This window comes from Pyrus communis, chromosome 17 (assembly GCF_041283825.1).
Source record: "Pyrus communis isolate YQ-2024b chromosome 17, ASM4128382v1, whole genome shotgun sequence".
NCBI classification, from domain to species: Eukaryota; Viridiplantae; Streptophyta; class Magnoliopsida; order Rosales; family Rosaceae; genus Pyrus; species Pyrus communis.
Window position 1 is genome coordinate 21,562,253 of NC_142581.1, and position 71,912 is coordinate 21,634,164.

The following is a 71,912-nucleotide window of genomic DNA, read 5'->3' on the forward strand; positions in this document are numbered from 1 at the left end:
GTCGAAGCAAGTAATAAGGTTTTGATCGACATTCTTGAAAAAATGGTAAGAGAGAGACCTGATATGTGGCATTTGAAGCTAAATGAAGCATTATGGGCCTATCAAACTTCACCCTGATCAACCACCGGAACAACTCCATACGCTTTAACCTATGGACACAACGCTATGTTACCGATCGAGCTGAGTATAAATTCATTGCGAGTGATTGAACAAAGTAGTTTGTTCAGTGCCGAATACAGTCAAGCCATGCGACAAGAGTTGGAAGACTTAGAAGAAATTCAGCTTGACGCTTATAACTTATTAATGGCACAGAAAAATATTACCGAGCGAGCTTATAATTGGCATGTCAGACAAAAAACGTTCAGCGAAGAAGAGTTAGTATGGCAAACCGTGCTACCAGTTGGAATTAAAGATCCTAGATTCGGAAAATGGCCACTGAATTGGGAAGGACCATTCGTCATTCACAAAATTTTCTGGAAGGGGCATACCGTCTCAAGGATCGGACTGGATTAGTTCACAAGTTGCCAATCAACGAGAAATTTTTAAAGAAATACTGCCCAGTCAATTGGGAGATGCGAGAATAAAGACAATTTCATTAAATTTATAAAAGGACATACAAGTACATTTATAAAGGGTTCCTAAAATTCTAGGGGGTCGAGGGGAGAAAGGTTTCAAGAGTGGCCTTCAACTCCAGCCACCTTACTTCGCTCAGTATGATCTCAGCCTACCTTGTTTCTTGTTAAGTTGAAGCTGTTGGTTCTACTTTATGCCAGCCACGAAATTTGTCAATCGAGCCTTATTCTTCTCGAAATCCTTCTTGATGTCTAAAGCAATAACCGACCTTTGTTGTTGAAGCTCGACAATTTGACGTTGAAGCTCATAAATTTGGCGGTTAAAACCAGTCAATTGCACCTTCTTTGATTTTATAGCCTTAACCTCCGATCGGTTGGCCTCATGAGCAATCTTTGCCATCTTTAGGTCGTCTTTGGCTAGGAGAGCTTATTCAAAAGTGGTAAAATGCTGCCGGGTCTGCTTTAGAAGATCAGACAAATAGACAACATTTTCAGTGCTCAAGAAGCCGCCGTCTACAAGGTCGTTCAGGCACTCCCCTACAGATTCGAGGCCTTTACACTAGAGGACCTGAGAGGCAGAGAGGGATAAAATTTCTTGCAGCTTGGCAAAAGCACGGGATTCAGCCATGGTCTCCGCAGGCTCGACCGATGCGGCAGAAGAACCAGCTGCTCCAAAGGTGCTCAGAAGAAAAGCATCAAGCTCGACCTCCCACGAAGGCTGCACAGGAAAAGATTTTAAGCAGAAGGAAAATTATAAGAAACATAGCAGAGGGAATTTGTTTTAAACTTGCCGAGATGAGACCTCAGCCATGTCCTCTGGTTCATTGCTCGAACCCAGAGAGCTCAATGGCCGAGCCCAGTGTTTAAGACCACTCCTCAATTCACACAGTTGATTGAAGTTATCCATGTTTGACGGCCACTGAGGTGGCTAGGAAATATAGATAACCCCCTTCGGTGAGTAAAATTGTCGGTGAAATGAATAGTCGGGCACCTGACATATAATAATTTCTTGGTTCATATTTGTTATAGTAAAACTAACGAGAGAAAGAGATCGAGCCTTACAAAAGCCAAAGTGACTTCTAGAGGAGGAACGCCAAGGTTTTGATCCTCTGGTGAGGGGCATAAGTTTTTTTGGGTCGGTCGCTGAAAATTTTGTTGACTACGTCTTCGACTGAAGCCCCAAAAAAGGCCTGAGTATACTCTTCCCATCAGTCACCGAATGTGTCATTGCCGAGAAATTCGGGAAGAGTTGGTCGGAGACGAAATGTTTTACACCGTTCCTGAAACTCTTTTTTAGTATCTCTGCATTGCCTCTTTGAAGAGCCAAAAAGACATCCTCGGCTTATGAGGGAGCATGAAATAAGTAGAGGCACCGGATAACCTTGGAGGTAGCTGAGCTGTCGGGCAGTAAAATGGGGGTGGTAGACTTCCCAGTTGGCTCGGCGAGAGTCGCAATCGAGGGGAAGGTCGCGTGTTAACACGATCGACCCCCAATTTTGACGAAGATCAACATCTTCACTTTCACTCCATGCTGATGTTGGAAGCCTGATGGAAAAAGGGGTACTCTTGGCGACGACACACTAAAAATTCGTCATCAGAGAGGACATCTAGGTCGAAGAAATATTTGAAGACTTCTTCGGCCTGGTGAGGAGGCGCTAGCGGGGATGCTAACTGAAGGCCGAGCGATGTAATGGATTGGAAGTTGGGGATCTCTGGTCGAAGTGTGGTGAAATAGACCTGTAGCCATAGTTAGAAGACCTAGAGATGACCGTTCTGGTTTAGGTTAATTTTGTTAATGGTCGCCTCGGCCAGGCAGCGAAGAAGATTGGCAAGAATGACTGAGATGAGAACCAGGGTGTGACCACTAGCCAGGGCTTCAGCCATCGACATATTTTCGACTAGGCATTTGTTTGACTTGGTACAACAAATAAATTTGTTGTACCAGTAAAATATGAGGCTTCGTGCTCCCTCTTCCGTAGACTCGCCTCCCATTGGCCAGCGAAATGGAAGATGAGGGTGTTGTAGTTAAAGAAGTTCTTGTGTAACTTTTGAACCTCTTATTTCAAAGGCTCTGACCATCTTGACTTAGCGTCTCGATGACTCGTTCGTCGAAAAGCGCCTTGAGGTCGAGATTCGACGGGCATCCCAAAAGGGCGGCATCTATTGGGATGCCAGAAGGAGAAGTCCCAAGAATAGCTGAGACATCAAGGATGGTGGAGCCGAGAGGGCCAAAAGGTAGGATCATGGTATTGGTGGCCGAGCACCAAAGACTTAGTGTTGTTATAAGAAGTTCCTTGTCCATGGCTAGCTCCATGGTCAAGAGTCTAATGGCATCATAGATACCAAGAGCCTTCCATTCTTGACCGAAGAAGTTTTCCATTTGGACGACTCAGGCTGCCCAGTTGGCGTTGGTCGTAGGCCAGGCTTCTTGGGGCTTTGTTGGGTCCAATTTTGACCAATCAAATCCTTGTAGCAAAGGTGTCAGACAGTAAGCCTTGACGAGCGTGGTGATAGACAATGGTATTGCATCCTTGAAGAGTGGCCCCAGGATTTGATGAGTGGTGCTTAGATTACTCTCGAAGCGTAGAGTTTTGATGGCACTCTGGTTTATGAAGTCTTTGCATTTGTTGCATTCGTTAGAAAGCTGTGAGATGAAAGATGTTATTGATGAAGATTGGAAGTGTTTGGGTTTGAAGGAAGAATTGCTGGTTTAAAAGCCTAAGATTTTTTGGGATTTTGAAGGCAAAAATGGTGAGAAGATTTTCAAGGTTTCTGAAGGTGTAAAATGCAAATGGAAGGGATTCAGGTATTTATAGGCATTTCGAGAGGAAGGTCAAACGTTTGGTTTTCAAAAGCGTTTGATTTTCAAATTTTAGGACGAAATCAATCGAGAAATCATTAATCATTATGATATTTAGGGAATCTAGGGGATAAGATTAAGGTTTTCGGGGTTTGAGGATGCACGATTGCGTGTTGCAGCGGATTCAATGCATTAATACAGAAGAGACGTTTCAGTTGGCGCGTGTTCTCGAGGGTCATGATTAAAGGCTACTAGGTTAGCCAAATGATTGACACACGACAAGGCGTACAGGGGGATTTGGATCGTGCGATTGTGCTTCATAAATGCGCTTGATGGATGGGATGTGAGAGGCTTTTCATTATCGTGTAGTTATCTTGTAGGGTTTAATTTCACTTCTTCAAGGCCAAAAATCGGCTAAGGAATTCTAGGCCGAAGACTTCAGAAGCGATGGGGCAATGTTTAGGCCTAAAATAATATTATTGGGCCAAGCGTAAGTTTGTGTTCGGCCCAAAGCTTTTTCAAATATACTATGGGCTGTCTGGTGGTCTTAAGCCACTCAGTTAAGGTGGTCGAAGTCTTATTGCAAGACGGAGTGATTTGGATAAGAGTGGATGGGTCAAAGTCTTAGTACGATAAGGGGTCTTAATACAATGAGGATTCTTGACCGAAAATGAATACGGCCTGAAAAAGGGGGTGAGTTCAAAGTCCTAATAGGAGTAGGATTGGTCAAGATAAGGTTGGATCAAAATAAGAAGTCCTAGTTTGAATATGGTTTCAACTCGATCTTAAGGAGGATTTGTTGCTATAAATAGAGAGCAAAGTGCATTATTCAGGCTCTTTCCAATTCAATACACAGCTGCCCTGCGTAAACCTCTCAAACATCTTGAGATTTTTTTTTTTTTTTTCGCCAACACACTTTCAGTTTGGATAAACAACACTGTGAAGGCAATTGGCGAACACCTTAAGTTTGAATAAACAGCACTGCTATCGTAGAATCAGCTGACCGAGGAGCACCCTTAGTTTGGATAAACAGCACTGTGTCGAGGCCGACTGGTTACCTATCCAAGTCTCGGTCGAGAAGGGTTTCCGAATCCTTATTGGCAGAGGTCATCTTATTAGCCTTCTCGGCGAAATAAGGTGTTACAAGTTACAACATTTGGCACATTGAATGCCGAGTGATTTTATGATTGGATACTCACAAGTGAGTTTCAGAGTTCGGCATTCTGACGGCCGAACCACATTTACCATCAAGACAGACATCCCCTTTGAGTACTTATGTCCATATAGTCTGGTGTCGATTCGACGTGCTTATACTTTTACGAATATAATCATTGTGACCGAATCTAGTGCTGACAATTCGTGAACTTCGCAGAATTATCAACCTTGTCTTCCGGCTCGAGAACCCGAAGGTCGAGACTTGTTCCTTCCTTGGCTGTAATCACAAGATCAAGAAGTCAGCAACACGCTTAACGTAACATCAACAAATTGTACTCCTCGGCCAAGCTTGGCTGACGAGTTGGCACGCCCTGTATCAACTGAAGGACGTAGTTTGCTCATTAGTTACTTGACCTGTGCGCCACGTAGGCTTTGTAATTTTTAGGGTCAACAGTAACTAATTCCTTTTGCTATGATGAAGCCTTGAGCCTTACCATGAATATGTAATTTTTATTTAATTGCTTATGATTGATTGCATGCATACTTTGAATTATTGATCACCGTGATTAAAACTGTCTAATTGTCTTAATGCCTAATCACCATTAGGACCTTTAGAGAAGTAATTTGATGCAATTTTGGTCAGAAGTTTCCCTGAAATTGATGCTGGCTTCTTGTGATTAATAATTGTAATTTCATTTAAGATGAACGTCACGTCTTAAGGATTGCATGGTTTTTCAAAGGATTTTCATAAAGCATAATGAGTCTCTCATGTTCAGATTTGATCTAAACATCCGGACGGGTTGTATGTTATATATACGTTCTATGTTGGAGGTTCCAAGTAGAATATAAATTAGGAAAACCTAACCTTCAAAGTGGCATGTGTAGATCATTAGTAATTGGTAGGTGATGGTGGAACCCTAGTCTTTTATAAGTTGATATTTAAAACTCTTCTTTTGTCATATTATTTTTTAATTAAAATTCGTTTTTAATATGACCCAATTTCAAAATCTCTTTTCTCAATTTTTAATTTTAAGTATTTAATTAGGAATTGTTTCTACATGAATTATTAAAATAGTCCTTGAGGAGAACAACCTTATATGAGCATCTATACTACAACATCCTTGTATTCTTACAAGTATTTCATGTGTTTTTATCCCTATTTTTGTAGGTGGTAAAAGTACTATCAGGAAACATCTAGAACATATCAGCAACAATCCCGTATTGACATTGTATTAACAATATCTACACTATATCAATACTAAATGGCATCAATAATATTTATAATTTTTTTTTTTAATAATCTTTTTAAAATTTTATTTTATTTTATGTTATCTTAATACTATATTTATACATGGGTACTTTAGATATTTCATATTTCATCTCTTCCTCAATTGTTCATGTCTTTGGTATCTTTCTTTCTATTTTAGAAACCAAACTTTGAATTATTACTATTATAACTAATTTCTCTATAATTAAATGAAATGACAAATCACTTAGTATTATGGTCTAGCGATATTCCTCTTCACTTGTAAGTAAGAAGTTTTAGGTTCGATTCTTGCCAAAGGTGAATTTGAACCACATTATTGCTAGCTCATTGTGAGGCTAGACACACTCCCTCCCCTTAGTGTAGATAATATCGTTTGTTCAGAAGAAAAAAAAAATGAAATGACACATGACAACCTATAGGTGCGTGACGAAGGAATACCAAAGTTAAGGGCAGCTGACCCCATAATCTTTGATTCGGAGGAATAGTGTATTTTTGCTCTCCACCCTTAAGTGGTGGTATTATTCACCACTTTATTTATTAAAATTAAATGAATTTAAATTTTAAAATTTATTTTATCCAGTACACAAATTTCAAAATTTAAATTTATCTAATAATAATAAATAAGTAGTAAACATCAACATCCAATGAAAAAATATTGAGAAATTTTATTTGAACCCATTTAACCTCTCTTTACACCAAACTTAAATTTTAAATATGAAATGTCTTTATTATCCTATTGCATAATTACGATCATGTACAAGATGAAATTAATTATAAAAATAAAATTTATCAATAAACCCATCCCCAATGATCAAACACTAACCATCACTAGTCTTTCTTTGATGTTCTATTGTGGCAAAAATCCTAAGACGCATTCATAGAAATAAAAATTATTTTCTTTTATGTATGAATGATGATTTTAAAGTTTTGGATCCTCTAACTTTTTTTATCGTCATCATGACTACCACCACCACCTACTAACCCCACCACTACCATATCTCCAACAGTACTTGTCACCTATAGAAAACCTACTTCTACTACTACTGCTGCCAAAACAACAAGCAAGAACTTATCAAGGTCAACAACAAGAAAAGGTGGAGGAGGATGAGAAGAGAGTTGGCATATGCTTTCACTAGTACTGCTACCTCTTATATATGAGATCAAAACCCTACTTATTGTAAGAGTAGGGTTTCCCTGACAAAAGGGTGGCTCAAGGGGAATCAAGCATGTTGGTCTGATAATTCAGTATTATTCCCAGTACTACAAGCCAATGTGCAAAATATGCGTGCATTTGTTAAACTAGCTAGGGTTTAGTTAATTTAGTTTCACTCTCATAGTCTCATGGCACTGTGTTTAATTATATTAATAGATTTAATTAACATGGATCTTCATGAGACTGATCCTGGTAGCTTCTAATGTAAAAATAATGGGTGTGAAGATAAATTTGCATATTAAATTGAGTTTGCGAGGAATGTTTAGGTAGTAAATTTAGGTTTAAAGAAGTATAAATAGTTTAATTAAAAATAATATAAGTGTAGAGGGTAAGTTGAATGTATAAATAAGTTATATGAATTTAAATAAAATTTCTCAAAAATATTTCCCTCAAATGATTGAATGAGTACCATGATAAACCGTCTACAACTTATCGTACATGACCAGCGCCTAAGAAAAAGCCAGAGATCTTCTACTGTTTTAGTAAGAAAGCCCTTTAAAAGGAGGGAGGAGAGCAGACAAAAGGGTACAAGTCGCCAATTCCCTTTGCCTTTTTGCAGCCTTCTCGCTCTTCTTCTTCCTCCTCTTCCGAGCCTGCAAGTAGAACTTTTAGTGAGAGAGAGAGAATGTCTTTGGCGTCTGTGAAAATGTCGGAGGACGTGTGGCTGACGTGCCTCACTCACGCATTGTCCACCGAGACGGAGGAGATCATGGGCCTCCTGCTTGGTGACATTGAGGTTACACTCTCTGGCATTTGCCATCTTCCAATTTATTCAGCTTCTTCCATTTCTGTTATCCGTATGTTAGGTTTTCTTATTGTTTGCTGAATTTTTCATTTCTTTGGGTGTTGAAAGTTGAAATTGTTCATGGGTTTGCCGCTTGGAATGAATTTAGAGCTGGAATTGTTTGCAAATTTGTGGGTTTTGGGTTGTTTTCTGAAATGGGGTTTCTTCAAATATTAGTAATTTATTGATTTTTTTTGGAGGAGTGTGAAATTGGGGTACTAGGAATTGGTTACAATGTTGTTTAGAAAGATTAGTTCTTTTGAGTTTATGGAATTCTGGGTCCATTTCGATTGCTGATTTGGGTTATATCAAATCATAGTACTCATTGCTTTCTGTTTCTTTTAACTAGATGAGTTTTCGGGGATTTCACCCAGTCGATTGTAATTCAATGAGTTTATTGGGAACTGAGTACAGAATTTGTGCTGAATGCAATTTGTTTGAGATAGTTACTTCATATTGGTTTTAAACTACTATGGTTTCTCGGAGTTGTTATGTTTGCTTTGAGTGACTGCTATTCATTTGGTTGTTCGTTTATTCCCTTTCAGCTACCAGCTTGCTAAGTCCAGATAAATTTTGAAATCTTAGATGCATTATAAAATTAAATGGGAAAGCTTCTTCAGGCCATAGGACTAACATTAGAACATTCATAGAGAAAATAAAGGAAGCTTCAGTCTGATTTTCTACCAAATCAGCAGGTTAACTCATCTATTTCTATCCAAAATACTTCCCAAACCAAAAAAATCATTTAAAGCAAATGTGCATAGTTTGAAACAAAAAAAATTCACATTGTTGAGCACTGATTCCACTAGGCATGAGCTTGTTCAAACTGTGCACATTTGCTTTAAATGATTTTTTTGGTTTGGAAGTATTTTGGATAGGATAGCTTAATGGTATAATGATTTTGTTGTAATGAATATTTTTCAATTGTAAGGTTTCGAGCCAATACATGGATGTCTTGCAACTGAAATGACACTATGAACAAATGTAACCCTTATTTTGGTTGATACAATGATTTTTTGTTGCTCGGAATTTTTCTATTGATTGAATAATTTATTTTTAAAAATGCCCAAAATTTATGTGTTTGAATTAGAGTTGTCAAAAATAAAATTGAGACTTGTTTAGTGTGTAGGCTAGAGGTAAATAAATGTGTAAAAACTGAAATGTCTAAAATACCCTTAAATTTAACAGTCCATTAACAGAAGTGGGTAAAGTAAGACAAAGGAGTTGAAAATGTCAATTTCAGAGGGTAAAGTGAGACAAAACCAATTTCAGGGGGTAAACTGAGACTCAATGGCAGTTTCAGGGGGCATTTCAACTAATAAGCCTCTTTTGTTTAGGTTAGTTGAGTCAGTCATCCAGTACAGATTTCACCGCCACCACCGTATCTGGTTGCCGATTGCTAATATTTGATTGACATAGAGTTCTGATTCAATGGTTCTGTCAATATGTTTCTGCAGTCCACAAGATCTTTGATGCTGTGCGCTCGAAGATCCCTTCCATTGAAATTCTTTTGTAATGCCTTTCACTCTGGTCAGACTCAAGGCTTGTATCTTATGTTCCAAACTTGAATTCTAGATATGAAGCTTAGGCAGTTTCTGGTTTCATCTGTTATGTTGGTTTTTTGGGTCCTTCAGGTGTGCCAATTTAAGTGGAATGCTCCCAGTATTTGGCCTAATGATCTGTGTGACTTGAAATTTATTTCACTCTGTCTCGAATACCCTGAAAAGTAATTGCATGTTTTATAGTCTACTCCAAATGAGAAGTTCTTATCATTTTTTTTTCTGGTGAATCCAATTCTGAAGGTGATACATAGATGGACACGTCAATGTAGTTGTGATATATAGAACAAATTTCATGTATGTATTTGTCCTCTTTGTCTTGTTTTCCCTTTATATCATAGCTTTATCTATTGTCTTATGGTTATAACGTTTCTCTCCCCATGATGGTGGAAATTTCAGAACTCTGTAAATGGCAGCGTGACAGCACTAATTTGGGGAGCATCACCTCAGACACGATCTGATCGGAGGAAGGATCGTGTGGAGACTAATCCTGAGCAGTTGGCTGCTGCATCAGCCCAGGCCGAAATATCCTTTATGTGTTTAAAGTGTTTTTTCCTTGTTTTTTTATATTCGTATCTTTTGTTGTTTTCATACCTTTTGATATTTGCATACTTACCGCATGAAAACAACAAAAAGATCCTTCAGATCTCTAAATTAGTTATCATTACGACCACAAAGAGAAAAAACAGCTGCCGTTTCCCTCATGATTAAACATTACAGTTGGTGATCTCCAAGTATAAAAGTGCTCTGGTTTAAGGGGAGCACTATAGTCTTTTTACAATGAGCATAATTTTCTTGTTTGGTGAACTTATCCTCAATGAACTTCAGTCCAGTCCCCTAAATTAATGATAAGCTGAAGAAGGAAGATATTCAAAGACATGCTTAACATTTATTACTAGGACTCCTTGACAAGTAACCCTAGCTTCCTTAAACTACATGGTGTGTTCAGTCACCATAAACTGTCACGTTAGATTTGTGCTGTACTTATTTCATGTATTAGGGTTTTTTGTATCGTAGTTTTCACTGTTTTTCTTTAAATGGTGATTTAATTTTTTATCCACAAAAAAATGGGGGCTCAACAATCTAAATCAGGCAATTAGAAAAAACTGTAAGATGCATGAGCTCTTAGAGATATGTGCAGTTGGTTCAACATTTACATCCTTTAGCATTATGGCTACTCATGCTTGTAGTGTTCATGGTATTTGCATGTAGCACTTCTTTTTATTACTTCTTTTTATTATCTTTACTTTTAAGGGTTATTCATGATTTTGTGTACTTAACTCTATACCACAGAATGACACTGTCAACTGGAAGAACAACTAGAGTGATTGGGTGGTACCATTCACATCCTCATATTACAGTTCTCCCATCTCATGTTGGTGAGTGTTATCTAAATACTCATGCTTTGTGTCAGTGTTTTCATTACAATATTCGTTCATGAGGTTGGGCTAACAATAGTAGAGCTTAGTTATAACTTATAAGACAACTCGGGAAAGTATCAAAAGCTACTGAATAGTAGAAACCTCAATATGTTCGTGGATAACCAATCACCTTTCTGGGAGTGGTATGAAATATGATGAATCTACACAACCTCTGCCAGATATGTAGGTTCTATTCAATACTTTGAGGTGGCTGGAAATCATGGGTTGGTTTTTGGATCAGGGAAATTTTGCCTGTTTTAACCAAGAATACTGGCACAGATAGATGGAATATGAAGTTAGAAGCCATACTGTGATATTGGATCACAGTGTCGCATCAGAGTTTACTTTTTGAATAACTGTAAACCAACAGTTTGAAATTATTCTTTGTAATTTTTTTAGGCCTTGATGTGATATTGTGATTGCTGGGATGGTTATAGTCTACCATCAGTGCAGTTGCTTTTTCTGTTGTGTTTCAAGGTGGAAGAAGATGCAGAGAGAATGATAATGGTCCAAGGGAGAGACATGAGTTGATAGAGGAAACTTTACAGATAAGTAGAGAGATTAAAAGGCTAACCTTGTCCATAATGCCGCAAGCTAATTTTTCTAATAAATCAATAAAGGATTGCGTCCTTCTTTTTGCCATATGGCCACCATTAGATATGTCAAAATATGGTTTAATCTGTGGCGCATGACGTGACACCCATATATATATATATGTGTGTCTGTATATGTCATGCTGTTACTCAACATTAATCTCTTGAATAGTGTTGCACTCTTTCTGACATTTGGATCAGATGTGATTATTTGTTAGACATGCTATCATAGTCAATTGCTGGAGACTGATATTACAGCTGTGTTCAACTTTTTGCAGACGTGCGGACGCAGGCAATGTATCAACTTCTAGATTCTGGGTTTATTGGGCTCATATTTTCCTGTTTTAGTGAAGATATAAACAAGGTTCGCATTATAAATGGTATTTGTAAATGGTATCAACTTCTAGATTCTTTAGTCATACTCGGTATTTTCAGGTTGGGCGAATCCAAGTCATTGCTTTTCAGTCCTCAGATGGGAAGCAGCATCACATGTCAAGACCCATATCTTTATCTCCTATACATAAAAGTCCGGTTATAGAAGTTGAATCGTCTTTAAGTACCTCAGAAAATGTACCAGCGAGATCCACCTTAACTAGAGCAGGGAGTCCTGAACAAGACACAGCTGATTCAAGAACTTCTGGAACTATAAAGGTGTTATATCTATTTTATTAAAAATGAGAAAAGGAAGGAAAAAAACATATTAGTTGATGATGGATGATAGCTGCAGTCTCACCACTTGTTTCACTGAATAAATGCATGGTTATAGTTCTTTAAGTATGTACTGTATTGATGTCTTGAAGTGTCATGAATGATGAAACTAGTTTCTGTCCTTTCACATTAAATTTAAAACTTAGGTTTTTTGCAGATACCTGATAGCCTATGCATCTTTGTGGTCATTATTCATATTACCGTGGCACTAGAAACATGAACAATGAGACTAAGTGTCAAAATTCCGTTCAATTTGATTAATAGGTTATTGTTAATAGAAGGAGTGCATTTTGGCCTGTAACAGTTAAATTAATTCATATTTCCAGCTATTCTTTCCAACAAACTCAGTGGCCATCTCATATATGAATCGTGGAAGGCATGTGACCCAGTGTATTATAGGGCCATGAAGAAAGAAAATAAGTATTGAGTTTAGCTTTTTTCCCTGATTGCTTTTGTTGGTGCCTTAAGTCAGAGAATGTGATAGGAGCTCCATTCAAATGAGCCTCCTCTATTCTACTTGTGATAGTTCTTGTTGCATACTTGCTTGTCTAGAGATCCCGTTTTCATGCCGGTCCATTTTGTACTATCCCTAAATTATTTGATTTTTTTAGGGTGGGGGAAGGTCCTCAGACCTAGGGCTTCTCTTTGCTAATGCAGATGCAAGTCATCCAGGAAGAGTTGGAGGAAACTACCAGACTGACACATCAAGCAACATCATTGGCGATATAGATCCCATGGATATGTCAGAGAGTATGCAAGAAGCAATGCACCGTTCTAACTTGGATATGAGGTATGCAAGGGTTTCTACTTGATACCTGTTATCCTTATTATTGTCATTGCGTAAAACTGTGTGATTGGTGCTGGGAGTGCTTGTGATTTGCCTTTGGTTCAACCTGTGGGCAAATTTCTACTCATGCATTCGCTCCCTTAAATGTTATGACAGAAATTCAGATCTTTTGCCATAAAACTTCCCAAACAAATTCAAATGGAGTAAGATTAAGTCTGTCCTCATTACACAATATAAAGATTCATAATTTTAGTATAATTCCCTAGCATGTTATCAATGTTTTAACAAGAGTATTTAGCTTTGCTAATTGTAGAATAGGTTCCAAGAGTAGATATTTTGTCTGGCAGCAGACTTAGCAGCATTACTATAGCTGCCTAAAATTCGTTGAAAAGAACCGAGTAAATTTCCAGAATTTAGCGGTTCTCAAGTCTCTGACTTCTTGCTATAAATCCATTGTCTTATTAAAAACCAATTGACTGGAGGATGGTCCAGTGTTTTAATTTATTTTGTGTCCCTGCAAGAATAGTGTTGTTCCTCTTTATCCTGATTCTTCCCTATCTCTTCCGATTGTTTACTTGATGAATTGTTTTCTATGTATTCAGCTTACATCTCTCTTCACTCACGCATGAAGAATGAATGACTAGTTTTCTTGCATCAATTTGAAGTTGAGATTTCAGTTTGGATATGATAAATGATGGTGTACAAATTTTGGGTGTATTTATGTTGCTTTTATAAAATGCATAGATCGTGATTCATTAAAGCACCATAATCTTCTTCATGTTTATTGGGAGCCGGTGGGCTTGTTGTTATCCTAAATGTGAATAGTTTGATTAATTGATATTGGTGTATCTTGGAGGAGTCATTTAGTTGGCTATATTCTTTGATTTTAAGATCCATATTTCTGAGCCCCTGATGTCAAAGAAAAGAAAGAACAAGACCATCCACAATTATATATGAACCTCAACATGCTCCTGGTTACGCCGACACTTAGCCAATTAACGAACAATGTCTAATTCCATTATGCTGTTATAAAAGAGAATTTTGAATTTCTAATCCTTATTTTCTTTTTTCCTTCTTCATGTTTTTGCTTGCAGTGGTGCCGAGTATGTCAGGAAAGAAGTTCCTCTTCATGTTTTACCGACCTCGTCTCTTGTTAAGCTCGATTCACCTTTAATGTCATTCACAGAATTGCAACGAGTACTGTATGAAGAGGAGCAAGCGGCTTATAACCAAGCAATCTTGCAAAATATGAGGTGATAGATTGATATTCCTTCACTTTATATTAATCAACCCATTGTTGATTCTAATGGGCTTTGGTTTTGCTTAGGGATGGGAAGGTGCATCCACTTACTTTCATACACCATACATCAATGTACCAGTCTTCCATGTGCAAATTAATCGAATATTGGTCAGAATTACTCTCATCTCTGTATTAGCTGTTTATGCCTGGTCTTTTATCATTTTTTGTACTTACTTTTTTTTTTAATCCTATGCAGTTTGAGTCCTGCCATAAGTGCACTGCAATGTCGGTTAAGAGAGAATGAAACTCGGGTATAATACCATGCAATTTGTAGATAGTAAGGATGTTTTGTTAATCTCAAAAGTGTTCAAGTTTGATGGAGTTTCAACGGAGTTTGATTGATTTGAAATTCCATCTTGAGCTTGAGACATTTAATAATTTAAACCTGAAACTTCTATTTCGTGTTACAAACTCATTTACGACTCAAAGTGCATTTCCTTTAACACTGGACATACATGATGACTTACCTAATGGTGCCATCTCTATGGTCCTTGGCCATGCTCAAATTTCAATTTTTTTGGTCTGTAGTTTGTGACATTATGACAGTTGTCTTTCTCGTCTAAACTATATTTATAAATGAATCGCCTTTGCTGAAACAGTTAGCAGTGCTCACCGATGAAGTGAAGAATTTGGAAACCGAGATGCATAGAACAAGTGAGTCAAACTCAGGATCTCCTCGTCCAGTTTCATCGCCTGTACTCCGTGGAAGTGCTCCGTTGGGGCACAGGGACTTGTTTAATCCAACTGAATCTGTCAGTGCAAGGAGTCTGGCTGGTTCTGGCAGTCGGAGCCGAAAAGGTTCATAATGCAATCTCAGAGAAAATCTTCTGCCGAATGCATACCGTGTAGCGTTTGGATTAGCTTGATATGCAGAGTGTGGTTTTGCAAAATATAGTTATGCTAAAACAGATTGCGCCTTGTATGCAATGAAATGTGTTGGAAATTGCTGCTGGTGTAGGCGCAAACATTTTTTTTTTTTTGAAACAAATGTTGCACTTTTGAGTAAATAGGGGACAATTATCGTGCAAATTCTACATGTATGTATGCAGATGTAATGAAAATTTTCAATGGAAATCAATTGTCTTTTTTGGGTTTTTGGGATTTAAACAAATTTGTTTAGAGTGATTGTATTGCATGGCGATTAGAGTTACATTCTTATCACTCCTTTTCCAATTCCTCCATGGCACGAAGTTTCTTTTTCTATTTCATCCTTTTATCACAACAAAGTAAAACAATAAGAGCCTCCTTCAAAAGAGAAGCCTGGAGTAGGAGAAATTCTTGTATGCGGATGATTTAATCACGTGCCCATCTGATGGCATACAAAACCATCCACTCGTGTGTTTTGGTTTCACCTACCCCCTTTCCTCGGTTCCACCCCTTGTGTCTGGTGTTCGTATATGTACTAGTCCGATCGCGCACATAAAATGCCCTACTTCCCATTATTTTAGTCTCATCCCCTACCGGTCATACCCCTTTGTGTCTGGTGCCCAATATGTGTGTGTTCGGACTGAAGAATTTTGTCCTAGCGTAGGACTTGGGTTTTGCTTTATAAGGTCCTTGTTTTCCTTTTTCTAAATTGTGAATTTCCTTTCGAATACTTGTTTGTAATGTTTTATATATTAGTATAAGATAATAATGACTTCAAAACTATAATTTATAATTAAATAAGGCGTAGAAACACCTAAAAATGACAATTTTATGTAAATTAGCAATAAAATTTCTTATTCAGGTTTATGTTGTCCTCAGATGGAGTTATTAGCTAGTTATAAGGCGGGAGATGCAATTACTATATCTGATCCATCAGATTTAAAAGGTGCGGATTCCCACACTTTTTCATGTCTATGGGGATATTGGCGTTCCTACTTAAAATTGCAAAAGAAGTGGGATTTCCAGATTTCTTATGCCAATGCTGTAGTAAATATTATTCCCTCAACTGAATAGTGAAAACGATGATGATGTACGATTTGGTTAGCTTTGTATTTGTTTCATTGGGGTGTTGTAATTTCCTCTTCTCTTTGTATTTTTTAGCTTACATCTAAGTTGAATATGCGATTAGAGAAATGCTAAGGAGGCTATTAAAGTGAGACTATCCATGGACTCTCTATAAACTTTCCGCTACCTCATACTTTTGACACAATATTTTATATATTGGCACGAGAATTGTGCCAAAAACATGTGGCAGTGGAGAGTTCATGAAAAGTCATACTTTTAGACAAGTTTCTATAGCGTTTCTCATGTGATTAATAGGTATTGGATTTTAAGGCTTAATTTCATTTTAGGTCTAACAAATAACAACTTTAGCTGTTCTCAAAACCTTGGATTAGCCCGATACATTTGACTGACTATTCAATTTTCAATGTTAATACAAAGGATTTTAAAGAAGGTTTGGTTGTTCGTTGAGCATTTTCTTTTGGTAAACATATCTTGAACATTTGCTATATAATTTAAAAAAAAGTTAGTGCTAAGTATGAATTGCAGCAAAAAGAAAAAGTAAGGTAGGAGTTATTAACATCTCCTTTTAGGATTTTTTGAGGAAGAATTCAACAAATACACTCTGAGGCTGAGGAATAATATGAATAAGTTAGTCGTAGTCATTCATGCATGGAAGCGATTCCCGAGGAGAGAATCGAATCGAGCATCAGCTGCCCACTTCTCTTTGCTCTTCTTTACAGTTTGCCTCCCTTCCCCTTTACCCTTCTCCAAGAGAATGGAGGCCAGATCTCTCCCTATGTGCATGTTCTTTTTAGAGAGAGAGAGAGAGAGAGAGAGAGAGAGAGCGAGAGGCATGCATATTGGATTAGCAGCCGCAGCAAAGAAAAAAGAAAAAGAAAAAAAAAAAGATGGTCAAAATTAATGAACACCTCGAAGACTTGTTATTCCATCATCAGCTTCAACTTCCTTTATTGAAACTCACCATTTGCTTCTTTTTCTGTTTTTTGGTTTTATCATTTTTCCCCTTTTCAGTTTCACTCTTCAAGATACTATTCCCATCCATATAATCAAGGGAAAAAAAATATATGTATTAGAGGCCAAGGTGAAATTGTTATTGATATGTGTATGAAACTACCTCGAGAATTAATCATATTCATTAACAGTTTATAATTATATATATATATATATATGCATACATGGACGACTACTTAGGATTCACTAGGAGGATTCATGCCATATACGAGAACTTCTATTGTCGTAAAATTTCCAATTAAAGCATGTTTACTCATAAGATATACAAAACTCTTGACTCTAAGTTCCATGCCTTGTCTAAAATATGCATGCGAGAATCACCTTACCTTTTAACTTTTTCATGCGTTTACTAATAAATATGAAATCGAAAAAAAAAAATTTGAAGTTTCCCCTTGAAATCTTTTATCAAATATCTAAAAATCATGAATCATATCAACTAATTCTGATTCCTTTTTTTTCTTCACCTAATTCTAAGTTTTTTGATTTTTTTTTTATCCCACTTCTACTAAGTAAACATGCCGTACATACATCAGTAGTTTGTTTGCTCTTTTTGATGTTACAATGGGTGTTGATTTCTTGCCACATTTGGAAAGTTAGGTATTCGTATTTTTTTTTTTTTTGGTCGAAAGAAAGTTATGCATTGTTTAACTCCACTTGATTTGTCTGTGAGTAATTATGAAACTTAATATAGGAATAAAGGAATATTCAAATTTGTAAAGCAAGAGCAATTTTTCCAGTAAATTGACTGTCAATCTGCTGATTCTTAAAGTAAAATTGAAAGAGACTAGAACCCCTTGGGCCTTGTTGGACACAGTTAAGATAAGAGGTGGCCCTGCTATGACCTTTATGTTTAGGGAATATCTACATCAGGGTAGGAGATGCTAATTACGATCCCACAATATCCATTTACATTCAGCCATCTGTGACTGTCAACTTTTTTTTTAGCTGCTCATATGTACGGAAATGTTCTCTTGTTCGTTAAATAACATGATCACTCACTTTTAAATTTGATATTAAAGATTGAGCAAACGTAAAAAACATATCTCTTTATTCTCCACGTCTGATATCAAATGCAAATGTTGATAATCATAAATCTTTAAAACAAAAAAAAAAAGACGAAACTTGTTATGACATTCAATTGGAGCTCCCATGTTAATGAACTAAAGGGTCCCAATTAATGCCATGGTCAAAGGGATTTTCTAGGTTCATTGGTTGCTTGATTGGTTGATTTGTTGTGCTAAATTGACTACAGAATCTGTGTTTTCTTTTTGTGGATCTTGAATTGTTGGAGCTAACATGCTATGCCTATAAGCCTGAGTCAAATTGTCCCCTTCAGTCAACCTAATTAGTTCAACACATGTTTTAGATGGCGGGCTACCTAGCTAACTATCATCGGTTGTGTGAAAACTTGTGACTTTTAATTTGCTGGCTTCATTTTTCATTAACACACGCTTGTTTTTCAAGCTGGTATACCTATGTGAGGATATGATCATTGCAAGTGTTGATATATATGTCGTATCTTAGTAAACTGGAAGTAACAATTAAGGGTGTATTTTAAAGTGACTGAAAATGCTTTTGATGAAAGTTTTTTTAGAATCAATCTTTAATAAAATACAAGTGAATCATGAAAAAGCAATTGAAGTGCTTCCTGCAAGAAGCACGTAACTGGTGTTTTTCCTAAATGCACTTCAAGTGTTTTTTGAAACTCAAAAACATTTTTTACCAAAAGCGTTTCAATAATTTTAAAGGTACTTTCAAATGATGAGCCCTAAGATTCTTTCACAATAAGTATTCAAATTCACACATAGATTTGGAGCAGCTCATGACATTGCATGTTCTCATAACTTCCAATTGAATTACCACCAACCTTTCAGTTATATTATTAATCCTAATTTTCATATATAGATATCACTTTACCAAGTCTTTATAACGAGTTAAAATAAACTCGTATAGCAAGTTCATATCATTTTTATACTACCTATCTTTATTGTTAAAACTCCATTAACATTGGTGTCTGAATTTGACCGATTGTGGAGCATTGGTCTTTCAAACAAACTTCGTGAGAATTTTCACTGAATTTAAGCACGTGAGCTTAAGGGTAAATTAGAGAACTGCGCAAGTGCTTCTTTTACATACATGCATGTCCCGTGGTGAATTATAAGATTAGAATCAAAGTTTTTAAATAGAAACGAAACATCAAGCGCGCAAAAAAAAAAAAAAAAATTCAATTTATTCATTGAGGCATCATTTAACATTTAAAAAGTTTGTTGTCATCAACAGAACCAAGCTGCTCACATGTCAACACAAATTGACAATATGCCGAAGCAATCTGATGAGTGCTATTGAAAGAAATTGAAGAGTGTTGTCAATGCAACATGCGAGAGGCATTTTGACAAACACTTTGTGGGCACAAAACATTCTAAAGGTCATTGTAAGACCTTTACATGTATATTTTTAGACTCCAAATAATCGTGAGACCACCTAAGTCCCAATATGCATCCGTCTGCGCTGTGCATGTCACAAGCTTACTTTGACAGAATTTCTCACGAAAAGTATTTCCGTTTGATAATTGATACTTGATAGTGTGTACATACATGCATTATTTCTCACGTTAAAAAACCCTAAAAGGAAAGCCAGTAACTAAAGTATTCAAAATTCAAAATATCCTCTCTTTGGAATCATGGAATATCGAGTTTTCATTCTCTTTTCCTTCCTTTAGATATTTCTCTGATTCCATTTATCAAGGTTGCTAATTGAAAAATACGAAAAAGTGGTACACGGCCCTCTATTTATTCCCTTTTTCTGTGGCCTAAACTTGTATATAAGCACACTCCCTGCATGGCTCATTACCTCACCATTCCATACTTTGCCTCCAAAATATCCGATAGTGAATAACATTGTATTTTTCTTGAGGTTACTTCTCTTCTAGTTTTTCTCCTCTCTTTCTTCTTTATCTTTTACGTATGCATTTCCCTTCATGGCACCTTCATATGAATGCTAGCTTTCTAGTTCCTTTTCACCTATCTAGCTTAGGGTACAAAACCCCAACACAAGCTCTCTATAACTTCTGAATCGTTTTTCTTGGCTTTCGATTTTTCAGTTTTCATTTAGGAAGTGATTTCCACATTATCTTTTTCATGCACGCTCTTGTTTATTTCTGATATTTGAATTGAATCAAAGTATAAAAACAAACAGGAATGTGCAGAAAGACAAAAAAAAAGAATGCATAAATCATTTTCCTTAATTTATACATTTTCAATAATTACGGGAAGTTTAGAGCATGCAGTTTAGTATGACTAGTTTACTTTTGATACTCTTTCACCCTATCCACTCTTATCATTGGACTAACCTAATGGCTTATCTGAAATTAGTTTCATATAACCTAGGGAGAACATTTTTTAGATCATATTTTATAAATATGTCGGAACTGCAGGTCATCCACGCACTAACACATTTTGTTTAAATTAATGCAGACCAAAAGATGAGCCGACCAGGAGACTGGAACTGCAGGTCATGCCAGCACCTCAACTTCCAGAGGCGTGACTCATGCCAACGTTGTGGAGATGCCAAGTCCGGCGTAGACTTCGGGGGCTTCGGCGAAAGAGGAGGAGGATCCTCGTTTGGGTTCATGACTACCGGCTCAGATGTTCGGCCTGGTGACTGGTACTGCGCTGCGGGCAACTGTGGAGCCCACAATTTTGCAAGCCGTTCCAGCTGCTTCAAATGTGGGGCTTTCAAGGATGATTCTGGCATTAGCGGCGGCGGTGGCTTTGACTCTGACCTGCCACGCTCCCGGGGTTTCGGGTTAGGACTTGGCGGTGGTGGTGGAGGAGGCGGAGGAGGCGGAGTAGGCGGAGCAGGTGGTGGTCGACCTGGATGGAAATCTGGAGATTGGATTTGTACCAGGTGATACAATTGGTTAATAGTATAATATAATTCCGTTCGTTTATTTGTTATATTCAATAACAAAAATGGGTCCTTGTTAGGTCGATTTTTTTCTTTTGTTTTGGGCACGGTTCATTGTCAAGATATATATAAATATTCAGGTAGTTTAGGTGATCATATCGATAAAACAAAGTAAAATTATTTGTTGTCAAAATGGTTTACTGACTTGATACATATAGATAACTAAACGATTTTCAAATTAAATGACCTTTTTACATGAATGATCTTTAGATGATGGTGGGACGATAAAAATACGTCGATCGTAAATAAAGATTAGTAAATTTCTCTCTCGAATAACACAAGCATTGTCCCTACCTAATTCTGCAAATCTGACCAGAAAAGCACTTGGTGAAAATATTCCTCTTTCCTTGACTGCTTTTTAAAGTTAAATACATTAGGAATCTCTCCCTCCTTGCCTAATTTAACAACTAAGCGTTCATTAAGGCTTCACACACACCCGAAGTTAAGAGTTTAAGTTTTGTTGTAAGTGGATATGTTCTCTCTTAATTTCAAACCCTCGTCTTTTTTTTAATACATCATAAAATTTTAATATTGTTTTCTAATGCGATGGGTCTGTTACTCAATTAAAAATTATAAAATAAGTCCGCGGTAGTTCAAAACTGAAATTGGCACAATAGTAAATTAACAAATGAGTTCAATTTTCGCGATCCACATCTAGTTATTAATCAGTATATGTATTTGGGGTTTACTAAAATTTAAATATTTAATTAACTGCTGATTTTATTTATTTATTTATTTGGACACAGGTTGGGGTGCAACGAGCACAACTTTGCTAGCAGAATGGAATGCTTTAGATGCAATGCCCCAAGAGACTCGTACTAGCCTAGCTACACACGTCTTATGCAATTTTGGGTAAGGTTTAATTTACGCTCTCATTGATACTTCACAATTAACAGTAATTATCATTTATAACTTAATTAATTCATGATGTTAATTATGTGTTTTTGCAGGCATAGTTTCTAATGAGCAAGAGAGATGATATATGATTGTCACAAGTTTTTCTGTCATTGTTTCTGAGGTTCTAGCTAGTTCTAGGGTTTTACATATATGCCTAGCATTCTGTTATCTAGGGTTTCCCACAAAAATTATATCAATGTAATTTTGGTGCTTCCCTTTGATTTATCTAGTGCTGTCATTTGTTTTAAATGTTTATTTTAACTACTGTACTGTTCCTGGTTTTTGAAATGAATGAATGATATGATTCCTTGTTCTTTTTCTTAACTAGAAACGATGCGCACAAACTTCATTTAGGATGCTTTCTCTCCAATCAATACTGCGATATATCAATAAGGCTGCTTTCAGCCTTTCATGAAGTACTTTAGGAACTCTTGATTTTCAAATTAGATAACGAAGCAAAAAGAAAAAATGGTCACATATATACAAAAGGAACTTGAGGCAACAGTGATGAATTCCACTAAACGTTCATGATATCCCAAAGAATTAAAGTAACCATGTATTGATAACTGATAAGTACGATAGAAGGAACGGATATTGCCTTGAACTGAAACTAAAAGGTGCAATGTCAAGTTACATACACTGAAGCCAAAAATAATATATTATTTTAGTATTTGTTAACCGTGCATATTCTTATTTGGAAGTTAAAACGGGATGTAAATGTTTTATTAAGTACGTAATTGTAATTCATGAGATTTGAATTCAAGAGTTTTAACAAAATGTAGGTTGTGCATAACTTAGAGCAAATATTAATGAATGAAAACCATGATTAGAGTATCAATTAGCAAGGGGGTCGTAGATAAACTGCATACGAATTTAAAGTTTGGATAATGTGAATAACTATTTAATTCAATTTCTGCTTACTCTTTTGCTTAAATGGTCACATTGGATTCCCATCATTGACCTGATGCATGTGTATCTTTTAAAAGTATATGTATATGGTGGATTCAAAAGTGGATTAATATATACATTCATGCTCCGGACACTATCAATGCTTAAAGCAGCAAGATTCTTGTCTTCCCTTTAGGTTGAGCTTTATGTTACTTCAAATTGTTTACTACTTTAGCTAGTCAAGTCTCAATCTAGCTAAGTTTTAATTTGTTGCTGACTGTTTACTAACTTGTAGTTAATTGCATGCAGTAGAGAGTAGCTAAAGCATTCTATAATCTCTTCAAATGTAGAAGAGACCTAAGAGCATTTGGCGGCCCAAATCGTTGTATTACTTGATTGCTGAGTACTTAGTTTGTTGGTGGTTGGGACACAAAGGGAGATTCATAAAGGGAGATTCATTTAAAGCCTGAAGAAGAGCCATTCACTTACATAAGGAGGGAGAAGCCATTAGAGAAGGGGGAACAAAGGATTGGAGGTAACATAGAGAGAAATAAAGAGAATAGAGGGAGAGAGAACCACCCAGGAAATAAGCCCAGAGAGTTCCATTTAGTCCAGAAGCATACTTCAAGCCTCAAGCATCACCATCCATGCAACCTTAGTAATTCCCACAGCCTTTCATTAATCATCTCAGCCATTAGAAGTCTTACTATCACCCTAGGAAAGCCCAGCTTATCCAGCCAAGATTGCCATGCAACCGTGCAAATCACTTCTCTCTCATGTTAAACTGATAATCTTCTAGCTTGCACACGAAATTTCACTTGAGCAAGTCATTATCTTGACCAATCATTCTATCTTCGAGCCATTGATGTTACTGGGGTATTTACTAAGACAAGCTAACTTTTTCGAGATGTTCCGGGACTTGGTACGAATCCGCATCAAGGGAAACAAAAGGACGTTCTCAGAGCCCAAGTCCACCTCGACCTAAAAGTCCCCCAACACTAGCCATCCTGTGTATGTAGCCCACTAAATTTATAATGCATGTCATATGAAACTCTCACCCAAGCTCCTAGTATCTTGTTAACCAAACCCACCAATTCTCATGTTCAATCAACATCCAAACATGCACCTTTTTACTCACCAAGAACACAAATAGACATGAGACATTGGTAACTTTCACCAACAACCTTCATCCCTTTCTTCCTGAGGCGTCAATCTGGGAGGGTTTGAAGCAAACTAAATTAAAAAGAAGAAGTATTCGCATAGACTTCAAAAGGAATAAAACTATAAAAGAGATTATATAATGGTTTAATTACTCTCTTCTGCATTTGAGAGAAGATGGATGTTTGGATAATAGTAAAGAGAAGAATTTGTGTGTTTAGTTAGCAACATCACATGAGTTTGGGATGAGAGTTTCATTTGACAAGTGTTATCAACTTAGTGGGCGACTTAGGATGGCCAACAAATTGAGTAGCATAAATTAATACCCAAGTATTACTCAACTATTTTTCCCGCCAAATGCACTTTGGTCTTTTTTGCATTTGGAGGCAGTGAAGTTGTGATGGCTTTGGGGAGTAAGGGGAGGTTATAGAATTGTCATGGATTTGGGGATGATGGGGAAATGATGGAGCTACCATGACTTCGAAAGGAAGGAGAAGGACTGCAGGTAAAGTTTGACATATGTGTTCTTAATGAGAGAGAAAATGGATCTTTGGATACTAGTAAAGAAAAGAATTGGTGTGTTTGGTTAGCAAAATCATAGGAGTTTGGGATGAAAGTTTCATTTGACAGGTGTTGTAAATTTAGTGGCCCACATTGGATGATCAATGATTTACAGTACCCAACTCTGATCTCAAATCCTCACTATGTTTAGAAGTCTTTAGTAAAAAAGACACTTTGTAAAAATTTCACACTACATTTCTTTTAAAGTTTTGTATTTCATATAGAACGATATTCTAATTTAAAGAGAAGCGGGGTTGGATATCATTTAATCCATACAATGACCCAATCATAATAATTAGCTATTGAACTTGACATTCATGTGAGTTAAATTTGAGCCACTTACAAATGACAAATGAAGAGGAATCCATACCTATTAATATTGAACAAAATTATTTGATCTAGTCCATAAAATATTTTTTTTATTTCTTTATATCTTAAAAAGAACTAAGCAAATTAAAGAGAGAGTAGTCATGCCCCTTGGATTGGTAAAAGACCTTTCCAATTAGAAGTAGTTGAAAGTTTGTTAAGGCTTCCAAAACTTGTAACATATTTGAAAATAAAAAAACATATGATAAATCAATTTATGCACACTCCATTTAATTCGGACGTTTTGATTGAATCAATCAAATGATTATCAAGAAACATAAATCAAAATGTCAGAAAATTATCTCTAACAATTAAACCTTAAATTCTTACACAAATCACATCTCGTAAACATGTCCATCAAAATAAGATTAAAGAAGAATAAAGAGTCCAATTTAAACTAAATATCACCAACACTAAAAACGAATCATTTTGTTGGCACACCAAACATATCCATACATTATTATTATTATTATTTTGTTGAAAAACACATCCATATTTGAAAACTAGAGATAAAAATTAAGAAATAGAAAGGCAAAATGTGTTGAGGAAAAACAAGGTTTGGGCTTGGGCCGGTTGGACCCAGCTACTACTAGTCCAAGTTTCCAGCTGTATGTTTGGTAGTGGCTCAACTGGTCCCTTCTATTCATTTGTCATTTCTTGGAACTTAACGGCGGTGTGTCACTGTGTCTCGCTCTCATCTCAAAGTCTGAACTCTCTCTTTCTGCATCCTTCTCTCTGATTTCTGCTGAGTTTTCACCGACATTTCATTTGGGTTTTTTTTTCTGTGAAGTTTCTGAAACCTTCTAACCATTTTGTGCACCACCCCCTCTTCAGGCTCTTCCATCTTCATGGCTTCCAGTGAGTCTCTGTCTCTTCCCTTTCTTTCTCTTCCACACACACACAGAACCCTTGAAAAATTTATGATTTCAATGTTTATATTGGTTGTTTTTGCTTTTGGGGATGTGGGGTTTTGGTGATATAATCTATGGATGCTGTTAGAAATTGGGGGGATTGGGATTTTTCTGGTTATATCCATGGAAATGGTTAACCATGTTAATGCAACAGTGATTAGTGCTCGTTTGATGCCTTGTAATCACTTTTCCTGTGAATCTAATTCCGAATTCAATTGGGTCTGGTTTCTTGTGGTGATTGGTAAATGATATAGGACGATAGAAAAGGTGAAGAGCTGCTTACTTGAGTCATATATGTTTCAAGTGTAGTGTATGAACAGATTCTGTTTCAAATTTAATTTGAAGGTCTTTATTGGATACTTCATTTGTGGTGGATTTTGTCATTCCTCATATCAAGCGTGTTTGTTCCTTGCATGATTTGTTTACATTCCGAATGAAAATGAAATAAAGGTGAATGATTTTCTTCTTGTTGGGGTATAGTTTTAGTAAATTGTGATATCATTTGTGTGGCAGGTAGCCTAGGGACATTGAATGCTAAAATTACAAACTTGAACTTCAGTAGGGCACGAGTTGGGGTCTTACAGTCATATGGCATAATAACTTGGACAGGGAGAAACCCACAATTATACTCATGTTTATCGATATCAAGACAGTCAGAGAAAGTATTACATGCGCGCAGCGTTCCATCGTTAGAAATCCTGTGTAAGTTCATTTTGTTGATGTAAATTGTTTTCTTTTCGTCCCCCAGTAATTATACTTCAAATCTGGAATTTGCTTAGCAGCAGTACTTGAAACATCAAGTTTATTTGATGTTTATTCAATCACAAATTACTTCTCAATAACCGATGCATGTGCATAAATATACATGCCATTACATGAGAATCCCTGTTTCTTTTAAGCTTAATAAAATTTGTGATGGTAGCTCATACTGAAGTGAAAATGACATGGAAATTGAGTATTTGAGAGTCTGAATAGATTTACAAGTGCAATTCTATCCACTTTACCAAACAGTTTTTAAAGATATATAATCCATTGTTCTAAGTTACGTTGTATAGGTACGGTATGGGATTTTACGATCTTGTATTCCTATTATCTTCCTCAATTCAATGTTGATGTGATTAAGTCATATTGGTCATTTTTATATATCCAGTAATCTATGACCAAAACTTTGGGTAGACATTATCTTGGGATTTGCACGGCCAAAACTTATGCAGTTTTTGTTTAGTATTGTGTATCATTCGACAAATATTGTAAGTTTGACTGATTTGTAAATGTTAGACTTTTTAATCTTTTCTTTCTATTTTTTGCTCCGTCATAATTTCCCTATCGTTCTTTATTTTTTCCCTCTGATCTTGAGCTGTGAAACTTTAGATTCTGTCCATTAGCATAGTAACTGAGTATGCCATTTTCTTAGTACAGATAAGTTTATGGAATGAATATCTAACTGAATATGACATTTTTGAAGTATGAGCCTGTAGAAACTCAAAGAATATTTACACTATTGTATCGACATGATAATATCTGTTCCTGTGACGTACAGTCTATTCATAACACCATGCTTTTGTTGATGGTGTAATAGCTGCTAAAAGTTTAGAAGAGGTTTCTGAAGAGAGTGGAGATTCTGGTCCGACAAACCAGCTCATTCAAAATTTTGATGAGGTCAGTTCACAAATAATTTGCGACACTTATTCTATGTCCCATATCTCCCATTGACAGATCTTTATAGATAGTGCAGTTTTGAATGTAGGCATGGTTGTTTCTGAGATTTTTATCTTGGGAGGAATAATGATCCAAGAACTATTATTTCATTGTTATTCTTTCCATGTCTCAAATGGTAAGACAAACAGGAAGAGCAAATGTAAAATCCTTCTTCTCTGGGTATCATCTCGGTTTTAAACTTGAACCTTTTGATCCACCGCGTAAACCTCCGAGTTCTCTGTTTCTAGGTTGTCCTGAAATTGTTATAATCACCTATGTGAAGATCACATCCCTACACTTCAAATTTACTTTGCATCTCATACAGCCTCTGAAGGTTTTTTGCATGTTAGATTTCTCCAACAGTTGCATTTTGATGGACAAGTTTACTTTTTTAGTTTGTGTTGACAAAAGGGGAGAAAATAGGTTATTGGTACTATAACCCACCAGTTGCATGCATTTAATCTTCATCACTGATTTTGGGAAAAAGGGGAGAAAATAGGTTATTGGTATATCGGAAAATAATGCTTTCTAGTACTTAAATATGAGAAAGAAAAGACAAGTTTCATTCGTAGACTTTAAAAGTACGTAGTTCTAGGTCGGATTATTATGGGTCTGGATTGTATTGCATATCCCTATATTTTCACGAAACCTCTCTACTTTTTGTTTCCTAATGACTATCTTAACACGTGAACCCTCTTTTCTTTCAACTTCATATTTGTGGAAATATTGATTCTCTAGTTTCTACTATGTTTCTTGTGAAGTTTCGTCATAAAATTCTCTTCTGTTGAAATTTTACTTTCGTGAGCCACTGCACAATTTTCTAACTATCACTAGGCCAACAAACTTTTCATCTCCTAAATCATGCAAGAAAATTCGTGGCTTTCATTTTCTTTATAATGAAATTACAGAATTTTCTCTTAACATTTACTCACAAAAAAGCATGTACGTCGTCACCACTTTTTTGGGTTTTAAACCTGTACTTTGGTTAATCTTGTTTGTAGGTACAATCTTTGCTCACAGCAATATGTGATACAACTACAGTTGCAGAGGTCAAATTAAAAGTAAGCAAGACCTTTTGTCTATTCCAACTTCATAATTTACATGAATTGGAGATAATCTTGCAACTTAAGAATAAGTTTTCCATTCTGAACCACTCTCCTTTTTCTTTATGCTTCCTATTAGTATGGGATGTTGCTGTTGATCTTCCATCCAGTTTATTATTAATTCACACATTCTAACCACATAATCAGATCGGTGGATTTCGGTTAAATGTGGTGAGGAAGTTGACTGAAAAAATTAGCACACCACCTCCCCCAAGTCCTGCTCCTGTTAGTGCGAGTGAAGATGCTAAAGCACTTGATTGGAATGGTGCTGTTCCTGCACAATCTGTAGCTATCACGAGACAGGAATCGTCTTCAAGGAGTATCCAGACATTGCTAGATAGAGCTGCAGATGATGACTTGGTGTTAATTCATTCTCCACGAGTAAGAAGCCAAACTACACGCACTTTATCATTTTATTAAATCTGGATACTAAAATAACCGATGGTGCAGGTGGGGTTGTTTAGGAGATCTCGAACCATAAAGGGCAAGCGTGCTCCGCCATCATGTAAAGAGGTAATCTTTTCACAATGATTTGTTAATTTTGACGGAAATAGTGGTGGAATTTTGATTACCTGCTTTCTTAAAGGCAGTAATGGCAATACTTGGCTACAACTGATATGCTCACTTTATCATATCATTGACAAAATGCGTAGTCTTTTAAGTGACTTATCTTTCATTTTTACACAACAGAAGCAAATAGTGAAGGAGGGACAAGTGATTTGCTACATAGAACAGCTTGGCGGGGAGCTCCCAATTGAGGTATGTGTCAGATGAGAGACGCAGCGTGTTTGATCTTCTCTTCCCCTCCCAGCTGTTGTCCTTTATCTCTTAACGTAGTTTTGAGTTATTTGTTTTTTCTTTTGAAGTCTGATGTAGCCGGGGAGGTCATCAGGATACTACGAGAAGATGGTGGTAAGTTTGTATACACTTAAGTTCTTTTCATGCCGGGTTCTGTTGATGCTACTGGTATCACGTTATCATGTAATCATCTCTTTTTCTTAACAGATCCCGTTGGATATGGTGATGCTCTCGTTGCGGTTCTCCCCTCGTTTCCTGGGATTAAGAAACTTCAGTAGACGATTGGTTGATTACCAGTATACTGAAAAATAGAGTAAATTTGTTCTCTTTTTCTTTGTTGGTAAAATTCTGATTTTCTTTTAGAGAATGGTTGTTACAGAGTTAGCCTTTCGTAACATATTTACCCAAGCTCTACATGAAACAATCGGCTTAGTATTTTTAACGTGCAACTGATTCGTGCCGTAGGTCCCAAGTAAGGGCTTAGGTATTGGTGACGTGGTGCAGCTTTACCTACCATTTATTCCACCGTGACCGATCAAGTCCCCTATCTGCCAGAATTTTCTCAAAGGCGAGAGGATATTTTTCTAACGTTTTGAGTTCATATTTCTCTAAATTGTAACGTTATCAAAGACTTATTGTGAAATTCATTTCTTTTCTTCTACTAGATTTTGGCTTAGAGTCTTTTAGTAGAGTAATATATGTGACTTAGTACTACTAGGCTTAGTATGGGTGGACTACTAGGTTGAGTTTTGCGATGCACACTTGAAGGAAGCAAAATTGCAACAATTTTTTTTGGCAATTAGCTGGAATAATCTACATTTGGTTTTAGAAATAATAAAGTTTTAATAACGACGACATATTTATCATATATCGACAACATAATGATGACATAACGATACTTGATCATTTCTTTGTCCAAATGTAAAAAAAAAAATGATTAGTAAGAAAGCCTAAGCTACGCATGATAGCCTTATACATCGCTCTAACTCCTTAATATTACTAACTTGAGGGTCATAGTGTCTTTAACTAGCATCGTACTGGTGCCCACCATCTCGAGATTTGCACACCTTGTATGTTATGTTAGTAATTCGAAAAATGGGAACGTGCTCAAACACATTTTTCAAATCATTTAAGTCATGAAATGAAACACAAAAAATATTAAGTCATCACAACAATCTTCTAGTCGTTAAACAAATTTATCAATTATTTCTGATCATATTATAATATTATCTTATTGGGTCAAACCGTCAAAATAATAATTATATTAAATGCATATAAATGTTATAGCCAGTCCTCATTTTACTAAATTTCGTTAAAATATCATTCACTTAACGATTTTAACTATTTAAAGCTCTTACGAAACAATAATAAAACCACTATTCTAATTTTTAAGTCTCCAACATTCTAATCATTTCAAGCACCAAATATAAACATTGAAATTAGTGGGAATTAAAAATATTCTCATTCATTACAACAAGTAAAGTATAGAAGGCTTAATTAATGGTACTCACTTGGAGTTAAAAAATCTCTCTCTAATGGTCACCATAGTAACGTAAAAACTGTAACCAACCACCCACCTACTCTTCAGAGTGTAGAAACTAGCTGAGCTGATGCGCGAAATGTTCCTCACTCGAATCATAATCGGAGATTTTACTTAAAATATTCAATCTGGCACCTCCCCATCTCACTAAATTCTCAAATTTACATCTGGGTTTTCTTGTTCGTCTGGATTCTGATGCATTCATTGCAATTTTTTTTCAATGTTCAATCACAATGCGTCTCATTTCTTCACCGACACTCACAAATTTCTTCTGATACAGCATCTGGGTTTTTCGTAAATTTCAGCTCCAACCATTTCCCCATCATAATTTTCTTCTGAGTTCTTTGGCGTTTCATCAAACAGTTGGAGTGCAACTTGGTCAAGTTGCATACCAACATGAGTACTCCATTACCTACTCCCCAATTTTTTGCTCAATATCTTGAATCCGGTGACAGCGGGCGTCAGATGAAACATCAAATTCCTACTGAGGAGAAAGAAATCAAAGCTCAATCTGACATCAACTCCCAAGCTTTCAAGAAACCCAGAACTTCGGAAGCTGTATCGAACTCGAATGCGGCCTCAGGACAGAACAAAATGTTGCCTAGCTATTACAAGACCCAACTGTGCCGTAAATTCCAAATGGGCTGTTGCTTTTCTGGGCAGAGATGTTCCTTTGCTCATGGCACCAGTGATCTCCGCAGGACTTTGCGTGATGCGCAAGGAATGGAAACTGAGAAGGGAAACTTGGTCAGGAGGACTTGGAATGGTGATCATGGAAGTTCTAATGGAGTGAGAATATGCAGGTCGTTCTTTAGATGGGGAACATGCAGTTACGGAGACAAATGCCGCTTTCGTCATGTCAGTCCTGAAAATATCAGAGATAGTTCGTTCTTAAGCATTTCAACTGCTGGTGGTTCTGCTCAATTTGACTGCAAGAAGTCTATGGGTATGGATTTTGACAATACTTAGTTTAATATGTTCAAATGATGATTTTCTCGGGTTCAATGTAGATTACAATTTTCGATAGGATACCTGCATTGCATAGCTTTGCTAATTTTTCCTTTTGCGTGTATGTGTGTGTTGATCGTATGAATGTTTAGATGGTCTACTCTTTGTTAGAGTATCGGTTGATTTCTCATGTGCTCTAGACTCGTAAAAGTTGTCATAAGTAAAACCCAATTGGTTCAGTATCAGAAAATTCAGAAACCACACTCGACCTTTAGAGCTTTTTCTGTTAGGAAGGTATTGAATCATGCCAATAGGTTGGCCTGGTGGAGGACTTGAACGTTAGAAGAGGCACCCGGGACATTCATCTACTGAACTAGGTATTTAGATTGCATAATGCTGAATCACTGATTGCAATTTCCTCAGTTACTATTTTGAAAGGGGCCAGGCTTCTCCAAGTATGAAAGAAAGCAAAAAAGTCCAGACCTTTTCCAATTTGATTAATTCAAAGTGTGGTACAAATCTTCAGTAGCCATCTCCAAGGATAAATGAGAGGAGTTGATGACCCTGTAGAACCGATCATGATTCAAGAATTGCTCACTATTGACGGATGTGCAATGATTTTAAAAGAACAAATTTTGAGATCCATTGTTGTTAATTTTGCAGAACTAAGGAAGCTTTGTGGCTATACTACACCAGAATGTGGAAGTGTGCAGGCTAACAGTTTAACGACTTATATGAGGGGCAACAATGCATCAAATCGTAGGATGGGGATTGCGACTGCTTATAAACAAGGTCAGAGTACGCAGTGCAACTTAGAGTGGAATGAACTTGAGAAATTGAGTTGCATCTATGCTGATTGGATTGAAGATATGCCTCTTCTACATGGCTCATCAAACAAAGTGGAGTGCTACTCCAGTTTAGTATGACATGTGTAAGGGAATAGATTAGTTATCTATAGATACAAGAAGCTTCTTGTAATTTCCTCTAACACCTTCCTTTTGTTAAATGAGTGTGGGATTGACTTCGATTGCGACCCGTAGTCTAGTAAAGAGGAGATGTTTCATACCCAACAGCCTACAACGCCAGATTTTAAGTATCTAGATTTTCCGTATCTCTGTTGTGTAGGGATTTTAGCCGTTATCTTCCGAATTTTATGCACATTGTTATTGTAAAGACATATTTTCAGTTTACAAGATACGGTGTGGCACTCACATGAATGTAACTAGCAAAAATTAGTTTGGCTAGTGTGAACTATGTCAAATCTTATTTTCAAGTGCAGATAACCTCAGAAAATTCTCCTTTGGCTATTTGTGTTCTTGGTTCTCACAAGAGGTCTTAATCTTTACATGCAGAAACAGTAAAAGAAATAGAGACTTACTTTTAGATTTGATGAACATCAGAATATTCATCGGTAGGCCAGTAGCCATGCTATTTGTAACAGGTATTCCATGTTCGTCTCTTTGGAACTGGCGCTGGTAAAGCTCCAGGCGAATTTCTGTCTTTATGCTTTTGATTACCTGCACTCGAACTCTCCACCTCTAGCACGGAAAGAATCACTCAAATGTTGTAGATATATCATCTCTGAAGAATATGAAACATGTTCATATCCTTCATATTGTGGAATATCCTAATTTGGACGAATTTGAAATTTATTGTGCAGAACGAGCACGTAAAGATCCTCGGATGTCAATGATGACGAATCACGCATGCTTCCTTGGCCTTCAGTTTGCACAAGATGCCGAAATCTTGGGAGAAGAATGTCCAGCGCTGAAGAAGCTGCCACTTAAAGAGGACTGAAGCATTCTACATCACTTGGCCGACAATGGTGACCGGAGAGTCTGCTGTGAATTGTATAAAAGTAGTAGGATACATGATTTTCTTAGAGCCAAATGTGAGGTTCAACAATAACAATATACACAAAGCTCAAAATATATAGGAGCGTAAAGTGAACTAAAAGAATCACAGAACATGGAATTTCGAGGTTTTGAATATCCAAACAACAGCACAATATTTTGAGTTTAATTAACCGCGTCTGAAGCAGGGAAGAAAGACATTTCGAGCATCTTCGTCCTCCCACTCTAAGAAAGACCACCAAGCCTGATGTCCTCTGATTACAATATTGCTCCCACTCTGAGCACTTGTGGAGTTGAGTGGAAGCTTTCTCAGCACTGGACATGCAACTACCTTGATTTCTTTCAGGTATGGAAAGGGTAGGGGACTATCCTGTATGCTACTCAGCCGTGGAAGCATACTCAAAATCAGACTGGTAAGTTTTCCAAAAGGATTCAGTTCTTGTACCACATTTCCAACTCCACCCAGTCTTTCCAAATCGATTATTTTCTCAATATCATTGCAGGCATCTACATGTAAATGGCTGAGATTTGGAGCAAAAAGGAGCCAAGTTATGTCCATGAGATTTGGGCATCGTGATACTTCTATGAACTGAAGGCGAAGGAAGCAATTTTGTTTTATCATCATTAAATCCCAGGGATCGTTGGGTGCTCGTCCTGCCCAATGAACTTCCAATTGTTTCCAATTAGGAGTATCCCGAATATAAAGGGTATCAAGATGTTTCATATCCACCAAAGACGATATGTCTAGAAAGCTTGCTTCGTTCTTGCCATCCGAGAGCTGTAGAGTCCGAATGCGGGTCACCAATTTGTGGTATATGATCAATTTTTGCAAAAAAGAGCTACTCCGTACGCTCAAAGTCAAAACGTCAAGGTATTCCAAACCCTGCATTTCCTCCATCAGGGCTCCTTCACCGTCAACAAGAATTCTATCTGACGAACTACATGCTAGCATCCTCAAAACTTTTAGCATTGGAAAACTTGACATTATATTTTGTGGTACAAAATCAAGCTGATCCGTATGCTCCAAATCCAAATATTTTAGCCTCACACAAGCCCTTAATTCAATTGGCAACTCTCTTACACCAGTTCTTGACAAATTTAGGTGTTGTAACGAAATCAGGTTGGAAACGCCAGATGGTAACTTGGTTATGTTCAGATTTTCAGACAAATCCAAAACTCGCAGAGTAGGCATATGATCGAAAAAGCCATCAGCAATCATATTCAAAGGACCCTTTCCACCTCTAAGAAATAAGGTCAACAGATTTGGAGATTTTGGTGTTTCAACTAGCCTTTTAAAATGACTACCAACCAATGATACCCTTTTAGCGTTCTTCCATTTCTTCACATGTGGTGTTCCCTGGAGACCTGTATGCATGAGGATACTCTCGTTTTCTTTCCCGCAACCACAAGCTAACCACAATGCCATGTCACGAATTACGTCATGCATTTTTACAGAATTTCCTTCTTCTTCCAACAAACATGCAGAAAGTAGCGTTCCTATGATATGGTAAGTCTCATTTTTCGCTACATCTACGTTAACATACTCTTCAAACATCTCCTCACACATCCAAAAATATAATAAATCATCTTTACTCATCCGGAAATCTTCCGGAAATAGAGCACAATATAAGAAGCATGCTTTGATTGTCTCACTGGGTAGATTATCGTAACTAAATTTTAAAAGTGGAAATACCTTGTCTCCCATACTGGAAAACTCTGCGGCAGATTCCTTTAGAACCCGAATTGCATGATTCCATTCGTGGGGTGTTTTCTTGCACGTCATGGCTTGACCAACTGTAATCGATGCAAGTGGCAAACCGTCACACTCATTTGCCACGATTTGCGCAAGTGCGGGGATATCTGGATGACTTTGAAGAGTTTCTTTGCCCACCTTCTCCTGAAACAAGGTCCATGCTTGGTTCGGCATTAGACACCTGACTTTAATCTTTATTTGAGCATCCATACAACTACATATATGCTCCAAGCGAGTCGTGAATATTATCTTGGACTTCTTATTGTCAGCTGGATTAGGAATACCAACTTTTATCATTTCAATCGGCTCCCATATATCATCCAACAATAGCACAAATTTCTTCTCACTCAAGAACTTGAAGATGTGTTGAGCTTTTTCATGCGGCTCTTTGTGCTTCCATCTGTCATTAACAATCCCAAGCTTCTCACCAATCTTATCTTGGAGGATTTCAAGTTTGTGGTCTTTTGAGACCACGATCCAAAGCACAAGATCAAAATGGTAAGAAGTACTAAAGGCGAATTCGTTATGGATTTTGGTAAGGAGGTTGGTCTTGCCCACCCCTCCCATTCCATATAACCCGATTGTTCCCACCTGTTCATCTTCAACATGTCTCCAGACCTGTTCAAACGTCGACTCCATCCCCACTGTTGGTTCAGTAGGCATTTCATAGACTACCGGTAAGCTTTCGGTTACCACCTCTTCAAAGCTTCCCTTGCTTTTCAAGGCATCCACTTCCACCAACATTTTAAACACTTTTTTTCCGTACTTGTAGCTGGGAAAGTAGTTCTTGGAGCAGTAAACTCCGCTACATGATTTCTGAATTTCTCGATCTGCACTATTTTTAACTTCTCTGACTCGTGTCTCAATAGTTTCCGCCTTTTTAATCCACAGTTGTACCTGGTCCAAGCGCATCATGGATGTCTGAAGCTCGGAAACCTCAACCCTTCTCACGAGATCATTCTTTAAAGCGGTCAGTTCTTGCAAAGATTGATCCAGAGCTTCAAGGTTTTCTCCGAGCTTGCTGATGTAGTTTGCTTGTTGGCTGAGGAAACCCCAGCAGCATAAGTTAGCCGTGTGATCGCAAGGTATGGAGACTGAGAACATGTTCCCCATGGCTTGCAGGAATACTGAAAAATGAAAGGATAACTTTTGTTTGGGAGAGGAATTAGGTAAGTGTTTTGTAAACAAGATGATATGTGGAATGAATTATTTCAATGCCTGTACGTGTACGTTGTGTTAGTCGGGCTGACCAGAAACTTTAATGTCACTTTAATCAGAAGACCCAACAATTCACACTTGACTTCCAGATAGACTTTTTGGGATTCATGTTGTGAATTGAGTTCTGGTATCAACAAGTAAATTTGCAAATAGGGTTTCGTTTGAGATTTAATGTTTTATCGAGAGAAGTTTCAGGTTATTTGAAATTAAGGGAATTAGATGTTTTCGTTTTTTTCTTTTCGCATCAAGATATATGAAAATTGTATTTGTAAAGTGAGCAACACAATTTGGTGAAATTTTCAATAAACCTAATATTGCCCATTGTTTTCTTCACTTGCAAAAATAAAAAAAAGTTCATCCACTTAATATTACGGTCTAATAGTATTTCTCTTCACTTGTAAGTAACACCCACCAAACATATGATTTACATCTCTATTAGATAGATAATACAAATGATGCACGAAACCAATTTTTTTGCATGTTAGATTTCTCAAACAGTTGCATGTTGTTGGTACTTTTTTAGATGATACAAATGTGCATAATAACCCATCAGTTGCATGCAATGCATATAATCTTCATCACTGATTTTGGGAAATCCTGCTATGGTCGTATATCAGAAATTAATGCTTTCTAGTACTTACGTAAGAGAAAGAAAAGACAAGTTTCATTCGTAGACTTTAAAATATGTATTTCTGGGTCGGATTATTATGGATCTGGATGGTGTCATATATCCCTATATTTCCACGAAATCTCTCTACGTTTTGTTTCCTAACTGTTATCTTGACACGTGAACCCTCTTTTCTGTCAACTTCATATTTGTGGAAATATTGGTTCTTTAGTTTCTTCTATGTTTCTTGGTGAAGTGCCCTTATAAAATTCTCCTCTGTTGAAATTTACTTCCGTGAGCATTGCCATGTAATTTCCTAACTAGCGCTAGGCCAACAAACTTTTCAACCCCTAAATAGTGCAAGAAAATTAGTGGCTTTCAGTTTCTTTATAATGAATTTTCTCTTAACATTTACTCACAAAAAAGTATGCGTGTCGTCTCCACCTTTTTGAGTCTGAAACCTGTACTTTGGTTAATCTTGTTTGTAGGTACAATCTTTGCTCGCAGCAATATTATTGGCCTGAATCAATATGTAGAAAAAAGGAATGTAAATAAGAAAGGAATGTAAATATTGTGTAATTATTAGAGTCCTTTATTACGAAAGGTTTGTTTGTGTCCTTTATTGTTCCTTGGGGAATAAGGATTTTATTATGCATTTATATTCAGAATATGGAATACATGGGAATTAAGCCGTAAATTCAATTTGCTGTCAGATGAGAAGTAGTGGCGTTGATGATATTTTTGACAAAGTGCGTAGTGATATTTTGAGAATTCAACCTCTAGCATCTGTGGAGGAGGCGTTCTCAGTTGTTAGGTGGGAAACACAACACCATGCAACCATGATGAGAAGTAGTGGCGTTGGGAACCAAGAAGGAGCCCCTCCCATGGCTATGGTGCCACAGTCACCTTCAGGTAGCCGACCCTTTAATCCATCACCATCAGCCAATTCTTGGCCATTCACTCGGGAAAACAAGGATGATTTGAAGTGCACTTTTTGTGGGTTCAGTAGCTAATGGCAAGGCACTGCCGAGAATAGAGACAGTGGTTCTTGGCAAGACACTGCTGATAATTGGAGTATCATGCAGCCGTTAAGCACTGAATCAGCTGGGTCTTCTCAGCAACGGGCAGCGGAGTGTGATGCAGACTGTCGGCAGGGAGCTGCTGAACTAGTTACCTCGCTCCAGCAACCATTAGCTACTAAACCCACAAAAAGTGCACTTCAAATCATCCTTGTTTTCTCGAGTGCGTTGCCGAGAGCTTTCACAGCTTCATTTTTCAACAAATGCTCCCCCTGAGTTACATATTTCCAACCATCCAAGATCACCACTAGTATTCTCCCCTTGGTGATCGGAAGGTCATGGAATTGAAGCATAAAATAACTCGGATTCAGAAAAAGTAACATCCATGGTCATATACATATGGTGAGTTTCAGGGTGGTAGCACTTATACCCTTTATGTTAAGGAGCAAATCCCAGAAAAACGCACTGGTGAGCACATGGATCCAACTTATTACGATGAATCTTGTGAATATGAACATAGGCTACACACCCAAATACATGAGGGGTAAGAGTATTGGTTGATACTATAGGAGCAAATTTTGTCAACACTTGGAGAGGTGTATGAAATTCCACAACTCGGGATGGCATACGGCTAATCATATATAGGCATAGGTGATAGCTTCAGGCCAAAACCGTTTAGGTACGAACATACCAATAATTTGCAAGAAGTTTGGTTATTGCATCATCGGTTATGACATGCTTTGTTTGGCTAGTTTATTTCATGAAATAAAAGAATCAGACTTACATTGTGAAGTATGTATTCTCGCAAAGAGTCATCGCACTTCGTTTCCTCCTAGTATGAATAAAAGATTGTTCCCTTTTGATCTTGGACACTCTGACGTTTGGGGTCCTTCTCCCGTTAGTATTTTGTCTGGAATTAAATGGTTTGTTAACTTCTGTTTGGGCCCAAAATAATATTATTGGGCCGAGCTTAGGTTTATATTCGGTCTAAAGCTCTTCCAAAAAATACTATGGGCCGTCCAGTGGTCATAAGCCGCCCAGTCAGGTCGGCTGAGTCCTATTGCAAGAAGGATTGATCTGGGTAGAAGCGAATGAGTCGAGTCCTAGTATAATAAACAGTCTCAATGGAATGAGGATGTTCAAACTTGAGAAGTGAATGTGGCCAGATAAAGAGTGTGGTTCAAAGTTCTAATGGAGGTAGGATTGGTCGAGACCTGCTTCGATTAGGATAAAAAATCCTAATCCGAGTATAATTCTGGTTTGGCCATGACAAGATTGGCTACTATAAATAAGAAGGAGGTGCATCATTCTAAGCCCTCCAATTCAATACACAAACTGCCCTGCGCAAACTCTCGTTCTACCCGAAACCTCTCAACAACCTTGAGATTTTTATTTTCTTTTTTCTCCAACACATCTTCAATTTGGATAAACAGCACTATGAAGGCAACCGGGGACATCTTTAGTTTGGATAAAGAGCACTGTTTCTGTAGAATTAGTCGATTGCGGAGCACTTTCAGTTTGGATAAACAGCACTGCGTCAAGGCCGACTGGTTATCTATCCAAGTCTCAATCGAGAAGGATTTTTGAATCCTTATTGGTAGAGGTCATCTCATTAGCCTTATCGGCGAAGTGAGGTGTTACAGGTTACTACAGTCGGCATATTGAAAGCCAAATTTGATATTGAACTTCGCAGAAATAGTAGCTTTGTCTTCAAGCTCTAGAACCCGAAGGCCGAGATGTGCTCCTTCCTCAGCCGCAGTCGCAAGATCACGAAGTCAGCAGCGCGCCCAACACCACATCAACATATTTTACTCCCTGGCTGAGCTCGGCCGACGAGTTGGCACGCCTCGTTCACAGCTGAATGACGTAGTTAGCTTATTAATTATTAGGCATGCGCGCCATGTAGACTTAGTAGATTTTAGGATTAACATTTTGGCATGCCCAGTGGGACCCATTGCTGAAGCTACGAAGTTCATGACCATTGAGACATGGTCGGTAAAAAAGAAAAGAGGGATGGGTAAATCAGCGACTAACCTTCCACCTATGCTCCAAAACCCAGATCATGAATCCTTCTGCTGCCATCACACCTGAAGCCACGAGTGTGACATGCCGAGAAAATGAAGTTAGTCTCGGCAGACGTGCTCGTGATGCGAAGATCACCTCTAGATCGACAAAAGCAATTTTTGTCAAAGGAATAATCGAAGATTGCACAATCTCGGCGTCAAGGCACTTCCGCATTGGTATCTTTAAGTCCTCTCGGTGTAGGATCCGTGCTTTGTTTCATTAAATTTTATATTATTTCTTTTAGAGTTATTTAGTTGTATGCTCTGAACACATTCCTTAATTGCATATTCATTATTCTTTTATATTTATAAGTCTTATCTATCCCTTGTTTTCAACATTTGCACTCAATAAATGGCTTTCGTCACCCTCGGATGTCGGCCAACATGTGCCTATCTTGGTATTCGGGGAATATCAGGATAGGAGCGTGTCAAATTGGTATCAGAGCATGGTTTTGTTCATAGCATACTTAGGACCTATTGTTACTATAGCAGTGTGTCTGTCATGACGTTATTTGGATGTCACGACTTTTGGATTTGGTGCCTTAGGCACAGTTGTGCAAACCTTTCTCTGTTTGAATTGTCCCCTTCTGGTTGAAATACAAGAATTCATGTTGGGATTATGCCTCAGTAGTGATGTAGTGGATTGTTGGATGACTTTCAACATCGGATCGATACTTTGCAACGTGCATTCCCTGAGAATTGCGGACATAATTGGATCTACCTACGAGCGTTGGGAAATAGAAAAAAATTAAGTGAGTTGAATTTGGAAGACCTGAAACGGTGTTGTACTCTGCAACGTGCAGTCCCTGGGAATGGAGGGCAGAGTTGGTGTTACTTGGAAGCGACATGTTTTAGAAATCTCAGTTTGCGAAAGTTTGGTCAATACCAGCTGTAGATCCGAAATGGCTATGCCACTCTGCAACATGCGTTCCCTAGGAATTGTGGGAGGAGTCGGCTTTACATCGAAATCTTGGGAAACGGAAAAATCTTAGCGGTACGATTTGGTTAAGACTAATTGGAAATCTAAAACGGTGATATTACTCTGCGACATGCGTTCTCTAGGAATGGCGGGTAGAGTTATATCTCTTTGGAAATTGCTCGAGACATTTGAATTGCATGCTAAAGAAAGCCGCAAGCGCTAGTTGTTGCAAAGTCTAATAAGTGGTACTTGGTGAGATCAAATCAAAGTTCTCGGACTCGTTCCCACTGAGGATATTCTTGTGAATATGTAGAATGAATCTTCGACGATTGTTCTATCTAGGGGTGGGTACGGTGCGGCTCGGTGGGTTTTGAGTGAAACAGCAACCGAAACTGCAACTTTTTGCAGTGCGGTTTAGTGCGGTTTTGAAGTCAAAACCGAAATGAAACCAAACCGTTTGGTTTGGTGTGGTGCGGTTTCAAACGATTTCGGTTCGGTTTTTGAGAAAAAAATGTACAATTTAAAATATATACCTATTTAAGCATAAGACAGTCTTATTTTCCTCATATATTAATTAATGAACATGTAGCAATAACAACAACAACAATGCAGAAAAAAAAAAAAAAAAAAAAAAAAAAAAAAAAAAAAAAAAAAACTGCATCAAAACTGAAGAAAAACTGCACCAAAACTGCAGAAAAATTGCACCAAAACTGTAGAAATAACTTTAGCACCATTACGAGGTAAACCATACAATACATTTATCAATTATAATGGTAGTAAGGATTGAAACTTTTCAATGAAATGCTTTGTCAAATTGTCAAGGGCCTGAATATCAACAACATGTTATCACTTTTAACATACTTTTCGATGCTATCTGCAAACAGAGTAATATCTCCCTTGCCATTAGCATATTTCAGTTTATGTCCATTGTTTTGGAGAAGGAAACCATCTATTGGCAATAATGAGGCTAACTTTTGGTTAAAGTGTTAATGATATATGTGATCCAGCCTTTCATAGGTACTTAAAATTACTACCATTGGCATTATCAATTATACCATACATAGCAGGTTTCAGATAGCGCAATGCATACCACACACATAGTAGCACAAACGATTGAAAGAATGGTAGTAAGGATCCACATTGAAAATGCCGAATACTAGCAAGGATACATGCATACAAACCCACGCAACATAACATCACAACTAGTAGGATATATGGCGCGGTTTCAGTTTCAGTTCTTGTTCGGTGCGGTTTTGAAAACCCAAAATCGAAACCAAATCGTTTTCTTTGCCGCGGTTCGGTTTCGAAACCGCAACCGTTTCAAAACCGCAAAAACCAAACCATTCAGTGCAGTCTGATTCGATTCGTGTTTCGATTTCGATTTTGGGTTCCAAGCACCCACCTCTAGTTCTATCGATAACTTTCTTGCTTACTCCAACCACGACGTCAAGTTCCCTAACCATTAGCCAACAGCTTCACACCAAATCCTTTGAGCATTTACTTTATCTAGGGATTTTACTTTTCTTGGGAAACTCCTCGGTAGAAGAAGCTATTCTCACCAATTTCCCAACAGGAGTTGCAATTCTTGTTGTTGTTGTAGTTGGACTCGGATCCAGTCTTGTTTGGATAAACAGACTCCTTGAGCTTCACTTGAGTCTGGTACTTAGCGGTAAACACTAGTTCCTTGTCCACGTACTTTTTGGTATAGGTGAACTTAGCACCTTGCTTGTAGACCAACTGACCAGTGTTCTTGTCTACTAACTGTTCAGCCTTGTAATTTTCAGTGTAATGACGTGAGACTCTACCATATTCATCATTGTATGAAGATCAAGCTCTGCTTTGAACTTCCTCGGACTTATTGAGCTTTGGTTTGCTCAAAGGCATCACTTTAAGGTAGCCAATTATGCCACTGCATGCATTCATAGGCTGCTTTGTATCTTTCTTCTTCGTCATTATGTTGGTTCAGAGGTTCTATGTTTAATTTTTGAACATTTTATTGAGGGTAAAAAAAAAAAAAAAAAAAAAAAAAAAAACGTTTGTTCTTGTCATGGTTTCTCTCACTCAACCAGATATCTTGTAATCTAGACTTAATGGACTTGTTTTGATCCTTAAATTCTTGAGTGTTCTTTTAGCCTTCTCTACATGGTTTCTCGCTCAATCAGGGAGAAATTGATGATCAATCGATTTGGTGGAAATGTGTGCCCGATTTTTATCAATTTGGACAGAAACAATAGGAGCATAACCTTTTCACAAGCTTACCAGACTTACCAAAAAGAATTCAACGTGGGTATGAGGTTTAAGCTGTATTTTGGTAAGAGACTGGTGAAGATTATGGTGTAGGTGAGCAGCAGATTGCATCACTATCTTCACGCTAAATTGAATGGTCACCACTCATTATCTTGCTACAATTCATAACCATCATATCGTACTCTGGTAGACTTTTTCGATGATGTGATGTGTTCGCCTCAACGCAGCTTTCCACTACTTCACACCAGGATCATTCGGTTCACAAGCATATGGGTGTGAGGTTTGAGCGGTCTTTTAGTAAAAGTTGGATGAAGGTTTGAGTACAGAAGGTCAGCGGATTGTATCACCATCTTACTATAATTCATAAGCATCACATTGGTTCTTTTCCAACAATATGTGTTCGTCTCAATGCATATATCCACTGGTTCACTTACGAGCCTTATTGTTGTGAGTATGTGGATGTCGAAACACTTTTAGCAGATCTGTTTGGTGCACTCTGGAATGGCACCACAGCGTGGTTGAGGCGAGAATTGGATAATCTTTACACTTCTCTCTTACACTTCTCTCGAAAGGTGTGTGCTCTTTTTGCTTTCTAGGTTGATTACTGGCAAGTCCTTCTTTCCACCAACATTGACCTTGTTTGACTAGAAATATGCAACTAAGCAAAAATGGAGAGGTGGTTTGAGCACTGCAACAGCTCCCTAGAGATACTGCTTGTTCGGAAAGATGACTTCTCGTTTTCTGCTTGCTTGGCTCGAGCTTTTGGGTCTACTATTAACATGGTAGCCACTTCTTTTGAATCCCAAGGTACAGTTTTCAAATGGGTTCTTTGTTAGCAAAACATTGGAGTAGTTGGTTATATTTCGAAGAACTGAGGAGGATAGTATGTTGAGTGCTGGATAGAGTTTTACGATGACAGTTTCTATTTTGTTCAGTCTGAGTATGGCATTTTTTATGACATGGTACGAGAGTTTTCTACTGGCAATACTGGTTGACAGAGGAGTATTCTGAATCTGTATTCGAAGGATCGAATTTACGACATGAAATTGTGCAGCCTCAGGAAATTACTGCTTGTTTACCTAGACAACAAATGTGTGATCGATATCGTGGGCAGCTGACTATGGTATTGAAAACTTATTTGTTGGGTTCGTTAAGCAAGTGGGCAAAAAGACCAGTCTACGACAGTTGTTACGAATTTACAATTGTTGGAGCTCGACCCAAAGACCCACATTTTCTCGGAGTATGTGACATTCATATACTTAGGCGAGACCCACTCTCATTTTCCAATTTTGAATTTTCAGTATAGGTATTTTAACTTCCTTTACTTTAGTTATTTGTTTTTGACGTTACAAATGTTTTGGGGGAAGTATTTCCATTTTCTGTTTTAAGTTAAACACGAGTTTTCAACCTATATGTTAGTACATATCTATTTTGACGCTATAGTATTTTGCGTACTTATTTTTGACCTTACATCCATATATGTTTTCGACTTTATATCTTATTAAAGTATATTTCTACTTCTACACTGATGGGGAAGAAAGTAAGAGCTTGGAGGCATGATAGAGGATTTTGCAACCTGCTCGCGACGGTGTGGCGTATTCTCTTTGATGCACCCACCCTAACTTGATTTCTCTTTATACATATATTCTTCTTCCTATTTTTGAGTATTTCAGTTTAGTAAGTGATTTTAAATTTTGGGACGAAATTCTTTTAAGGAGGGTAGGTTGTATTTTTGTATTTTCACTAAGTTTGAAGATATTTTCCTTTTAAAAATGGTTTTGGGATCTTAAATGGTGTTCCTAAGGGGGCCCACCCCTTATTTGTGTACCCGACCTCTCTTTATCCCTTTTCTCTCAGTTCTCACTTTTCCCTCACTCTCATTTATCACTCTCTCTCGGCTCTCTCTATCTTAGCCCTCTTCGAGGGTTTTTCTCACCAACAAACAACACCACAACAACATCAATATCTCCATTAACACCCTAGTGAGCTTAGAATCGAAAGAGAACAACCCAAACCCCTCCCTTTCTCTTGGCCTACACTGTTCACCGAAGTTCTTCGGCGAGTTTCCTCCTCTTCCGGTGAAGGTAAGCCTTAAACCTCATCCAAAAGTTGTATATCATGTCTTAATGTATGTTGGGAAGTGGTTTTAAAAAGTGTTATCGATGTTTGGACGTAGGAACCTCACGGGGAAAAACTTCCCTAGTTTTTTTACGAACACTACCTCTTTCGAGGCAATTTCCGGCCAAATCACGATGAGTTGGCTGGTGTGTAAGGTATCAATCTCTTCATCTTTCGGAGTACTACAACTTTCCTTTTTGAGTCATCGAATTTCATTGAGTATTGAAGAAGATATGAGCCTTGGAAAATCAACCCAGAAACTGACCAAGAGCTTGGCCTGAAAACGGGTCAACCCAACCCGTCTGCCCTGAAACCTAAACCCATTTGGGCTGAGACCTAGCCTAATTACTCCAAAACCCAAATCCTTTTAAGTCTAAGGCCTTAGGGCCATCCCTGCCGAGCCCAACCCAACCTCCTTTTTTTTTCTTTTTTTTTTTTTTAGTATATTTTTATTATTTGTTTTAAAGGCCTTGGGCCTCATTTGTGGAGGCCCTGAATCCAACCTATTTTTCCATTTTAGTTGTAAGGGCCTTTGGGCTGTGTGTTGTTGGGGGCCCTAAGCCTAGGCCCTAAACCCATTAACCCTAAACCCTTAGGGCCCAACCCGGATCCAACCCTAAGCCCAAACCCGGTTGATCTGGTTTGACCCGTTGATTTTGACCCAGTCTGACTTTGACTTTGACTGGTCAACGGCTAACGTTGACTTTGACCATTGACTTTTTGGGCTTTCGTGCGGGACCCCTCTTAGGCTAATTTCGACGTCTTGAACACATTACCATTTATGTGCTCAGGGGCAATTATTTGTGGCGTTTCTGTTTTCACTAGTTGCGTGGCTCTTCGACGACGAAGTACTGTGAATGGACCCCTTCTAAAAATGCATGTTTTGATAATAAAAATTCATACATGAAAAGAATGATTTGATGACTATGTTTTATGAAATGTTTTATGAGATAGCATGCTTACTAAGGCTAGTTTGAATTATTACTATTTTTCCTATAACCTGTGTTCTTAAAGAATATATGATGGATAACGATGTGATATTTAGAACATGTTTAGAACACCTCTTTATAGTATAGACGATGGATGACTTTATACTATGAAGTTGCTTTTCAATATATGTATGTTCAATGGTTTTGTACTTAGCTAGTGGTCTTTATTCCGCTACGGGACGTAGGGATAGATTTCGGTCCGTCCCGAGCGACAGTTTGGTGTTAGCATAGGGCCTGGAGCGTGTTTCTTTTGGCTATTAGCATAGGGACGAGGAGCTGGCATGGGGCCTGGGGGTAATTTTCCTCTAACTGTCTGATCAGAGACGGGGGGACCTGGAAAGATATTGGATATTCACTAGTGATTATTATATATACAAGTTATGATTTGAGACATTGCACGACATGCTGGGTTTCGAAAAACGTATGTTTATGATGATATATACATGTTTTCATAAAACCTGGGGGTTAGTACGTTGATAACTGTTTTATTTTTTTTTTATATATATATATATATATATATATATATCATCTTGGTCCACTCATGTTTGTTTTGCGCCCCCTTCAGGACTTAGAATCAAGGCATACAATCTCGGCGTCAAGGCACTTCCACATTGGCATCTTCGAGTCCTCTCGGTGTAGGATCAATCTTTTGTTTCATTCAATTTTATATTATTTCTTTTAGTGTTATAGTTAGTTGTATGCTCTGAACATGTTCCTTAATTGCATATTCATTATTCCTTTATATTTATAAGTCTTATCTATCCCTTGTTTTCAGCATTTGCGCTCAATAAATGGCTTTCGTTACCCTTGGATGTCGGTCAGCAAATTACTATCTTGGTAGTCGGGGAATATCGAGATCGGGGCATGTTAACCGTCATATCCTGGAAACTGTCTGTGCCTTGCTCATTGGTGTGTCCGTACCTAAACAGTTTTGGCCTGAAGCTATCACCTATGCCGCCGTGTATATGATTAACCGTATGGCATCCCGAGTGGTGGAATTTCGTACACCTCTCCAAGTGTTGACAAAAATTTGTTCCCGTAGTATCAATCAATACTCTTACTCCTCGTGTATTTGGGTGTGTAGCCTATGTTCATATTCACAAGATTCATCGTAGTAAGTTGGATCCATGTGCTCACCGGTGTGTTTTTTTGGGATATTCTCCTTAATAGAAAGGGTATAAGTGCTACCACCCTGAAACTCACCATATGTATATGACCATGGATGTTACTTTTTCTAAATCCGAGTTCTTTTATGCTTCAATTCCATCACCTTCCAATCACCAGGGGGAGAATACTAGTGGTGCTCTTGGATGGTTGGAAATATGTAACTCAGGGGGAGCATTTGTTGAAAAAAAAAAGCTATGAAAGCTCTCGGCAAGGCACTGCCGAGAATTGAGACATTGGTTCTCGGCAAGACACTGCCGAGAATTGGAATATTATGCAGCCGTCGAGCACTGAACCAGTTGGGTCTTCTCAGCAACGGGCTGTCGAGTGTGATGTAGAGTGTCGGCAATGAGCTGCCAAACCAGTTACGCTGCTCCAGCAACCATTACTCAAGGGGAGCATTTGTTGAAAAAGAAAGTTGTGAAAGCTCTCGGCAAGGCACTGCCGAGAATGAAGACAGTGGCTCTCGGCAAGACACTGCCGAGAATTGGAGTATCATGCAGCTGCTGAGCACCGAACCAGCTGGGTCTTCTCAGCAACGGGCTGCCCAGTGTGATGCAGAGTGTTAGTAGGGAGCTGCCAAACTAGTTACCCCGCTCCAGCAACCATTAATGTAACATCCCACATCTACCAATGGAAAGGGGGTGATACCATTTTGTCACATCTCAGATCGGCTCCGTCGTAGCACGATATTGTCATGCTCAAACCTTGCATCGGAACATCAAGCCTGGGTAAATAATGTGGAAGCAATCCAAGCACCAACTCGAGTTAAGGAGGTCGTGAAGCATGCTAAATGGGCTGCTGCAATGGATGAGGAAATGATGGCACTACATAAGAATGATACATATGAGGTAATAGAGCTACCTAAAGGAAAAAAACCGGTTGGGTGTAGATGGGCCTTTACGAACAAATACAAGGCAGACAGATCGGTAGACCGGTATAAAGCAAGGTTAGTAGCAAAGGGTTATACACTAAAACTTATGGTGTTGATTTTTAGGAGAATTTTTCTCCAGTAGCGAAGATGAATACAGTATGAGTTTTGACCTCTTTAGTTGCAAAATTGAATTGGCCACTGAAACAGTTTGATGTGAAAAATGCTTTTCTTCATGGGCACATGGAAGAAGAGGTATATATGGATTTTCCTCCAGGGTACAATGCCAAAGGGAAAACCGGAGCATGTAGGTTGTGAAAGTCAATCTACGGACTTAAGCAATCACTTCGTATATGGTTTGGTGATTTACTCAAGTTATGAGGAGGATTGAGTATTATCAAAGTCACTCGGATCATACGTTATATGTGAAACGAGGAAATGGTAGAGTGACAACCTTAATTATTTATGTGGATGACATGATAATAACAAGTGATGATTTGGAATAGATGATGAAACTAGATCAAAACCTTGCCGTTGAGTTCGAGATAAAGAAATTAGGAGATTTGAAATATTTTCTTGGCGTGCAAGTAGCTCGGTCATCTAGAGGTATTTTCTTGTCTTAACGTAAATATGTTCTGGACTTATTAAAAGAAATAAGCATGCTAGGATGTAAGCCTATGGACACTCCTACCGTAGAGAAACATTATCTGGGAATTTATTTAGATCAGGAATCGGTTGACATAGGTAGATATCAAAGACTAGTGGGGAGGCTGATTTATCATTCTCACACTCGTCCTGATATTGCCTATGTTGTAAGTGTGGTTAGTCAGTTTATGCACTCACCAAGTGTGGATCATATGTCGGCTGTAATGAGAATCTTGGCATAATTGAAGTCTGCCCTGGGTAAAGGAATTTTGTATGAATGTCATGGACATATGAGGATTGAGGGATTTACTCATGCTGATTAGGCCGGTGATGTGACTGATAGAAGGTTTACATCTGGGTATTTCACATTTGTTGGAAGAAACTTAGTTACTTGAAGAAGCAAGAAACAAAAGGTTATGTCTCGTTCCTCTGCAGAAGCCGAATACAGGGGTATGGTGTACGAAATATGTGCAATTCTTTGGTTACGGAAGCTGCTTTGGGGTCTCAGGTTTAAGCAAAGAAAAGCAATGAAATTGTACCGTGACAATAAGTCGGCAAGAGAAATAGCAGAAAATCTAGTTCAGCAGGACAGGACGAAGCATGTTGAGGTTGATCGACACTTTATTAAAGAAAAGCTTGAGAAGAAGATTGTGTCAATACCATTTGTATACTCGGAATAGCAACTTGCGGATGTTCTCACTCATGCTGTGTGCAGTAGAAATGATAGGGATTTTTACCACCTGCAAAAGTAGGGATAAAAACACTTAAAAATACTTGCAAGAGAACAAGGTAGTCGTAGTATAAACGGCTCAAGTAAGGTTGTTTTCTGCAGGGATTGAATGAATAATTTATGTAAACACCAAATCTTAATTAATTATTTAAAAACAAAATTGGGAAGAGCTTGATTTTGAATTTAAAAATAATAAAAAAAACGAATTTAATTAAAATGATTAAAGAAATTAGCAAAGTAAAGAAAACAAAGGAAAACGTTTTGAAAACCAAATTGTAAAAGCCTAGGGTTCCGCCGTCCCCTTAACAATCCTACGTAGATTTATCAATTACTTATGAATTACCCATGCAACTTTGAAGGTTAGGTTTTCCTAATGCATATTCTACTCGTGGTATTCAAGCTAGAACGTATATCAAACATGCAATCCGTCCGTGGTATTCAGATCAAATATAAACATGCATGACTCATTACGCTTTGTGAAAACCCTTTGAAAAACCATGCAACCCCTAAGACGTGGTAATCATCCTGGGTGAAATTACAACTATCTACCACAAGAAGCAATACTCAATCCCCCGGTGGTATTCCGACCGAATTGCATCCAATTACTTATCTAAACATCATAATGGTAGCTAAGCATTAAGATATAGAGACAGTTTAAAGCACAGTGATTAATAATTCAAAGAATCCATAATATCATAAGAAATTAAATAAAAACTACATATTCATGCTAAGACTCAAGGCATCGCCCTAGCAAACGAAAATTAGCTACTAGAAACCATAAAACAAAATATTATTAAAAACATGGATAAAAAACACCTTGAATATAAACTTGAATCTTCAAAACCTAGCAAAGTATTGATGCGTGCGTTCTCCCCCCAATGTTGCCTAAAGAACCCTAATGGCTAACAAGCCTTATTTATACTACTCTAATTAAAATCCTCCTAGTAAAAGGTCTTAGAATAAAACTAGGAAACCTAATTAAATGATAAAACAGAAAATAAAAGGTTTCCTATTTGAACTAGAATTCGGAGTTCTCAGACAATCATAATTTTGACCAACCAAATCAACTCCAATTTGGTCCCAAAAGGTCTCTTTTTAAAGCTGAAGACGTCCCCTACAAATCCTCATAGGAATATTCCTCAAAATACGCCATCTTGACCTCCAAAATACTTAAAACATCCAGAAATATCAATCTGGGAAAGCTGCGCGCTGGGCCTTAATTTCATTGCCACGGTCAAACAGCTTGGTAGAAAAATCTGGAATTTTGATACAATTATCTTGAAAGGCACACGAACCTCCTCCAATTGGAATCACTCTAAAATTCATCTGTTTGTATACTTTTTGCTCCAGAGGAAGTCGAATGTCCTACATTAAAAATATATAACAAAGTATCAAAATTCTACCAAAATAACTAATAAATTATAACTAAGATTAGGGGAGAATATATAGTATAATATGGACTCATCAAGAAACTTTGGTGATTCTCTTGGCAAGTTGGGCATGTGTGACATGGTAGAAAAAGGGAATGTAAATAAGAAAGGAACGTAAAAATTGTGTAATTATTGGAGTCCTTTACTAAGAAAGGTTTGTTTGTGTCCCTTATTGTTTCCTTAGGAAACAAGGATTGTATTATGTATTTATATTCAAAATATGGAATACATGGGAATTAAGCCGTAAATTCAATTAATATGTGATACAACTACAGTTGCAGAGGTCAAATTAAAAGTAAGCAAGACTTTTTCTCTATTCTAACTTAATAATTTATATGAATTGCAAAAATTTTACAACTTAAGAATAAGTTTTCCATTCCAAACCACTCCTTTTTTATTTTATGCTTCCTATTAGTATGGAATGTTGTTGTTGATCTTGCATCAGGTATATCATTAATTCACACATTCTAACCACATAATTAGATCGGTGGATTTCGGTTAAATGTGGTGAGGAAGTTGACTGAAAAAATTAGCACACCACCTCCCCCGAGTCCTGCTCCTGTTAGTGGGAGTGAAAATGCTTAACCACTTGATTCGAATGGTGCTGTTCCTACACAATCTGTAGCTATCACTAGACAAGAATCGTCTTCGAGGAGTATCCAGACATTGCTAGATCGAGCTGCAGATGATGGCTTGGTGTTAATTCAATCTCCACGAGTAAGAAGCCAAACTACACGCACTTTATCATTTTATTAAATCTGGATACTATAATAACAAATGGTGCAGGTGGGGTTGTTTAGGAGATATCGAACCATAAAGGGGAAGCGTGCTCCACCATCATGTAAAGAGGTAATATTTTCACAATGATTTGTTAATTTTGAGGGAAATAATTGTGGAATTTCGATTTCCTGCTTGCTTAAAGGCAGTAATGGCAATACTTGGCTACAACTGATATCCTCACTTTATCATATCATTGACAAAATGCGTAGTCTTTTAAGTGACTTCTCTAATTCTTTCATTTTTACACAACAAAAGCAAATAGTGAAGGAGGGACAAGTGATTTGCTACATAGAACAGCTTGGTGGGGAGCTCTCAATTGAGGCATGTATCAGATGAGAGACATAGGGTGTTCGATCTTCTCTTCCCCTCCCAGCTATTGTCTTTTATCTCTTAACGTAGTTTTGAGTTATTTGTTTTTTCTTTTGAAGTCTGATGTAGCTGGGGAGGTGTTGACCCTAAAAACTACTAAGCTTACGTGGCGCCCAGGCCGAATAATTAATAAGCTAACTACGTCATTCGGTTGATGTGGGGCGTGCCAACTCTATGGCCGAGCTTGGCCGGGGAGTAAAATGTGCTGATGTTTCGTTGAGTGCACTGCTGACTTCTTGATATCGCGATTGTGGCCGAGAAAGGAACATGTCTCGGCCTTTAGGTTCTAGAGCCTGAAGACAAGGCTGCTAGTATTGCGAAGTTCACGGATTGTCAGCGCCAGGTTCAGTCACGGTGATTATATTTGTAAGAGTATAAGCACGCCAAACCAGCGCCAAACTATAAGGACATAAGTACTCAAAAGAGATGTATGCCTTAATGGTGAATCTCGTTTAGTCGTCAAAATGCTGAACTCTAAAACTTATTTGTGAATATCCAATCATAAACAACTCGAAGTTCAATGTGCCGAGCTTAATAATCTGTAACACCTCACTTCGCCGAGAAGGCTAATAAGTTGGCCTCTGCCAAAAAGAACTCGAAAATCCCTCTTGGCCAAGACTTGGATAGGTAACTAGTCAGCCTCGATGCAGTACTGTTTATCCAAACTGAAGGTGCTCCGGTGTCGGCTGATTCTACGGCAACAGTGTTGTTTATCCAAACTACAGATATGTTGGCAAAAAAGAAACTAAAAATCCTAAGATATTTGAGAGGTTTCGCGTAGAGTGAGGGTTTGCGCATGGCAGTTTGTGTGTTGAATTTGGGGGCTTTGAATGGTGTGATCCCCCTTCTATTTATAGTAGTGAACTTGCTTCTGGCCGAGTTAGAACCATACCCGAACTTAGACTCTTTATCCTGATCTAACTAGGACTCGGCTAGTCCTAATTCAATTGGGACTTTGAACTCACCTCCATAATGAACCAGATTCATTCTCTGATTCTCAGTGCCTTCAGCTTTTAACACCACTGGTGGTACAAGGATTCAATCTTCGTCCTTATTCGAATCAATCATTCTTGTAAAAGGACTCGACCGAAAAACCGTCTAAACAACTCCTGGAACCTAGCCGGCCCATGATAGCCCTGGAAGACCGTTGGAGCAAGAGTTTCTGCCCATTTTGTTACTTACGGCCCAAGTTGTCATTTTGGGCCCGAACATTGCCCCCTCACTTTTAAGGTCTTCGGCCTATAACTCTTTGGCCGAGTTTCGACCTTGAAGAAGTGAAATCAAATTCTTAACGTGTCTTTGGAAGACAACAAAAAGTCTCGAATATTCTGTCCACTCAGAGGCATTTATGAAGCACGATTACACGATCTTAATTTTGTCAGACACCCCGCCATGTGGCATCTCCTTAGCAAGTTTTTCCTTTCTTGATGATGAAATGCCCATGCCATCATTATAATCTTGATCCGTAAATTTTTGATCTTTTTAAGACGTGTAGATACTCAAACGTCTCCTCATAATTAAGCTTGTCGTCGCACGCCATCGTGTAGTCTTGATCTACAAGTTTTTTGGTCCCTTCACCTAGATTCTTTGAATATTCATCATAATTACTAAATCCTTATCCCTTATTTTAAACATTAAACCATTAGATCTTCCCCCAAAACGCCTATAAATACTCACATCTTTTCATTTAAACTATTACGCTTTTAGAAACCTCAAATCCTTTTGTCATCAAATCTCTTCGCCATTTTCTCTCGAAAACCAAAAAAACAACCTTCAATACCCAGAAAACCTTCTCCAATGGTTGCCAATGCTTTTATCAACAAGTTGGTCAATGAGTGCAACAAATGTTAAAACATCGCCAACTGAAACACGATCAAAACCATCCAGTTTGAAGATAAACCAAACACCTCTCACTAAACCCTAGGCCCATTGTTCAAGGACAATGTTCCGGTAGCAATCATCGAAATGCTCAAGGAGCACTGCCTAAAACCCTTATTCTAAGGGTACGACTGGTTGAAATGGGAATCAGCCAAACCCAAGGGCGTTTGGCTCTCGACCATTGCGGCCTAGGCTGCCTAGGTCACCCGGATGGAGAAATATTTCAGCGACGAGTGGAAGGCTCTCGACATTTTTTATGCCATCAAACTCTCGATCATCAAGATAAGCTTGGATCGAGAGCTTGTGATGGCCGCATTAAGCTTTTGGTGCTCGGCCAGCAACACGATTATTCTCCCCCTCAGCTCCCTTGGCCCAACTGTTCGGGACCTGACTGCCATACTTGGCGTCTCTTCAACCAGCCTTTCAATCGATATTTCTCTCGCCGGGTATAAGTTTGACTCGGACCTCAAAACGGTTTTGAGGAATGTGTCGTCAAAGTTCTGACGAAGGAAGATCAAAGGCCATCAAGAGAGGTGATGTGAAAATTAACTTAACACACAAATTAAACCCTATTTGTGACACTTGTAGTATATATGCAAGTAGGGATTGTTCTAGACTGGGGATTAACTAGGGATGCTAATCAACACAAATAAGACTCAATATCACTAAACTAGACTCTATAGACTCAAAACTAACTTAAAACACTCAAAACAGCAACAAACAATCAAAAAGACTCAATTCTAGACCTAACAAGTGATTTTGACGAAAATAAAACTTACCTTGACTCCAAAGACCAACAAAAAACAGATTTTGACTCAAATAACAAGACTAAATGAAAGGGGGATTGTTTTTGACGAATTTAAAACTTAAAATAGAAACTTTGCATAAAACACTTTGTAAAAACGAATTTGGGTGAATTAAATGGGTGAAATGCTAGTTAGAGGGTCCTTCTCCACACACGATATATGCACAGAAACCAATTTCCAGTTATTATTCCTTTAGACTACGAATGATAACGCCCCAAGTTAGTTGCATCGCACAACTAACCATCAGATTTTCCTTATTTCATTGAATTGAATGAATACGCATTACAACCAAATTATTTTTCTTAAGTTCTTTATATGAAACACATAATAAAGATACATATCAAAAATCATTGAGTTTTGTGAAAATCATAAGCATTGACAAGGCATTCATCACTATGAAACGCATGAGACTCATACCAAGGATTCACTTAACACGATTATGACTAGCAACCTCCATTACTTGCGAATATAAGTGAATAGCTATTATGTGAAACTCCCTTATACTCTAGCATCAAATTCATGCATGCAAATTAAGTGTCGACCGTCAACCAACATACATAAACAAGTTTTAATAACTTAGATAAGCAAATCACATTCAAGACTAAAGAAACAATAACTGGATGTAATCAATTCATATAAAACATATAATCATGGCTTCGAATTCACCTCCAACTATAAAGAAATTAGTTCCACATGTCTCTTAAAACTGAAAACAACATTAAAACCAACATTGAAGCAAATCTAAAGATAGAAAGAACTAGGTACGTCCCCAGCATCTCCAATGGCAGATTTCGAACCTCCATTGGAATGCAAAACATGGCCAAGACTCCTCCTTCTTCTTCCTTCCTTGCAAGCACGCACAAATCTCCAAGACTTCTCCAAAGGACCTACGACACTCACTCTCAATTTCTATGAATATATGGTGGTTGATGGCTGAATGTATGAATGAATGAATGAATGAATGGATGATTAAAACCTGCGGCAAAGGCTTGTATTTATAGGCTAGGGTTTGCACAATTTCTTAAGGAAAATGATTGCATAATCCTAAGGGAAAAAGGTTATGGTTTGGCAGAAACCAAGGGGGAAAGGGATTAAGGAATACACCGCAGAGATTGGGGTTTCTAGAGGAAATAGGTGCGGCACCTTTTTAGGAGGAAGATAGGGCTTCTAGAAAGAATGTTTTAGAACAGATTTCTGGACCTAAAGGGACAAGGACACACAACATAGGTGTAGGATAGGGATTACAACTCTTAAACCTCCAAGGAATGGCATATATGCGGCACATAAGGGATTAGGCTTCTAAAATCTGAGTTATGTGTTTAAATGTATAACTAATCCCTTCTAAATAGCTAAAATTAAGGCACAAACTGATTTGGATAAGATAAGATAGGATAATGCTAGATTTAGGAAAGGATAAGGTTGGTTAGGATAGGATAAGATAAGGTTGGATAATGTTCCTTATTTCTTGCTCTGTCCTTATCTTCTTTGTATTCGAACTTGTTTCTCCAGATTTGTAGCATTTCCTAGCCTCTCTTAACTTCAATTTTGTCCATCCACCTTGCTCCACTTATAAATTATCCAATTGATGCCCAAAACTGCTCCAAATGGCTCCAAAATGCACTTTCTTGCTCATTTTGCCATTAGGACCTACAAACATACGAAAATAGCTTAAAAGACTATAATAACTAGTAATTAACTAACTAAATGCAAGGAAACAACATAACTAAGTAGCATAATATGCTCCTATCAAGAGGAAGTGCAGAAATTGTACAAAAACTTTTTTTATTATAACATTTTGATTACCCACTTCGCCGGCTCAAAAGGGGAAGAACTCAAGAAAGGGGAACACGGGGCCTACTTATTCTATTGGTATAACAAGTATTTCTTTGTGCCAAGTCGAATAAGTGCTTGGCCGAGAACATGCATGTTGCCGATGCCCTGGCTAGCGGTCACACCTTGATTCTCAGCCCTGCTGTCATTACCAACCTTACTCAGTGTTTGGCTAAAACGACCTTGGGGAAAATCGACCCCCATCAAAACGGCCCATTCTGGCTACAAATCTACTTCTTTATCTTGTGGCTTGAAATGCCAAGCTTTAATTCCTTCGCGGCTATGGGTCTGGAGTTAGCTTCACGCCCCATCCCTACTCACACGGCTGAAGAAATTTTCAAATATTTCTTCAGCCTAGAAGATTTATCCAACGACGAAATCTAAATCTGCTGTCACTGGACATACCCATCTTCCATCATTCTCCCACAATCGGTATGGGAACTGGTCGAGGATGTTGATCTTCGGAAGTCCTGGGGTCATTCATCATGACCTGCAACCTGTCTTATGGCTGCGAAGCTCGGCGAGGTAGTTGGGAGGTCTACCACCCCAATTTCCTAGCTCGCCAACTAGGCTATCTCCAAGGATGCCCCTTGCCGTTCCTTTCATCTCGTTCCTTTTTAGCCAAGAACGTATTTTTGGCTCTTCAGAAAGGGAATGCGAGATAACCAAAAAGGAATTTGCCGAATAGCGCACCAAATTCCGCCTTCGACCAAGAAACCTAGAATCCCAATATGCCGACACCTTCGTCGAATGGTATGAGGCTTACACCAAGGACTTCTTTGACACCCCGGTCGAAGAAGGTCCTCGCTCCAAAATCCAAAAAAATGGCCCAAGGCACATACCCTCTACTTCCTTTGTTTATTTATTCTCCTTCGAGCTTTAACTTAACCTGGGTTAAATGTTTCTAGGTAGCTGTATCATCAAGAGGGCCGAGGTGGTGGCTACGGCCGCAACTAAGAAGAAACTTACCCCTCCTCCAGAAAGGGTGGCAGGTGCTCTTCCGACTCCGTCAAGTAAACGCCCCCGCCCGAAAGCCGAAACGAAGGGAGACGCTCCTGGCAAAAAAAACAAGTCAAGAAATTGGCTAAGAAAAGGGAGCGGGAGATTCACATTATCTTCAGTCAAGCTACAGAGACGACTGCTCTTAGAATTTCTCTCCCTTCTCCTGTCGTCGAGGCTTTAATCACGGTACAGCTAGACCCTACAATTGAGCCGACCTTCAATCCAGTTGTTGAGCGACTTACGACTTCAGCAGCTGCTCATGCCGAAGCTGGCCCGGTAACGACCACCCTAGAAGAAGTGTTTCCCTTAGCCAAGAAAAACTTTCTCTGACCCAAAGAAAACTGCGACAGTCATCCTGGAATAAGAGGTATAATTATGTTGCTGGAAACTTTTTCTTCGACTAGATTCCGAATACTAACAACTCTTATTTCAGGATGACGACAACGAAGAAATCTCGCTAACGAGTCACCCTAGCTGTGGTTGAGGTGGCTAACCAGGTCAATCCTTCTGTAGCTGATCGTGGAAAAAGGCCGCTTGTCGAGCCTAAAGCGATGGCGGAGACACCAATCCATCCACAAGATCAAGACCTTGGCATTCTTCTTCAAGAAGTTACTTCGGCTTTTGTAAGTCTCGATCCCTTTCTTTCGTTAATTTTACCAAAACAAGTATGAAAGAAGAAAAATATTAAATGTCAGATGCCTAATTATTCATTTCACTGAAAATTCTATGCGTCGAAAGGTGTTATCTATATTTCCTGGCCACCTCTGTGGCCGTCAAACGTAGATAACCTTCATCGGCCACGTGAATTGAGAAGCAATCTTAAACACTGGGCTAGACATTAAGCTCTGTAGGTTTGAGCAATGAACCAGGGGACATGGAAAAAGTCTCCTCTCGACAGGTCTAAAACAAATTCTCTCTGTTATATTCTTTATGATTTTTTTTTTTTTTTGCCTAAAATCTTTTCATATGCAGCCTTCATGAGAAGTCAAGTTTGACGCTCTCCTCTCGAATACGTCTGGAATAGCCAGGTCATTTACCATGTCGGCCAAGCCTTTGACAACCGCAGCCGAATCCAATGCCTTCGCCAAGTTGCAAGAACTCCTATCCCTTTCTGCCTCATAAGTCCTTCAATGTAGAGGCCTCGACTCAAAAGAGAATGCCTGAACAATCTTACAGCCGGTGGTTTGCTGAGCACCGAAAATGTCATCCACCTAGTTAATCTTTTGGAAAAGACCCAGTAGTACTTTACTATTTTTAAACGGGTTCTCCGGGCCGAGGACAACCTAAAGGTTGCAAAGATTGCTCATGAAGCTAGTCAACCGAAGGTTAAGGCCATAAAAGCGAAGAAAACGCGGTTGGGCAACCTTGATAGTCAAATTGCCGAGCTTCAACGAAAAAGGTCGGCTATTGCTTCAGAACTCGAAAAGGATTTTGAAGTGAATAAGGCTCGGCCAACAAACTTCACGGTTGGCATAAAGCAGATCCAGCAACTTCAGCTTAATAAAGGATAAGGCAAGCTGAAGTCACCATGGGTGAAGTATGGTGGTTGGAACTAAAGGCCGCTTTTGAAGCCTTTCTTCCTTCTACCCCTTAAGATTTTGGCTTTAAGAATCTTCTATATCTTCACTTGTACACCCTTTTGCAAAATTAATGAAATGGTCTTTTATTCTCGCGTCTCCCAAGTGACTAGGTAGTGTTTCTTTAAAAATTTCCCATTGATCGGTAATTTGTCAATTAAACCAGTCTGATCCTTAAGGTGGTATGCCCTTTTGCAGAGAACTTTGTAAATGACAAACGGTCATTCCCAATTCGACGACCATTTGCTGAACCTGGGATCTTTAGTCCCCACGGGCAGCACAGTTTGCCAAACCAACTTTCCTTCTCCAAATGTTTTTTGTCTGATTCATTGATTATAAGCTCGTTCGGCAGTCTTTTTCTGTGCCACCAATAAATTATAAGTGTCAAGCCGAATTTCTTCCAAATTTTCTAACTTTTGTCTCATGGCATGACTGTACTCGGCACTGAACAAACTACTTTGTTTAATCACTCGCAACGAGTTTATACTTATCTCGACCGATAACATCGCATCATGTCTATAGGTTAACGCATATGGAGTCATTCCGGTGGCTGATCGGAATGAAGTTCAATAAGCCTATAACACTTCATTTAACTTTAAATGCCACATACCAGGCCTCTCCTTTACCATTTTCTCAAGAATATTGATCAAAACCTTATTACTTGCTTCGACCTGTTCGTTCGCCTGCGGGTAATACGGCGTAGACTGCTCTAGTCGAATTTTTAGATTTACCTTATACTCTTTAAACTTATCGGATGTAAAGATCGTACCATTATCTGTTATGATTGTTTCTGGTATGCCGAATCTGGTTACGATATTTTCTTCCACAAAATTACAAACCTCTTTAGATGTTAACTCGGCGTATGACTTTACTTCGACCCATTTGGTGAAGTAATTTGTTGCAACAAGTATCCATGCATGCTTAGCTGATCCGGAAGATGGTGTAATTTTGCTAATTACGTCCATGACCCATCCTCTGAAGTAATTCGAATGGGCTCGTTGTATAGGCCCATGAATTTGACATTCTACACATTGTTGTGCGTACTCGATACAATCTTTCAATATACTCGGACAGAAATAGCCGTATCGTCGAAGTAGCCAAAGCATTTTGTGCCCAGATTGATGAGCCCTGCAAATTCCTTCATGTACTTATGCAATTGCTTGGGCAGCCTCTTGCGGGCCGAGGCATAATAATAATAAACCATCCTCACATTTTCGGTACAACTCACTCTGATACAACACATAATTTATGGCATAGACCATTGTCCTGCAGTCATGTTTGTCACTAGGGTTATCAAGATATCACATAATTGACATTCTTCAATCGTCTGGCATTACCTCGACTGCGCAAACCTCTATATGGTCATTCTGCTCTATCAACGAAGGTAAGGACATGACTCGTGTACGGATCACACGATCGCATTGGAGAACTTACTGATTAACCAAGGTCGGGTATGCTCTCATCGTAATACAGGTATTTCTCGGCCTAGTTTGCCCCCCAGAACTTGTGCTCCGGAGGCTATTTGAGCTAATTCATCTACGTTAGTGTTTTGAACTCGTGAAATATGTTTGAAAATAATGTTGTCGAAAGACTCGGCTAAATAGCTGGCAACCATGTGATAGGGTGCTAGAGTGCAACTCATGCAAAGAAATGTCCCATTAAGTTGGTTAATCACAAGTTCGAAAATCACCGAGAATAAGGACACGAGTTGCTCGTAAATCAGGTAGGACACCAAGGCCGATGATAAGGGCTTTGTATTTGGCCTGATTATTCGTACAATCGAAATCAAGCTTGAAAGAAAAGTATTGGCGAATGTGATTTGGGGATTAAATAACGATCCAAACGCCAGCCGAGACTAAAGTACTAGAGCCATCAAAGTACATCGTCCAGTAATTGTCACGTGTTTCCACCATGCCAATTTCAACGTCATTGCCCCAAAAACCGTATGGTGATGGATGTTAAGCCAAAAAATCGACCAACGCTTGGCCTTTGACAGCTTTCTGGGGCATATATTGCAAATTAAATTCTAACAGTGCCATTATCCACTTTCTGATTCGGCCTTTTACTATCGGCCGAGTGAGCATGTAATGAATGACATTGGTCTGGGCGACGACCTGAGTGACCGACGGGAGCATGTAATGCTTAAGTTTTGATGTGGTGAAAAATAAGGCTAGGTAGAGCTTCTCGACAGTGGAATAATTAATCTCTGGTGGGTTGAGATTTCGACTAAGATAAAAAGTAGTCCGTTCTCGCCCAACATCATTGTCTTGTGTAAGAAGGCATCCAATGGATTCCTCGGCTGCTGAGATGTATAGCTTGAGAGGTCTGCCACGTTGTGGTGGGATAAAGACTAGTGGGGTTGTGAGGGAGACCTTGATCTGTGAAAACACCTATTGGTGTTCTATTCACCATTCAATTTACATGTTGGGATAACAAAGCACTAAAGAACAAAGGCCGTGGGTCTTCGACCGTTCCAACATTTATTTCTTCTAAAGGATCTTTGACTTGAGGTTGACTATCTTCGAGCTCGACTGGTTCAGCCCGAAACTTCGTCTAGTGAAAGTACTGGGCCGTTGTCTCATTCGGCCAAAAATTTGACTTAGTTTACGCCCGAATTTGGTTGCTTGGAAATAGCATGCCAATAGGCCAGCAGTCATTCCATGGTAGATGAAACCGCGGCCCGGCGTCTCTCTTGGCTATCTTCAAACATCAGTGTCTACGATCAGATCGGCCAACCTAAGTCTCGCCGAATCCTGATGAACAGTCTCGGTGCCTACCTCGATTGCTTTCTGTACTGAAATTCGAGTCGACCGTTATTCCTCGTTCAAACCCTATAAAGTAATATAGTCGACGTGATCATCGTAATACAGTGCCTAAATCATATTGGCTTCAAACGACTGATTATCGACCAGATGAACCACCACTGATTTGTCATCCCAAATGATGAGAACTTGATATAATGAAGAAGGAATGCAATTTGTTTGATGGATCCAATCCTGACCATGCAATGCATTATACTCGATCTTGGAGTCGACGATAACAAATACGGTTATGTGATTGTGACCTGCAACGTTTACCTCCAAAAGAAGCACTCGTTTGGTCTGGAACTTGTCGCTGACGAAGCTGCTCATGGTTATTCCTGATGGAATGAGTTCATCGTTAAATCTTCATAGTGCCTTCGTGACGGATACGGGCATGATATTGACCGTAGCTCCACAATCGACAAAGATTTTGGAGATTGGATAACCTTCAATGTGAGCCGTGATATACAACGGCTTCATTGAAGATTAACTGAATAAGAGCGAAGAAACAGCACGGCCAGAGCTGCTTTAAGTTTGTCATCTTCACTGGCTTGTCCATCTTCTTCGGTGGCGATGAAATCAACTTGTGTTGCTTCCTCGGCAACCACGTCCCCAAGAAATTTGGTTGGTGTGTGGTTGGTTGAAATTCAGCAGGTAAGACATGAACCATGCTGATTTCCATATTTTTAAAGACTGAAGTGCTCATCGGGTCTTGGTCGTCGTCCTTTGAGTTATCAAGTGCGGTATCATGTTTTGGAGTATCCTTGATCTGATCATCTTTCACCTCATATGGTACCTGTTCTCGTGGTATGTTGACTGAACCTGTTTCATTCTGGCGGTCATCTTAGAGCTTGTTCATTGATGGACTTTGATTTTGTCCCTGCAGTGCTTTACGGGTTTGCTCTTCATAAGCGATTCGGGCGTCCCTTGTGTCTAAGTAGGCATCCAAATGCACCATATGATCCTTCTCATGCTTGCAAGGTCAAAGAAAGATACGGCTAAAAAAACTTCGAAATGATGTCATAAATACTGAAGGTCTTCAAGAGAAAGAAGGAGCTCAACGGTGTCTATGTCTATGTATGGGTCAACCTCGAAGCCGAGGACCCGAGCTTCACGTATATATTGGAACCTGGCTTTCATTGTTGGATCAATGGTTTTCTGGATAATTTGTTCAAGATCAAGGCAAGTTAAGGCCAGGTCGATGGCTTCTTGACACGCTTTAGGTAGGCCGTACAAGTCATTGGCAGAATGTTTCTTGTGTAATTCTTGCATGTACTCTAAGGATTCTCCGAGAAATGGAGGATGCAGATTCTGTCGGACTCTTATTAATGGCTCTTGCGGGGGTAGTAAGGGAAGCTTGGTTTTGGCTTCTTTTTTGAAATGCTCGAAACGGGCTTTCATCTCCCCGAGCCGAATGAGGAGTTTGATGCATTTCTCGAACTCTTCAATGGTGGTTTCAAAGTCGCGATCAATTACCTTTTTCCCTTGAAGTAATTCGGCCATGATTCCCGAGGGTTGTCGGTCGTCTCCACTTCTTGCGACTTCTTTTTGCTGCCATTTGGTAGCCGAAGTAGCCTGTATTGCATGTCGTCGAGCCATGCAATTTATCCACTGACGTCGACGTTTCTGAGATTTGGATAATGCAATATACATACCTGTAAGGGAATTGTAACTATACCAACGTTGGTCTCGTGGCTCAGGTGGTTTGAAGGTTTTTTTATTCGCCAATGAACTCGAGCCGCTGGAGTTATGCGAGTAATAATCCTCATTATAAAGTGGTGCTTTGAAATCAAGATGTCTTATGGCTGAAGTTGTGCTGCCTGTTCGTATTTGAGGGTCGAGCCTATCGAACACCTTCTGGCGTTCGCCTACGCCGAGTACCTTTGGAGGTGTTTCCGCAGCCGTGGATAGTTGTCGTGGTGTTGGAACCTGAGTTAGTTTCTCCTTTGGTTTGGTTAGGAAGACACATGCTTTACAATGGCTGCACAAAACCATCAGTCCATCAATTTCTTCTGCACTGGAGTCTGACATAGGTTCGACTATGGCTAATCTCGACAACTCTGTAGCTGGTTTGTTTGAAAATAGATTAAGCTTGAATCGAGGCCGAGAATTCTGTTTTAGGACATGTTGTATTGGAACGAACTCGACTTTCCCTTTCCCTTTGCTCTTGGGCAAATAAGCATCTACCATGCTAACTGTCGCTGAAGGGAAGGGATCAACATCGACAGTCATCTGTTTTTCAGGAAATTTTAGCTTGCCTTTATCAATCCAGCTTTGAATAGCATCACGGAATACGACGCAGTTGTTTGTGGTATACTTATTAGAGTTATGGTACTTACAATAGGTTTTGCCTTTCAGTTCTTCGGCCTTTGGTATGTTATGTCCTGGCCGAAGTTGGATGATCTTTGCCAGTAATAACTGGTCTAAAATTGCATCAACCTTGGTGATATCAAAGGTGTAAACTTTTGATGTTTTCATCATCTCTTCAGAGGCCGAGTGGGTTTTGGCCTCCTTGGAATTAATTTGAGCCAAAGCCTTGCATACTTATGGTTTATCTATCATTATCTCGACCGCGTCCACATTGGCATATTGGGAATCCTTGCCTTCGGCCGATGCGTAGTTAACCGTGGGATTCTTGTAAATCGTTCCCTGGGATGGGGACTTCGAGATCTTTTCTTCTCAAAGCAAATTATCATATTGCTCGACATGCTGGGCCGTTCAAGGCGATTCTGTCGAATTCAACTTCAGGGAGAGGTACTCGACACCAATTTCTAGCTGACTTGAACCTTGTTAAGTATTCCATTGGCGACTTGCCAGATGTTTGAGCCATCCTAGCCAGTGATGAAACTGACATTTCTATCCCCGGTCGGTATAATTGTTCATGGAATTTTTCGACCAGTTCCTCCCAACTTTGGATGGAATTGGGCGGGAGGTTGATGTACCAAGCAAATGTCGAACCTGTTAGCGAGAAGTTGAATAATCGCAATTTATGGTGCATCTTCGCATTGTGCAGTGAACCGAGCCACATGCTTTAATGAAGACAGGGATGATTCGCCAGCAAAAAGACTGAAGTCTGGGATTTTGAAACACTTAGGATATTCGAACTTCTCTACATAAGCTGGGTATGGACGGATGAACCTTGGGAACTTTGGCCCCTTTTTCAAGGCCGAATCGATCATTCTTTGAACCTCAATCACATTGACGGATGTTGTTTCTTCTCTCTAATTGGATCTGTCTGATCTACTAGTTGATCTTCCTCTTTTTTCCAAATCGATCATTTTAAGCCGAGCATATCTTGTTTCGGCCTGTAGCGTTGATACTGGATTACCCTTAGGTGGAAGTTGCCGGGAACGATCTGTGGTCCGCCATCGTAACTTTACTAACCAATAGTTCGAGCATTTTGTTGTGTGCCTAACCATTACTGCGTATTACTTCAAGTATGCTTCTTACTTCTCAACTGAAAATCTGAGATTGCTTTTCGAGTCTTCTCCGACGAAAAGATCTTGTCAGCGGATCAGAACCTTCACCAACATCCTCATCGTAATCTTCGATTATTCCTTCGACAAAAATTGTTTTTGTCATTCTGGTGGTGATCTCCGCATCACGAGCCTGTCCACCGAGACTAACTTCCTTTTCTCGACATGTCACACTCGTGGCTTCGGGTGTGATGGCAGCAGGAAGATTCTATGCTTATGACAGGTTATCATGATCTGGGTTTTGGACCATAAATAGAAGGTTAGTTGTTATTTTTTTTTACCGACCATGTCTCAATAGTCATGAACTTCATAGCTTCAACAATGGGTCTCACTGGGCATGCCAAAATGTCATATCCCAGCCCGGGCGGGACTACTTCCCGGGCCTGACTCCACCACCGTAGCACGATATTGTCCACTTTGGGCTTACCATTCCCTCATGGTTTTGTTTTTGGGAACTCACGAGCAACTTCCCAGTGGGTCACCCATCATGGGATTGCTCTAGCCCCCTTCTCGCTTAACTTCGGATTTCCTACGGAACCCGAAGCCAGTGAGCTCCCAAAATGCCTCGTGCTAGGTAGGGATAGGAATATACATTTAAGGATCACTCCCCTGGGCGATGTGGGATGTCACAATCCACCCCTCTTAGGGGCCCAACGTCCTCGTCGGCACACCACGGCCAGGGTTAGGCTCTGATACCAAATTGTCACATCCCGGCCCGGGCGGGACTACTTCCTGGGCCTGACTCCACCACCGTAGCACGATATTGTCCGCTTTGGGCTTACCATTCCCTCGTGGTTTTATTTTTGGGAACTCACGAACAACTTCCCAGTGGGTCACCCATCATGGGATTGCTCTAGCCCCCTTCTCGCTTAACTTCGGAGTTCCTACGGAACCCGAAGCCAGTGAGCTCCTAAAAGGCCTCATGCTAGGTAGGGATGGGAATATACATTTAAGGATCACTCCCCTGGGCGATATGGGATGTCACAATCCACCCCCCTTAGGGGCCCGACGTCCTCGTCGGCACATCACGGCCAGGGTTAGGCTCTGATACCAAATTATCACATCCCGGCCCGGGCGGGACTACTTCCCGGGCCCGACTCCACCACCGTAGCACGATATTGTCCGCTTTGGGCTTACCATTCACTCACGGTTTTGTTTTTGGGAACTAACGAGCAACTTCCCAGTGGGTCACCCATCATGGGATTGCTCTAGCCCCCTTCTCGCTTAACTTCGGAGTTCCTACGGAACCCGAAGCCAGTGAGCTCCCAAAAGGCCTCGTGCTAGGTAGGGATGGGAATATACATTTAAGGATCACTCCCCTGGGCGATGTGGGATGTCACACAAAATGTTGACCCTAAAAACTACTAAGCCTACGTGGCGCGCAGGATGAACAATTAATAAGCTAACTACATCCTTTGGTTGATGCGGGGCGTGCCAACTCTATGGTCGAGCTCAGCCGAGGAGTAAAATGTGTTGATGTTGCGTTGAACGCGCTGCTGACTTCTTGATCTCGCGATTACAGCCGAGGAAGGAACACGTCTCGGCCTTAGGTTCTAAAGCTTGAAGAAAAGGCTGCTAGTCTTGCAAAGTTCATGGATCGTCAACACCAGGTTCGGTCGTGGTGATTATATTCGTAAGAGTATAAACACGCAGAATCGGCACCAAACTGTACAGACACAAGTACTCAAAAGAGATGTATGTCTTGATGGTGAATGTCGTTCGGCTGTCAGAATGCTGAACTCTAAAACTTACGTGTGAATATCCAATCATAAATAACTCGGCATTCAATGTGCCGAGCCTGATAATTTGTAACATCTCACTTCGCCGAGAAGGCTAATAAGATGACCTCTGCCAAAAAGAACTCAAAAATCCCTCTTGGCCAAGACTTAGATAGGTAACCAATCGGCCTCGATGCAGTGTTGTTTATCCAAATTGAAGGTACTCCGGGGTCAGCTGATTTTACGGCAACAATGTTGTTTATCCAAACTGAAGATGTCGCCGATTGCCTTCATAGTGCTGTTTATCCAAACTGAAGATATGTTGGCAAAAAAGAAAATAAAAATCTCAAGATGTTTGAGAGGTTTCGCGTAGAGCGAGGGTTTGCACAGGGCAATTTGTGTGTTGAATTTAGGGGCTTTGAATGATGTGATCCTTCTTCTATTTATAGTAGTGAACTTGCTTCTGGCCGAGTTAGAACGATACCCAGACTCATACTCTTTATCCTAATCTAACTAAACCCTGATTTTACGGCAACAGTGTTGTTTATCCAAACTGAAGATGTCGCCGATTGCCTTCATAGTGCTGTTTATCCAAACTGAAGATATGTTGGCAAAAAAGAAAATAAAAATCTCAAGATGTTTGAGAGGTTTCGCGTAGAGCGAGGGTTTGCACAGGGCAATTTGTGTGTTGAATTTAGGGGCTTTGAATGATGTAATCCTTCTTCTATTTATAGTAGTGAACTTGCTTCTGGCCGAGTTAGAACGATACCCAGACTCAGACTCTTTATCCTAATCTAACTAGGACTCGGCTAGTCATAATTCAATTGGGACTGTGAACCCACCTCCATAATGAACCAGATTCATTCCTTGATTCTCAGTGCCTTCAGCTTTTAACACCCCTGGTGGTACAAGGATTCAATCTTCGCCCTTATCCGAATCAATTCTTCTTGTAAAAGGACTCGACTGAAAAATCGACTAAACAACTCTTGGAACCTAGCCGGCCCATGATAGCCTTGGAAGATCGTCGGAGCAAGAGTCTCAGCCCATTTTGTTACTTTGGGCTCGAACAGAAGGTCATTAGGATACTACGAGAGGATGGTGGTAAGTTTGTATACACTTCAGTTCTTTTCATGCCGGATTTTGTTGATCCTACTGGTATCACATTATCATGTAATCGTCTCTTTTTCTTAACATATCTCGTTGGATATGGTGATGCTCTCGTTGCAGTTCTCCCCTCATTTCCTGGGATTAAGAAAATTAAATAGACAGATTGGTTGAATACCAGTGTACTGAAAAATAAAGTAGATTTGTTCTAATTTTCTTTCTTTTTTTTTTTGGTAAAATTCTGATTTCTTTTATTGTTCCCTTTTTTACCTTCAATTTTATGTCTGGCAGTTAATTCATAGAATGGTTGTTACAGAGTTAGCCTTTCGTAGCTTATTTAACCAAACTATAATGAAACAATCTGCTTAGTATTTTTAACATGCTACTGATTCGTGTCGTACGCCCCAAATAAGGACTTGGGTTTTGGTTAGTTGCTTAGAGGGGAGGAGGTCGCAAGGTAATCAATCCACATTCAATTTCAACGACTACTGGGTTGAAGTTCATTTTTATCATGAACGGTCCTGAAATTGGTACAATTTTTTATTTTGTTCCTAAAGTTAAAATCGAACAATTTAAATTAGTTGTCGCAAATCAATTTGGTCATTCTCAGTAGTTTTCGTCCATTTTAGCGTTAAAAGTGGTCATGTGACCACTCTATTCTTTTCCTACCTTTTAACCACAAGTTAATAACTATTTTTTATATAAAAAAAAGCTAAAAACTTTAAAGAAAAATTGAAAGTGAAAAAATATAAACTAAAAGAGTAATTTTTGTTGCATTCTTATTAGATTATGAATGTGATTGTGTAAATCCTAGTGTAACTGGGGATATCTTTTATATTCCCTTTAGTCTAATTCCTTTTAAAGTTGTAATCTTAAAAGGGTTAGGATTTTACCTATCCTACTACTATAAATAAAGGCACAATGGGGTGGAATCGAACACACCCACAATTACACATCTCTTTCTTCTCTCTCTATGCCACACCGTCTCTCTCTTTCTGGCCTCCATAATTGTTCAATAAATTATGCCTACGACACGTTATTAGCACGCTTATGACGCTACGCTAAAGAGTTTGATCTTCAATCAGGGGAGTATTACATTTTAATCATTAATTTACTATTTTATTGAATTGATCTACATGTTATTGATCCAATTTAATTTTTCAGTGTTGAACGTGATACAACACATGGAATATGCAATTCCGGCTTTCCAAGATAGATCTTTTACAAATTCAAAGGCTTTTGTTGTTTTCTGCCAATCAGCTACGCTTAAAATAAAGTAAGATATTTGAAACGACCATGAAGCATGAAAACATTTCCCATGATGCATGAACCCCCTATATTTATATTTACCTCCCGATATATATATATATATATATATATATATATATGTATATATATTGTATATGTTCCATATATTTGTCCATATATATTGTATGTGTTTCATGAATTATGCAATTAAATTGATATGTGGAATTTGTGAGTCAAAGTATATACATACATTAGAAGTAATTTAGTGTTTCCTAAACCTTAGGGATGTCGAAAAACTTTAAACAGTGCGGCACAACAGCTGCACCACCACCTTGGACCTTCACGCTAGCCTCAAGCCCAACCGCGTCGTCGAGCCAGATGCCAGGATGATGTGACATCTGCCCATGATTGCAGCCCGTTGGGCAAGCAACGAGCAAGGACAACCCAGCCTCTCCGGCCTGGTTTGGTTCGATTTTGGGCCTGCGATCCCAGACCATCCACCAGCACGGCCCGCAATCGTTTGATAGGTTCTCCCCTCACACCCAAAGCCCAATCACCAGCAACCCATATGTTGCTGGGCCTGATTTCGCGCAATTGGCATGCCTACAACAAGCTGGCGCTGCTTGCTGGGTCATGCCCAAGTATCAGCCCACTTCCTGCTACAATTGTAGCTTGCCTTCTTATATGGGCTGCCCCCCGTGCAGCCTGACTCGAGCCCACAGGCCTGCAATTTTTGCAAGGCCGTGTATTACAGCCAACCAAAGTGTGTTCGGCTGTATTCTTTTTCGACCCAATGCTTTTTTTTTTGGCATTTTAAATAATTTTAACCCGAATGTTAGTATTAATTTTGCTTCTAAGATCGACCCCGTTTGGTCTCAGTCTATTGAGTTAATTAAAAGTGACTTGCAGTCCATTAATTTGATAATGAATCCAAAATTATTGACCTGAAAATCACTTTTGGATATTAACGATTCAATAATTTATTTTTATACTTTGAACCATTGATATACTTTCGTAGTAACAAAGCTCTCACACTTGAGTTCTCAAATAACCTCAAATCCACTATACTTAAATCAGCATATTGCATTCTGTGTTCTTGCAGGAACCCCTTTTTTATGACCTAAACTTTCATAAACTAAATTGAACCTATAGTTTCAAATTTAGTGTCTTTGAAACTCGAAGTTTTCATAGAACAATACACCCATGAAAACTCGACGTTTTTCATGAAAACCATGTCTTAGAACCCAAATGCTCTAACTTTGATGCTTGTGGATGATTCATTCCCATAGTACCAATCACAATCTTCTTCCCTCCAATTCAGTGGATTGTCGAACCGTCACAAGTTTGATTTTCCCTGATTTGGATGTTTATAATAAAAACCACTTCATGTAGGGTACAAGACGTGAATCTCCACTTGATTATCAAGTAGCTGAGAAACCCTTAAAGCCAACAATGGCAAGTAAGAGCTGAATAAGCCTCCATCATGATCTTCATTCGAAGACTTATGCCCGAAGCATTACAGATGGAAATACCTCCTGAACAAGGATTCCATGGCTCTTTAGCTCACTCCTATGGACTATCTAATCATGAAAGACATTGCCTGAAGCACACCATGATTACGTCCATGAATGAGTACAATTCTGAAGTTTATAAATCCAATTGAATTTTGACTGGAGAATACTTTTCTCGTCCTTCCATGTTACTAACTCGCTCCTAAAGCAGCAACGTAAAAAGTGGAAG

At 38.8% G+C, this 71,912-nt stretch overlaps 4 protein-coding genes and 1 pseudogene across 7 annotated transcripts; 4 read left to right on the top strand and 1 right to left on the bottom strand.

Annotated features, from left to right (window-relative positions):
- The first annotated feature begins 7,500 nt into the window (after positions 1-7,500).
- On the top strand, positions 7,501-15,270 carry LOC137708329 (uncharacterized). Of its 3 annotated transcripts, XM_088689681.1 has the most exons (11): positions 7,532-7,743; positions 9,594-9,647; positions 9,750-9,875; positions 10,642-10,729; positions 11,643-11,728; positions 11,800-12,015; positions 12,684-12,862; positions 13,954-14,112; positions 14,187-14,267; positions 14,356-14,410; positions 14,759-15,270. In XM_088689681.1, the coding sequence occupies exons 4-11, from the start codon at positions 10,645-10,647 to the stop codon at positions 14,963-14,965; spliced, it is 1,068 nt and encodes a 355-aa protein (XP_088545807.1). In that variant the 5' UTR covers positions 7,532-7,743; positions 9,594-9,647; positions 9,750-9,875; positions 10,642-10,644; the 3' UTR covers positions 14,966-15,270. The 3 variants fall into 3 exon arrangements, with proteins under 3 accessions (XP_088545808.1, XP_088545806.1, XP_088545807.1); XM_088689680.1 differs by lacking the exon at positions 9,594-9,647 and having other exon boundaries at positions 7,502-7,743; XM_088689682.1 differs by lacking the exons at positions 9,594-9,647; positions 14,356-14,410 and having other exon boundaries at positions 7,501-7,743.
- Positions 15,271-19,901: 4,631 nt separating this feature from the next.
- LOC137708809 (RNA-binding protein csdA) lies at positions 19,902-22,299 on the top strand. Its single transcript, XM_068447961.2, has 4 exons — positions 19,902-20,036; positions 20,597-21,029; positions 21,836-21,941; positions 22,040-22,299. The coding sequence occupies exons 2-3, from the start codon at positions 20,605-20,607 to the stop codon at positions 21,909-21,911; spliced, it is 501 nt and encodes a 166-aa protein (XP_068304062.1). The 5' UTR covers positions 19,902-20,036; positions 20,597-20,604; the 3' UTR covers positions 21,912-21,941; positions 22,040-22,299.
- A 3,304-nt stretch (positions 22,300-25,603) lies between these two features.
- LOC137708509 (uncharacterized) lies at positions 25,604-30,133 on the top strand. Its single transcript, XM_068447605.2, has 9 exons — positions 25,604-25,817; positions 26,384-26,572; positions 27,450-27,529; positions 28,570-28,629; positions 28,819-29,052; positions 29,122-29,184; positions 29,362-29,430; positions 29,538-29,583; positions 29,677-30,133. Exons 1-9 carry the CDS (start codon positions 25,808-25,810, stop codon positions 29,745-29,747), a joined length of 822 nt encoding a protein of 273 aa, XP_068303706.2. The 5' UTR covers positions 25,604-25,807; the 3' UTR covers positions 29,748-30,133.
- Positions 30,134-31,018: 885 nt separating this feature from the next.
- Positions 31,019-33,240, top strand: LOC137749261 (zinc finger CCCH domain-containing protein 39). Its single transcript, XM_068489364.2, has 2 exons — positions 31,019-31,955; positions 32,621-33,240. The coding sequence occupies exons 1-2, from the start codon at positions 31,406-31,408 to the stop codon at positions 32,881-32,883; spliced, it is 813 nt and encodes a 270-aa protein (XP_068345465.2). The 5' UTR covers positions 31,019-31,405; the 3' UTR covers positions 32,884-33,240.
- On the bottom strand, positions 33,200-36,687 carry LOC137708955 (putative disease resistance protein At5g63020 pseudogene; annotated as a pseudogene). Its single transcript, XR_015958219.1, has one exon. The product of XR_015958219.1 is annotated as a putative disease resistance protein At5g63020 pseudogene (transcript).
- Positions 36,688-71,912: the final 35,225 nt, after the last annotated feature.

Bases quoted from the DNA above. Each gene is read 5' to 3' on its own strand.
- LOC137708329 (XM_088689680.1), top strand. From the start codon at position 7,633: ATGTCTTTGGCGTCTGTGAAAATGTCGGAGGACGTGTGGCTGACGTGC. The intron at 10,730-11,642 runs GTGAGTGTTATC...AACTTTTTGCAG, and splicing joins AGTTCTCCCATCTCATGTTG to ACGTGCGGACGCAGGCAATG. The intron at 14,113-14,186 runs GTGATAGATTGA...GGTTTTGCTTAG, and splicing joins GCAATCTTGCAAAATATGAG to GGATGGGAAGGTGCATCCAC.
- LOC137708809 (XM_068447961.2), top strand. From the start codon at position 20,605: ATGAGCCGACCAGGAGACTGGAACTGCAGGTCATGCCAGCACCTCAAC. The intron at 21,030-21,835 runs GTGATACAATTG...ATTTGGACACAG, and splicing joins GGAGATTGGATTTGTACCAG to GTTGGGGTGCAACGAGCACA.
- LOC137708509 (XM_068447605.2), top strand. The intron at 26,573-27,449 runs GTAAGTTCATTT...ATGGTGTAATAG, and splicing joins TCCATCGTTAGAAATCCTGT to CTGCTAAAAGTTTAGAAGAG. The intron at 29,431-29,537 runs GTATGTGTCAGA...TTTCTTTTGAAG, and splicing joins GCGGGGAGCTCCCAATTGAG to TCTGATGTAGCCGGGGAGGT.
- LOC137749261 (XM_068489364.2), top strand. From the start codon at position 31,406: ATGAGTACTCCATTACCTACTCCCCAATTTTTTGCTCAATATCTTGAA. The intron at 31,956-32,620 runs GTATGGATTTTG...TTAATTTTGCAG, and splicing joins TGACTGCAAGAAGTCTATGG to AACTAAGGAAGCTTTGTGGC.